The 72,089-nt window shown below is 44.5% G+C and overlaps 2 protein-coding genes across 2 annotated transcripts; both read right to left on the reverse strand.

Moving 5' to 3' along the window:
- Positions 1–5,557: 5,557 nt before the first annotated feature.
- Positions 5,558–48,035, reverse strand: LOC119403282 (trypsin 5G1-like). Its single transcript, XM_049418253.1, has 10 exons — positions 48,019–48,035; positions 40,585–40,723; positions 23,723–23,740; positions 23,445–23,472; positions 22,911–22,984; positions 20,511–20,614; positions 17,096–17,234; positions 16,060–16,174; positions 10,294–10,460; positions 5,558–5,771 (listed from the first exon to the last, which is right to left on the reverse strand). Exons 1-10 carry the CDS (start codon positions 48,033–48,035, stop codon positions 5,580–5,582), a joined length of 993 nt encoding a protein of 330 aa, XP_049274210.1. The 3' UTR covers positions 5,558–5,579.
- Positions 48,036–49,550: 1,515 nt separating this feature from the next.
- Positions 49,551–55,019, reverse strand: LOC119403283 (clotting factor B-like). The gene is made up of 5 exons (XM_037670230.2): positions 54,921–55,019; positions 54,146–54,284; positions 52,327–52,441; positions 51,009–51,157; positions 49,551–49,751 (listed from the first exon to the last, which is right to left on the reverse strand). Exons 2-5 carry the CDS (start codon positions 54,149–54,151, stop codon positions 49,551–49,553), a joined length of 471 nt encoding a protein of 156 aa, XP_037526158.2. The 5' UTR covers positions 54,152–54,284; positions 54,921–55,019.
- Between the last annotated feature and the right edge of the window lie 17,070 nt (positions 55,020–72,089).

A 72,089-nucleotide genomic window follows, 5' to 3' on the forward strand; every position in this document is an offset into this window, starting at 1 on the left:
AATCATGACATGCATGTCATGTACGCAATGACATACATGTCCCGCTCATGGTGCGATTGTAGCCGTTTAGCTAACTTGACATGTACCAGCCTCGGTATTGCGTTACGTGACTGTACGATGAGCATAAATGACAAGGCGTAACATGATGATATGCATTTCATGTACAGCATGATTCACATGCAAACCTCATGGTGCGCTCGCGCCGGTTCCCTAAGGTGGTATACCTCAAAAGTGGTATTTGGTGGCGCGACTGCATGAAGAATATAAATGACAGGTGGTAACATGAAAATCGTGACATGCCTGTCGTGTAGTGCATGATTTACATGCCAAACTCATGGTGCGGTCGCGACCGTTTCGCTAGTTTCGTATACACCAAAATTGGTATTGCATGACCTGACTGTATGACGAACACAAAGTACAGGTGGTAACATGACAATCATGAAATGCATGTCGCGTAGGGCATGATTTCCATGCAACGCTCATGGGCTACTTGCGGTCGTTTCGCTAGCTTGACATACACCAATGTTTGCATTGCATGACGCGACTTATGATGAACGCAAATGACAGGTGGTAACATGACAATCATGACATGCCTTTCATGTACAGAATGATATACATGCCACGCTCATGGTGCGCTCACAGCCGTTTCCCTAGCTTGATATACACCAAAACTGGTATTGTGTGACGTGACTGTATGACGAACATAAATGAGAGGTCCTAACACGCAAATCATAACATGCATGTCATGTACGCACGATTTACATGACACTGTCTCGGTGTGCTTCCGGCCGTTTTGTTAACTGGATATATATCAAAATTGGTATGGCATGACATGAGTGCGTGACAAACATAAACGACAGGTCATGGATTGCATATACCAGAATATACCTTTCATTATATTGAAGATTGTACATGCAAGAATGAACGTCAAACATGCGATATACAATGAACTAGATGTCATGAGATGAATTACTTCAATTGCCTCAAAGACAAACAAGGCGATATATGCAGATCTTTGCTGGCCGCTTTGCAATTACATCGACTCCCACTGTGCGTGGGATCTGCCGAATGTTTTTTTTTTTTTTTCGAAGCAGTTTCAAGCGATAGCGCCGCTTTGTGGTAGAACATCTACTTGCCAAGCGGACTGCCTGGGTTCGATTTTCACTCAAACCGAACTTCTTTATTACTTGAACATGTTTAACACAGCGCAACGACGACGAGGACACAAGAGAAGAGGAGACAAACCACAGCGCTCTTCTCTTGCGTCCTCGTCGTCGTTGCGCTGTGTTAAACATGTTCAAGTATTATCACCAACTGGCCCAGCTATCAGTTCTTCTACGAACTTCTTTATTATTTACGTTATTTGCATCTTTCTTATTTTTTCAGTCACCGACAAGATGACTTTTCGATCACAACCAACGACGCCGACACCGACACCGGAATTTCTGCGAAACGAGCTCTTTAACGCTATCGCGCTTAAGCAATGCTTTGCATTCGCAGTTTATCCAGTGTTCACCGATATGACTGGTGACCACCCTATCAGCGGGTACTAACGCGCTAGAACTCTCATTATTACAACCACCCGTTTTTCCGACGTAAAGTCTATACTACACTTGACAATCCGCTGCTCATTTCACGCGATTCTCTTGGCAATTGTTTGACCGTTTTCTCCATTGGTCCTCGATCAGACACAAGATTGCTTGCAACAAACATTAAAAGAGTGCGTAGCTTGGCTTTTAGTGTCACTTTTCTTAAGCTGAGTGAGGCCTGGTGAGTGTAAGGCATGACTGCGGTCCATTTATGCTGATGATTATTCTTTTCATTGCCTTTGCGGGCATTTGACGAGTATCAGCAATTGCTTTGCGACAGTTGAGAGCAAAGGTAAATAGAATAGACTGTTGGGCGAGTTAGTCACTCATGAACTAATTCGTGCATGACGAAGAGAAAGGGGTTGGTCCTAAGATTCGGTTAAGGTTTTGAGGGATGGTGCTGTTCAGTTTTGGATTTAGTTATTCCCTAGGAATCAGTTAGGACCCGCTACGGTAGCCTGGTGGTTATGGTACTCTACTGCTGACCCGCAGGTCGCGGGATCGGATTCCGGCCTCGGCGGCCGCATTTTCGGTGCCGGAGAGAATGTTCGAGGCCCGTGTACTTAAATTTAGGTGCACGTTAAAGTACTCCAGGTGGTTGAAATTTCCGGAGCCCTCCATTACGGCGTCTCTCATAAACATATCGCGCTTTTAGGACGTTAAACCCTATCAATTATTATTACGAGCAGGTTAGGCCAAATATGTGCCGCCGTTTAAAGGAGGGTAGACGGGAGCGCACAAATGTGGTATGGGTGTAAAATCACGCGCAGGGACAGGTTTTCTGAGTGCCGCAGGAGTGGCGTCTGCCAAGTGATAAGTGCTATGTAGGGAAGACTGGTCGTCAGCTGAGTGACATCCTGAGAGGTCACAAATTTTCGCTGAAAGGGCAGCCTTCTTCAATTTATTTCCTTCACTGCAGTGATTAGAGGTGTACTCAGCTCTTTTCTCTTGGTAACGTCCTTCCGCTTCATAGGCCTGACTGGCTGCCCAGGCGGCGCTGCGAAAACGGTGCTAAAAAGCGCCCCCTACGACAAGTTCTTTGGTTTCGAGTAGTCAGACAGGCGGCCGCATGCAGCACTAAGCTCAGATGTGCAATGGAGCCGCCGCTGTCGGTTGTGCTGCGCTTTCGATCTCGGCCAGTTTCTGGCGTGGCTGAGTTCTTCAGGCCAAGCAATCTGCGTAAACGCCAGAAGCTCGTCAACGTCAAGTATGTTTACGACGTGCAGGAGATTGAAGGAACCATTTCGGCGCGCTGCAACTCGCAAGTGCAGCGAATCTCGTACGACGTTGAACTCGAGTTAAGTTTTACGAGGCATGCTCGCGCGATTAACGACAGTGCATAAACGAAAAGATTGCTGTTAAGAAAGCCGACATGATTTGCATTACACGACGAAACGGAATCAAGAAAGGTGCAGTGACGAAGGCTAGCCGTCGGCGGCCCGAATGAGCGCATTCGCGTCGTGTGCCGTTTTCTGCCGCATTCAATCGCAAACACACTTTTTCCCCATGCACGGTCGTAATTTTCAACATTTGCTTCTAGGGAATTCGTCAAATTGGGTCAGCGTGCGGTGGCGGTCGAGAAGCGACGGCGAGCAATGTTTACAGCCGGCCGCTGGAAGCAGCCGGCTGTAAGCTGCCGGAAAAATCGTAGGCACATACGCAGGGTGACTCATGGCATCGTTTTTCTCGTTTCGCACGAAATACCGGCTGCATATCCTCGTGATCGTCGTCGGCAGCCACGGCGTGCCGTCTGGACTGCACCCAGGGAATATATACATATATAAATGCGTGCACGCGCGTACGAAAAGTAATCGGCACGTTACATTGCAAACCACGTTTTGCTCGCGTACTCACTTCACGCGTCGGACGGCACGTATCCAGCGGTTCCGTCGCTCCACTTCGTACGGCTTTCAGGGGAACCAGTAAAACCGCACATTAGGATCCTTACCCCCATGTTCGAGGCAATTAACCACGCAACAATAACGGCGGCGACCGCGCTTCGGGACCGCGCGCTGCTCAGAGCCGTCGCCCAGACCACCTGCTTTCGGCACGGTTTGTTGAAGCAGGGATCGCTCGTCAAACATGCCAGACTCTGCAGGCATAGCGGACAAGTTCCTGCGTACGTTTTAAGCACTTTTTGAGCCTGAAAACTAGGCGCAAAATTAAGTAAAACGCTTAAAGCAACTGAGAACTGCGTAACTCGCCGGTCGGCGTCCATTTTTGACTACCCAAGCAACTTCGGCGCACGCCACCAGGCTCCGCCACAGTACTCAAAACTCCAGCGCGTCTGCCCTATAAGGGCCGGACAACACGGGTACGGCTGACGCTTTCCTCAATTTGAAAGCGGGCAGTAGCTGCTTGGCTAAGCCTTGTCTTGCTTTAGACAAGGATGAGATAAGTTACCTAGATGCGCAAACCTTACACTGTTTGTTTCTTTTTCTTCTGGACACGTGTGTGTAGTTGTTGGTTGTATGCTTGCGCTGTGGCCTTCTTCGTCTTGTCCCACGTTCATTTGGCGCTAACTGCATTTGTCAGAGTAAAACCTGCCTGATGCAGAATCTGTATTTGACATTGGAAGCAGGCATTCGCTTGGCGGTCGCAGTACCTTGAAAAAGCTGCCCACATACAAGATGTTAGGATTGCTTTGAGTCTGCTGACGTGTAATGAATTATGCCTTTTAAAGCGGTCCTGAACCATTATTCCAAGTAATCACCGAATGACCTCAACATAGTACCGCAAAAACAGGGGTCTGTGGCGCTCTTTGTGACAGCAAACAGCAAGCGCCGGCAGCTCCGAAGTGTGTGGGCACGGGCCCCTCTATGAAAAGAAGGCGACTGGGAAAATGGCAACTTCGCGCTCCGCTTGTAAACTATCCTTTCCACGCAAGACCAGACCCCAAGATTCGGGTGAGTGGTTCATATAGGTTTCTGCTTTCCTCAGCATGCGTGTTTTTTTCGCAAACCCGAGGGCTGCTAGTTCGTAACCAATTTAATGGACGGCGTTCACAGCTACTACCAGCACACGTTGTCATCGGTTTGTTTATTTGCATAGATAGATAGATAGATAGATAGATAGATAGATAGATAGATAGATAGATAGATAGATAGATAGATAGATAGATAGATAGATAGATAGATAGATAGATAGATAGATAGATAGATAGATAGATAGATAGATAGATAGATAGATAGATAGATAGATAGATAGATAGATAGAAATATAGATAGATAGATAGATAGATGTCGAGACGTGACGTAACTACTTTAAGCTCCTAAAGGCCCACGAAGGTTGTGCAGTTTTCATTTAACAGCCGTGTTTTCTGCTCTGTCTTTCATGACATGGCTCGATCTCGCTGTGTGATCTAATTTTACTTCTCGGAAAGCCACAAATCGCGCCGTGTTTCAATGATTAACTTGAACGCCCGTAGACTTCTCGCGCGCAAGTAATGAACAGAATGGTATGTTTGAGTTGCATCATCGCACCATGGTTTGCTAACACATAAGTCGCTCTGATACTATCAGCTGGGCCTACACCCATGCCTTATGCTAATAATTATTCATGAGAATATTCGGTGATCATGGTCATTTCAGTGAAATATGTTCGCTCGAACGCAGTTGTGAATTCTCAAAATTACGGTCACGAGAAATGGCAAAAGTAATCACTCACGCTGAGTGGCCCGGGGCTGTTACTTTTAAATAAATGAGCTACCAAATAAGCAGGCATTGTGGGTACATTTTGCGCCATTGTATTCGGAGGTGTCGGTTAGGCAAGTGTCCTGTTTTGGCCAATGACACTTCGTAAATGGTAGTTTTTTTTAGTGTTGCCATGTTGTTGGTACTTGCTTTAACCGAAATTTCGCCGAAGAAAAAACGTAGCGTGATCATGCAGCAATTACTGCTTAAGGTAATTAAGAGATTGCAGAGGGTTAGAATTTTGTTTTATAAAATACACCGTCCTCTTGCTTCAAACGGAGATCGGAAGTAACCAGGTCTATGGAGAAGGTGCGGTCTCCCAGCTTTCCGGATTCCGTAGTGATTTCTTGATCCATGGCAAGAATTCAGCCACACGAACTGCAAATGTGTACTTCCCGTGCTCACTGCATGACGTTCCGAGGCTGTGCACGCCAACTTGCACAGACCTCCCATAGCTTTGTCTCATTGTCACCGGTGCACCGGAGTCGCCCTGAAAAAATGCAACAAGAATGTCATAGATTCGTCGTAATGGCGAATCGATTTATGGGATATCAAGAAATTGGAATGTTATACAAAGAAAGGCTAGAGGCTAGCTCCTTTGTGATGCAACCTAGCGTAAATAAAAAAAAACGCCGGGCTATGAAACGCGGCGCTGCAGCGAGCGAAGTGACCTTGGTGCTGTCTAACACTTCATCGCAAACCGAGCGGCGAGAAGAGCCCGTGCCAAGGTATGAGCCGCTGCTGATCCCCATCAAAATAAAACGCGTGACCATGCCCGGCTGAGCAAAGTGCAAGGTTCCTATCGAAGCCTTTAAGCCCCCACTCCAATCTCCCGTTCCCCGATCGGCCGTTCCCCGATCGGACGGAAGACGGCCGGTGCCTTTCCTCTCCGCTTGAGGTGTAATCGCTGGCTGCGCTCGCACGCTTTTACTCGCCCATACAACATAAGACGCGCAGGGCGTTGTTCTCGATTTCGAGTTTATACGGAGCCTAACTGCAGCGCCTACAATAACCGCAAAAACGTGCGGGAGTGCCCATATAATTGCCGTCGCAATAATATTCGAACACACCTAACGCGTCCTGTCGGAATTCACGTACAGTGTAGCTCCTTCGCAGGTTGGATTGCACCCAACGGTGAGAGGAGCACCAATTCGACGTATATTGCTGCGCCTTTTCCGCACAGTTTGTGTAAAGGGTGTGACGTCCACGGTGTGAGTATGATCATGAGAGGGCGAATTATTCGTCAACTCAAAACACTAGGACACTAAGGGTGGAAATGGGTTGTATGAAATTCCGCGACGTTAAGGAAGCGGTATGAAAGGAACAATTGCTATTTAGAATGTTGCCTCTCTCGCTGCCATCCTTAGCCTTCTGGTTATATAAATTGGTAGAATGACTGCCCCGGATAGGCGCTGTTCCGGGATCGGTAGCCAAATCAGGACGAATTCTTCGTCAAGTAGGAAGCTTTACTTTCTGAAAAATGACAATGTATTTTCTTGTAGCTTTGTTCCACAAACGACCGCATGGAAGGTTTTCTTTTCATACCCCTCCATCTGCCTTGAAGAAGTCTATAGAATCGATTTCCCACACCATGTGCTTATAGCGTTTGCCTACCCTGCGGGTGGGACTGGGTTTGGTTGGCAGTGTAAGCGGGAACCAACCGCGTTTTTCAAAAGGGCGAAGATGTGCCCCGACCTAGTAGACAGTGTTGTGGGTCACCAGTTCTCTAGAAGGCGGTGTCTATTTTCCGCTATCTTAGTTCAATCTCCTATTTCTGCACCCCTATGACGCTGTGGCATAGTTCACCCTCTCCCCTCCTCCTTTCCGTCCTCCTCGCCCTCAACATTCTTCCTCACAGTCACTTTCCTTTCCCATTCCTTGCTATAAAATGCTATATATAAGCTATGCTTTACCCTCCTCCATTTCTTTCTAACTGAACGCCAATCCTCCTTACCCTCGCTTCCTTTTCTCACCACTTCGTAAACTCCTATGCATGGCTATGCTATGCTAGGAGCTGTTTGGCACATACCTCTCTTTCCCACCCTTTACTATGCTATACTGTGCATAGTCATGCTATGGTTTACACCCTCACATCCTCCAGTCCGTCATTCGCACTGTATCATCCCACCTTCTCACCCTCAGTTCCCTGCCCATTGCCTTGCTAAACTAGATATACAAGGCTGTGCAATGCTTTACCCTCTTCCCTCCTCTTTCCCTCTCTCCTCACTCTCATATTATTTCCCACCCCTTTGCTATACTTTAATATGCGCGGCTACGCTGTGCTTGGTGCTGCTTAGCCCATGCCTGCTTTCTGTGGGCGCATGCGCGTACAATCTTGTGTAGACGATTCCGGCATTTTCCTAAGCTCAGAGAGCGCCGCTGTTTAAAAAATTACATCTCCCGCTAAAGGGGACCATGAGGCGGCGTGAAGCCGGAGCACTTGCACGATCGCGTTCCGTTGGCGTTCGTTGAGCATGCTACCGACCTCCCGTCGTGGAACGCGAAGACAACAACTACGTGCTTCCCTCTAGCCTGGCCGTTAATTCTCACAGGGCGAGCGGGGAACGCGGTCTACAGGCGCGCGAGAGGGAGGCGTAGGAGAGGAGAGAGAGCGGGAGGGGACGCGCATGCGCTGGCGCTCATCGCGGCGCTGCGCAGGAGAGAATTTCGGCATGTCGAGCCCGCATTTCAGAGGAGTCAACCGAAACAAGCGCTGGACTGAAAGCGCGCAGCGCTCTACCACTTGAAGGAGAGAATACTAGAGGGGGAGAGTAGCGCATGCGCCGCGAGAGCAGATGCAAGAACGCAGAAGCCCAAGCATCTGCTGGGAGAGAATTGAAGAGAGTAACGCGCAGCTGTTGGAGAGAGGGAAGAAGGAGAGTTGCGCATGCGTAGTGTGAGTGTGGACTACAATGCCACGGGACATACCACCGTGCAAGAGATGCTTCGCATCTAAAAATGCTGAATTGGAACTTGCCGCGACGCTTTCCCGAAAAAAGTGAAGCCAGCGCTCGCCCACCTTTTATCTCGGAAACACGCGCTTTCCGGGTGGTGTTCGCTTAGACATCAAGTCGTTTTGCTCCCTTACTGTTAACGCTAGGCTAATTCTGAAATAGGAGAGCGTTGTTCCTGACGAAAGTAGCATATCGAGATGAGTATTGATGATTTGATCTCTAATAAAGTCTGAGCATACTTTGATGTTCCTTGCAGAAAACAAAAATGCAGACTCACATTGAGCAGTGTCTGTCGGGAAAAATTTCTCATATTAATTTGTGGGACGCGTGAGGACAACGCTCGGTTTTCTTCGCTAAGCGCTGATGTATTATTCTGTCCCTACTAAGGTGACGACGACGGCCGCCATCTTAAGGTGATTACGACTTCACTCTATAATTTCCCCTCCAACATCTTTTTTAGATGCGAAGTATCTTATGGCGGAGTTCAATCCGGTGGTGGTGGCGGTGTGCGGCGTGACCACCCTTACTGCGCATGCGCATACCCTCTCCACCCCCTCCCCACTTCCCCTCTCCACTTTCTCTCTCTACATCCCCTCTCCCCTCCCCCTTTCCACTCTTCCTCTGAAACGCGGGTTAGACATGCCGAAATTCTCTCCTGCGCAACGCCGCGATGAGCACAAGTGCATGCGGATCCCCTCCCCCTCTCTCTCCTCTCCTACGCTGCCCCCCTCTCGCACGCCTGCCGACTGCGTTCCCCGCTCGCCCTGTGAGAATTAACGGCCAGGCTAGAGGGAAGACAAGACGCGCGTAGCGTTCCTCTTCGCGTTCCACGACGCGAGGTCGGTAGCATGCCCAAAGAACGCCAACGGAACGCGATCGTGCGAGTGCTCCGGCTTCGCATCGCCTCATGGTCCCCTTTAGCGGGAAATGGTGTAATTTTTAACCTCCTTGGGCGCAACTACCAGCGCAACGCAAGGCGCGTCCGGTCGGCCTTGGCGTGTGAAGAGCTGCGTGGCTCGAGGCGCGAGCCAGAGAAATAAGGGGACGTTCTTCCCTCTCGGCCAGTTTGAACGCAACTCTATGCAAGGCTGTGCAATGAGTGCGTCTCCGTCGCTCCAAGTAAAAGTGGTAACGACGAAGGCGCAACTACTCTACATCACCTAGGGGCTGCTTTGTACGCTTTCCGTGATACAACGGAACGAAACGTCACGAGAGGACGAGAGGGAGCCGCACGAGATTGGTCGAGCCTCGTCTGACGGTCAGAAGTGGGAATAGCAACCCGAAGCGGCTGTGCTGTAAATCATTTTGGCACAGAACGTGCACAAAAACGGGCGGAGGCCCAATCCCGTCCAATATAGCGGATATATAACGGTCTCCGCACGACCTTGGATTGGATCAAAACGTAAGCGCTAGGGCCGGAGATTCGAATTAGCCTGCTTTGTGTCTGGCTTAATATTGTCCCGCGCCGATGGTTTGCGAAAATCGCAGCCAGCGTCCCGCCACCGAACGACTCGTCAAATTGCGATACCACCTAGCGTCCACTGAAGGCATTAACACAAATGTTAAAGCCATCGCGCTCTTCAATTTCAAGCTGTCAAAAACAATGTCTGTCACTATCAATGCTGACATATATTAAGTCTGCATTTCTTCATACGTTGAGAATATTTCTGAATTCCCTCAGCTCGCCTATTGACTGCTTGCTCCATCTCGTCCTCTCGTAGTTTCGTTTTGTTCTGCCACAGAACGCCGTAAAAGTAAGCCCCCTAGACAAGTTTAGTCTAGGTGGAGTTGGGCTACTTCGGCCCTCTTCACGCATCCTCTTCAGCGCTATAAGGATTTTACTGGCGCGAGGGAGTGCGAAGATGGGGAGGGCAGCTCCTGGCACATTACGTGCGGGCGACCTTGCTTAACGTACCGCTTCTCTGGTCATCCTTCTTGAAATTGAACGGCTAATAATTTTTTTCTACCCTGCGGATGTTTGATGCAATTCAAAGCGTATTTAAATAGAAATGATATGACATATCATGTGGTAAAAAGAATCGAACCACAGATACTTACTCCACACAGGTTTCCTTTTATTGTTGAAGAGCACAGATTGAACTTTGCATCAAAACCACCACTGCCATCTTCACCCTCCGCTTTACTTAATAGTGAGTGGCACTCTTCGCGCGACATTGCTCGAAATGTAGTGTAGAGAAGCGTCTCTGGAAATTCAGGAGGTTTGCCTGCAGAACGATAAGCGTCCAACATGAATTCTCTAATAATGGTCACATAAGCGTTAAGTCTTACTGCATTTCAAAACACCCACGCTATTGCATCTCACAAACGAAAAGGAGTATCCTCAACGCTACCTATAAGCATGAATTTATAATATTTTTGCTACTATGGCCATGCTCTAATTTTCACGTGAGCAACATGTGCGGGTATTTAGCAAAATCGTGGGAGCCGACAACCTCGAAACTGCGTCTTGTGCTTCGTACCGAGTAGCCTCTACGGTATAAGTAGGAAGTGGTGGTCATGATTAGGTCAGATAACAACATATATCAATTACCCAATAATTAAAGACCTAATTCTAAGGCACCTAGTAACTAAAAATCAATATAAGTGTGTAAAGACGAATAATAAATTTGATGAAAAGCTATAAAGAACCTGGTCGAAGCTGGCTCAAGGAACCCAAGAGGGTATTCCACAATGTTATGATATTACGAACTTTATGCACAGTATGAATTCTTAAATCGTGGCAGTGCTTTTTTAATATCCTGCTCACGTAAATCATTTAACAGACTCCGTAAACCACCAAATGACGGCGGCACAGTGGTGCGTGAATTTTGTTCCGATATGGAAGTCATAATACTATTTACTGAAGTATTAAAACTATTCAGCACCAAAATAGTACTAGGAATATTGAAGGGCATGGTAGGAAAGTTTATTCGTCGACGCAATTTACATCGCAGTAATCGTATTTTCCGACACATAAGACCTGAATACCTCTGCGAGCCTGATATTTTATAGATTTTACAACAGCACAAAATACAGAAGACCAGCAACTAAAGGACACAAACAACAGCGCTCAATCAAAACCTGGTTTGTTTGTTACTTGTGCAGTTCATAACAAAAGAAAGCGGACGCAAAAGAAAGCACACGCTACCTTAAGCATTCGGCTTAGACGATTGGAACGCGCAAGCCAACTTTCATTTATCTACTTAGTCGATTATATTATCCCCCTTGCCCTTTCCTTCCTCTAAAGCATTCCGCAGCTTACGTGGTTTTGCAGTTACCACCTTTGAAAAAGCAACAACAACATGAGATGACGTCAGGCATGCGACGTCATCACTATTTGTATATTTTTGCATAGCTCATGTTGATGACGACGCCACCCTTCGCGTTCTGAGGCATCGTAGGCTTTCGACATTGAAAAATACAAGAAGACTAACCTGTCAAACACCGCAACTGTAAGCCGTACGTAGATTACAGTTTCTAGTGCAAACATACTACGTCAAGAAACAATGATATCAATTTCTTTCTCTTGTGGAACAATCGAAGCTTGCAAATCTACACGTTGCCCCTAGCCCTTTCCAAAATCTAAAAAAATTGCCGTGTAAGTAGGTCCCTAGGGCATTTTACAATGTTAGAAGAGTGAGAAGCGGGAGCAGAGCTGCGGTCTCGGCAGTGAATGCTGGTAGTGCATAACAGTGCATATTCTTCTGTCCCTTGCGCTCTTGTAATTTGTGATATGCTATACTAGTTCGCCGAAATATGTCAACGTATTTTGTCTTGCTGACGCCACCAGTTTTTGGTAGCGGAATCACGAAGTGGATATTAGGAACTGGGCTTTCTTCCAAACGAACTCCTGGAGATCCTTCGAAGCCCCGCAGTGCCCAACAATACGCATAGCAGATGCCCAGCTTTATTGAAGGCATCATCGACTTCTATAAATGTATAAAATCGTCATTGAACAACTCACCTAATTCCAAGTGAATTTTTAAGTGAATACGCGATCATGGATTTCAGATCTTATGGACCAAAAGAACCGTGAATCCTCGCAGAAGCAGCGATACAGCTTTAACGAATTGCGCAAACTATGCGCTATAACACGGCTCACTCCGAAACAGGGTCACTTTGTCTCGGCCTAGACTCTTGGCGATCGGAATGCATTATTGCCGTAGGTTTAGTAGTTTTGCAAAAGAATGCGTTTCCAGTCGGCTCTCTCTTTCAACGAACAGGCAGGATAACAAAATTGTGCGAAATGAAAGTAAACTGCGGGATAAACTAAACATGTTTCTGTACAGATCAAAGCACACTATGCATCATGGCCGCGCGATAAGACTAGGAGTAGCTTCTTTAAGATTATTTCAATTCCAAGTTTCCTGAACGCCTGTATCATCGACATCAGACATGACTACTTAGTGAAAAAAAGGACGACGGACAGCGCGAAGCTAACAGACAGCACGCGGGGCTAAACATCAACTGAGGTTGTACTCGCAGAAAAAAAAAAAGAAAAAGACACGTAACTCAGAAGATGCGCAGGAAGCTGCCCAACATGAAAAAAAGTGACTAAAATGCCCCCCTCTAATCAACATTACTCTTGGCAACTCTTCGCATGCCTACAAAACCTACTCCTGCTGCATCTAACCAAACAGTTCCATGCGCAGATTTCTTTCCTGGTATGCGCATTCTTTATTGTTGACAGCCAGCGACGGAGCACTAACACACCAATCACCTGCTTTGCTTTAGCAAACTTTCTAAAAAAAAATCCGGTCTGATGAAAGCAGTGAAACTGCGCTCACCTGGCTTCAGGCATAGAGTTTACTAAAATAAACTAGAGGGGACTCTGGCGCTGCGATCGTTCAGCCACCATGGGAATTATGGGTAGTACACGGATTTGCCTAATCTTCCCGCTTGCGGCTTCTAACGCACTTGTGGCTTTGTTTATTGTTCTGTTTCGGCACTCGTTTCGGATAAAAGAATAGACCGTCGTGATGTTCGTGACTAGATTTTAATAGACCATTTTCAAGCAATCCCAGAACCCCCCGCGGGTGCGCGAAGCACTATGGGAAAAGTGTGTACGGCGAGCCCGCCGGCTGTTCCGTCGCTCGCTGCTCGTTGGCGCCGTGGGAGCACCAAACGGAAAAAACGCGTCGCTGATTATTAAATCCTAAATACTACACGTCTGAACGCACCGGCATGTATCTCTACGAATGAAATGCGGAAGGAACGATGCAGTCAGTGTAGGTGTTACCGAGCGGATGTATACCGGATGTAGCAGTTAAGCGGCATGCGAGTTATCACGTGCCGATACATGCAGTCAAAACGTGCTATTGTGAGCAATGTGAGCTGGAACACCGAATTCGTATTTATTCAATGATTACTTGTTCACAAGCCGCTATCGCATTTAATGCCACAGCGGCTTGTGACCGGTTTTAACCAAACTGTAGAGGTGTTACGGTGTTCAGGTATAAGATGATTATTTGATTTTAATTGAAAAGTCACGCGATGCACAAAGAAGCGAGCAGATTCTAAACGTGTTCAAAGAAAAAGGAAAAGGGATGGGACTAGAATTCGCTTGCGAGATGCCTTACTCTGACAATTGGCAGTTTCTTGATTCATGCCTTTAAGTTTCACTGCGGATCATGTCTGCGGGCAGTACAGTCCGCGTTCAGCGAAATCGGTGTTTAATTTCGCGTTGTCGCATTAGAATATTGTTAAATGAGGAATCGTGATGTCATGGTTACGCACGGCATTGGAAAAAAACTTGCACACATAAGATGAGCAATAGTTTCCAGCTGCAAAGTGATCGCCTTAAAGAGGCGGGATATTCTGCGTATCGTTGCATCGGTTTGCGAAAATCGGTTCTCATGGCAAAGAAAGATTAATACGGACGTCCTCCATCCGTGAATAATGAAGAAACTAGAAATATTGCAGTTATTCCACATATTTATAAGAAGTCGCATGGCCTGTAGAATTTAGGGCAGCGATGTGGGGGTGAAGGTTGTGTTTGCCGCCCCAAATAAGCTTAGTCGCATTAATGTCGCCAGGGTTCTGCAGGGGGCAAAGAAAAATGCGGTCAGAGGCATGCCAATTGTTTTGTCAATTGTGTAGGTGTTCACCACAAATCTCTCTTATTGTGTCCACATGTACATTGGCCAGACTGGTCGATGTATTAACATGCGCCTCAGCGAGCGTCGAAATTCATTTAATCGAGCCGTGTCATCTTACATCGCTATGTCAGTCATGCAAATGTAATTCCATCTTCGAAAGCATAGTAATTTTGTCCCATCAACCTAATCAGACAACGCGAGAAATTTTGGAGGCATATCATGTCACAAATAACGCGACAAGATGTGTCAGTCAACCTTCTCAGTCATTAAAACACAAGGAATTCAGCTTTATTAATCGACCGTGAACACGCGCCTTAGTTCTTTGACTATTTGTGCTTCATTATGACATGCGCAATGCACCCCCATTTTTGTATATAAGCTTTTTTTAATAAACTTTCAGTTGTGGGTGAGTGCTAGATGGTTTGTGCGTTTTCTTCCTTGTACTGCTTTTTTTCTTTCTTTGTTCTAAGTGTTATTCCAACTTGTAGTTATAGTATACCAACGATGGTTAGTAGGCAGTTATCGTTCTTTACATATATGGTGCGAGCGACGCAGTGAATGTATCTCATTTCCCCAAATGCCGACTACACGATGTCGATAGACGTTGATTCCAATTAAATGCATCTGCGAATCATACACCGCTCCTGCACTTCACAGGCAACCGGGTTGTGCTTTTTTTTTCATTTATGCCGTAAGGCGCACCGACTCAAAAAAAAATAATAAGTAAAAGGTGCCGCTTCTGAGCCGCTCAGCTGATCCAACAGTGGGACAGATGGAAATCGTCGAGAGGCCGTCGCAGCTAAACACTGAAGTTCGTGATTGAATTGTGCAGTCACATGTTGCACCTTGCCAAATTCACTGCGTCTAAGATGTCCTGGCACGGCGCAAGTGCAAAGCGACAGCGCTAGGGAGCCTGACAGCGCGAGGCCCGCGCGCTCGTCGCGGCGGCTGCTGCGGCGTACACACTTTTGCCATGAGCGCTTGCGCGTCCGTTGGTGGCGCTCGTGTGCTTGAAAATGGTCTATTGGTGAGCCTAAAAAGGTTAAAGCGGTGAAGTGGAACTGCTGACTGTTGCTGAACTTCGTTTTGCGACAAAGCGGATGCAGGTGACGCGGAGCCAAACGGAGCCGAAAGAACGAATTTTATACAAATCCGTGTACTATCCATCATTTCCATGCTAGCTGAAGCGCCATGCGTTGCACCTCCCATAGACACTACCGCCAGAGTTCCCTCTAAGGTATTTATAGGAAACTCTATGGTTTCAGGAGCAATCAGACAGGGAAAACGCTTGGGTATTTTGCTGAAGAAAAGTTGGTTAGGGGCGTGTAAGTGCTTTGTCGCTGGCTCTGACCAATAAAGAATGGGCATACCGTGAACGATATCATGTGCACGGAACTGCTTGGTTAGATGCAGCAGGAGTACGTGAGTAGGCATACGAAGAGTTGAAAAGATTAGTGGTGATTATAGGCGGGCGTTTTTAGTGATTTCCCCGTGTTGCGCAGCTTCCTGCGCATCTTATGAATTACGTGGTTTTTATGCCAGTAAATTCTGAGTTGAGGTTTACTATCGCGTCCTGTCTGTTGTCTTCGCCTGGCTCGTTGTACGTTTTTGCGCCATTTAGTTATCTCTGAAATCAATTCGCACCAACTAGCCTAAGTCGCATCTCTAATACGTCTGTATTATGCCCAACGCAATTTTCAATAAAGTGTCGCCAATCATGACTTACGATCATTCTTGGCTCCCCAGCCGCCAGCCATTAGCCATCTGCCATTCAATGGGATCCGTCTTTTCGGAAGACATATGGGTCGCACAAACCTGTCAAAGCTAATTCGCTCTCCTACCTGTGCAGGGAAAAATATGTAAGCATATCTTTACTCCTATTGCATACTTTGAAACAGTTGTCCAAACTTATCTTGTTCCACCAATGTTCCTTTACCGCTCTCAAGCCGGCCGCGGTGGCTGCATTCTCGATGGATGTGAAAATGTTTGAGGCCCGTGTACTTTGATTTAGGTGCACGTCAAAGAACTCCTGGTGGTCGAAATTTCCGGAGCCCTCCGCTACGGCGTCTCTCATAATCACATCGTAGTTTTGGGACGTCATTATTATTCACCGCTCTCAAGTGCATTGTGCACATGACTCGTGGAGCTGTGGATTACCGCAGCAATACATGCTCCACGATCCTTCCCTTCACGTTTCAACTTATCAATTATTCCGCGCTTTTTTTCCAAACGAAAGATTTCCGGATTGTAAAACGAAGCCTCTTTGTGCTCTAGTCACACAACCGCATTGATTACAATCAAGAAAGAATATTCTACGCGGAATGTCCTTTGCAGGTTGCCTAAGTGCATGGCCTCTGGGATTATCTCCGGCAACGCGAACCGGCGCTTTGCCGGAGCTAATCGCGGAGACCCCGCACTTAGACAACCTGAGCAAAGAAATATTGCTGTGACCTTTAGGCGTTGCCGGACGTCACAGCAATATTTATTTGCACGAATGTAGAGGGGGAGCAGCTTCCCCAGTACAAAGTATACGTCTACGTTAGGACGTAATACTATGCTTACATCGGCATCAATTCTTGAGAACGTTTGAACAGCGAGTTTCTCTTGCCTTCATTTATGACAGCAAGAACGTGTTCGCTCAGTCTCATCTGACTGCTTCACGTGACTGCGGTGCATGTAAGTACATTACTAGGAATGCTAATTAAAGCAAATGGAGGTACTAAAGCACACATTCCAGAACCGTGAGAAAGGAATACGTGTACCTTAAGGAGCGCTACGTCGTACTTGGCAGCGTATTGCTTGTTGAAGCGATGATGCTTCGTGAAGCGTTCAACAATAGTCACAGGTCCTTGATTCGGTCTGGTTGTGTTGTAAAAGATCAAAATCTGTTGTGCTGGAGGTCTGGGCATAATTTTGCAGAAAAATGGTAATTAGTCAATCAGAGCAATGTCATAGAATTCACTGTTCTAGCGATTCAATGCGACTCAGATCTGGTTATTCAAATGCTCTTCCGTAACCGTATTCAATTATCCAACACATCGCCGGAAATTGAATGAATAGGAAATTTGCCCCTACATCCGGAAGTATTTTCGTTACCGTTTTATAGTTATTTTTCAGTGCTGTGGCGTACATACAAATTTTACAAAAGCGTTTACCCAAAACCAATAGTCACCTGATAAGGTTGAAAAATCTAACACAGACTCCCAACCTAAATTTAGTTCACATCACTTTTTTTTCGCATAGACCTCTTTAGAAAGATATCTTTCTGTAAAGAGGAAGCCTAAAGCTTATCAGCATACAGATAATAAACAGATAAATAGCGGAACGTAACTGTTGCAGTAATCATATAATGGAGCACATGACGTTTCATGGAGCCAAACTCCTTGGCTCATAAAAGCAAGAAAGAAAAAGAAACTACATAAGCAGCAAGCTTTTGTTCACAAAGCCAGCATGTCAGAATTACTAGCCGTCAATCAGTGTCGACGTAGCAGTGCAAGCCCTAAACCAAGAATGTAGCTGAAGAAATGGTCGACATCCCGTCCTGAAAACATGAATGTCCTGAGAAGCTGTATCTAACACAACATACGCTGAAGGGGGGGAGGGGGCGGTGCTCTGTTTTATTATTACTTTAGAGTAATGGTAGTGATAGTCGCCTTATGGTCGGTGTGGTAGACCGTGATTGGCTCTGCGACCACTTTAGCCACGCGAATTTGTCCCTGTCGTCCAGCATAGTATTGACGCTGTTCTTCGGATGTCCTTAATTTTCGTGGTCTACCCATCGCAGTCTAAGAATGAACTGAGTGAGTTGCTAGATGGGCCTCCCTTTTATATAAAAAACCGCGAAACACGCGGGGAGAAGGACGGCCGTTTGACGTCATTCGAAGCCCTAGTGCGAAGAGCAAAGCAGCTGCAACCTAGTCTTTACCGGGGACGCGTGGGAGGGTGTTCGTATTGTTCACAGGCGCCTTATCATCCAGCATGCGGTTTTGGTGCTTGTTTTGCGGTTTTGTTTATTGAAACGAATACTGAACTCTATGCTGTAGGCTTTATTGCAAGGAAAAATATGTCGTTTGCCTTCGATTGTTAAAGTGCCCCTAAACCACCCAGAGGTCGAAATTTAGTTGTGGCGTTGCATTTGTGCACGAGCGTACAGCGAACGCGTTCGTCGGCTTCTCTGTCCACCTCTCCGAATGCCCTTCTTCAGCGCCCGAAGTGAAAACGCAAGGAGCGCGCGCATCTGCTAGCAGAGGAGCGCGCGAGCACGAGCATCTGTTGGTGATTTAGGGGCTCGGCGTTTTGTGTTTACGCCACGTAGGCCACGTGTTTTAGGGGCGAAGCTCCTTACGCCGTGGGTCAGTCCCTCCTCAGTCGTAGGCACCTCGTCTAGTTCGTGAAGTGATCACTAGACGGCGTTGGTGGCGCTCGCTCCATAGAGATACATGGTAAAGGCTAGTGTGACGGGATATCACTAGATGGCGCTAGCGCAGCATGGTTGACGAATTAAAATACGAGATGGCGCTGCGGCGATCGCTCCATTCAGATGTATGGGAGCGCATAGTGTGATGAGCGATCACTAGATCATTGGATGGAGGCGATCGTTCGAGATGTTTCGATGCAGTGCGATGGGAGACCGCTAGGGGTGAGAGCTATAAAGTGCGCTCGCACTTGGCGCACTTCTTCTTTCGCTCGTAGTCACTGCGCCATATGGAAGGCAAGGCGGCGGAGCGAGAGAAAATGAATAAAAGTTCTTATATAACCTAACACACTGGTTCTCACGTCTTTCATGATGATGTAATGGGCAAATTTTCACGGAAGAGTCATGAACCTCCGGAGCTTCGCCCACTGATCATCATTCACCCCATGGATATGCTGTGATTTTTTTCTGCGCACAGAGACAAAACCATTGGGGGGTATACGTAAACTTGTTCACTGTAAAACTAGCAGCAGTGTGAGAGATAGTCACTGTTGAATCAATTTTGGCAATATTGTGGTCGCACAAGAGGACGATATGACTTACGACTCTTTCTTTAACCCTTTCGGTGAATTGAAGAAGTTGACAATGTGTGCTACGTCTGTTTGACATTCTAGTTTGTCGCTAAATATTTGCACTCGTAGAAAACTATTTTTTTACCCGCTTCGACAGTGAAGGTATAGATGGTTATTGAAACGTACCGTTACGTAATTGTTTCTAGATAGATGATACTAGTAGAAATAGTTTAAATGTCATTTCCAAGCTGAGACCGTAGCGCACACTCCAGAGGTCGGTTGTCAACGATTACCTCTTGTCCTTATTACTGATGAGATAGCACAGCGGGAAACGGGATTTCAGTGTTAACTTTTAAACACGTCAGGTCCAATCAGATAGTAATAATGACAATATTACCCTAAATTCTTGTGGTAAAGCAGTACATTTCATCAGGCCTGCCAAAGCCATCGATGGCTTGAGCGCTAAAGTCTGGCAGCTAGATAGAAAACAATGTACGGAATACTCATTGTGGTATACAGTGAACCATACAAAGGTAAATACTAAAATGATACAATATCTACGAAAACAAATGTCATTGACGAAAAAACACATACAAATAGCAATGTCTGTTAACAAAATGCGCATGACCATGCTAGTTGAGAATACCTGAACAAGTTAGGAATTGGATTGCGCATGCTCGCACACAAGCAATGCGCCTCTGCAAGTACATGCTTCGTATGAATATTTTTTAATTCGTATTTTGTTTTTATGCGGAAGTCACTGCGGATAATTAATTGAAGGAAGTCGGAACGCAGTGGGTGCGTACTCTAGCGCGCTACATTGTTGAACATTGTAGTGTCCGAGAAGCAGTCCTTGGCACTTAAACAACGGAAAGTGATGTACGGAACTACGATTTCACTGGACCGTACGCATATGAAAACAACCGTGCCCATAAAAGACATCTTTGCAATTAGAAATCGACAGTAATATGAAACAGTTAGCATCAGAATGTATGCTGTGATCAAATGTGCGCATATTAGGCAGATAGATCACCATTACTGCTCGCTGACGGTGTATATCAATAAGATGGGAGAAATAACTCATGACACGTATAAATGAAAACAACGCCTGCAGACACAGGTCGCCTTGGTGCATTTTTTCGCTATGATTAAGTTGAAACTATTCATACATATTAATAAAAAAGTACTTACTCAGTTTCAACGCAGTGGGCCGCCGTTAATATAACGTTGTGAGATATTATGCTACCTGCGCATAAATTTGCCTTACCATCGCCTCGAACGCCTACAATTTGTACCTGAAGGAGAAAATTAAATAGTTAGCCCTGGCTATGCTCTGAGGTGCACATATGAAGCAGGAATATCACACAGAAATATTCAATCTTATTTGATAAGCACACATGCCAGGATGATAGGAATTAATGGCGCTTGATATCGCCCCCATGCTCGCTCCGAACAAAAGTGTTAAAACGATTGGGCTTCTTCTACTGCGCAAAACAATTTTATTTCTTTCAAAAAGCGGAGCTTAATTTGTGCCTCCTTTGCCAGACCTAGACACGCAGCTGTGCTAGACCCAAAATCTTAAGTAGGTAGCGTCTCGCAAAACGTACAGATTTGGTAGCCGGAGAAGAACATCTCATGGCTGTCGACAAAACGAAAAAAATGCTGAAATAATGGTGATGTGTCAGGATATACTGATAAAGACTTTTTAATCGTTCAATGTTAAAATTATGGGTGTTCTTCGTACGTGACATCTTTCCGAAACCAAATATTTAGGAAGGACCTATTATATCCGGCTACACAAGAACGGCATAAGAATGTACGATTCGGGAAGGAACATTATTGTGCAATACAATACCACGACGGACTGTTGTTGATGTAGTTCATATAGTGGCTACCTATCACATTGAAAGCTAAGGTAATACACAATGCAAGATAAGTTAACACGGTCGTAGGACACAACAAATACGTACCGATTAGTACGACTTCTTTCTATATAAAATGTTTATGGCGCTTGGCTGCTGACCCGAAGGTAGCGGGATCAAATCCCAGCAGCGGCGGCCGCATGTCGATGGAGGCACAGTGCAAGATGCCCGTGTGCTTAGATTCAGGCGCACGCTAAAGAACCCCAGGTGGAAGAAATTTACGGAGGCCTCCACAACGGTCTCTCTCGTAATCGTATCGTGGTTTTGGGATGTAAAAGCTCAATAATCATAATTATTATTCTATATAAAGACATGTTTAGCGCATTCATTGCCACGGTAAAAGGCGTGTTACAGGGTCCAGACAGTACACACCCTGTGCAACGCACATTTTAACGCGGTGACATGTCGACTGAATGACAGGGATGACAAAATATTTAATTATTACAATTACATGGTATAGATAACCGAACGAAGGTTACGCAACAATGACGAGGGCCCGATGACAATAGAACACGGATGGCAGCTAAGCAAGAAATTCATGGTAATCACGCACCGATATTTATTGTGGTCGTCTATTTCATATTAAGTCAATTCTTGATACTGACCATACAGAGACTAGCCGGACAGCAAATTACCAATGAATATTCTACATAACTAGGACTGCTGAACTAACCCTGAGAGCCAGCAGAAACAGGAGGTCGTGGCAAAACATTATTCGCTTTACATTGTTCCCCGGTCTCTCTAGAAAGTGCTCGTGAAATTATTGGTTGACGCTCTCTATGTTCCGTAGTTTCGAATTCAAGATTTCAATAGGAGTTTCATCAATATGTTCAGCGAGGTCTGAGACACGACCGCAATCGATTCGGAATCCTAGCTCGAGGGTCGATGCGACATTAAATTTATTTTCTCGCAGCTCTGTCTTTTTTTCTTTTTTTCGGCCAAGCAAACCGGCTAGACCGGAGCCCGAGTCTCTAAAACCTGCTGAACCTCTCAATAAAGTTATTTCCATCCATCTAATATTGACAAAGGGATAATTCAGGGTTTTGGATAGGCAGCTTGGGCATGTTTCGCAAGCCATTGTGTTCTAAAAATTGACCTAACATTTGACTTGTTTACATGGCAAAATACAGAAACCTTATGTCAAATTGCATACTTCAAAGGTGGCAAAATTTAAGCGCTGTATTGCACACAAATATATATATGCTAGAAAATGGAACAGAAGTGGAGCTTGTATAATGCCTGGCTTCAGCGGGAACTCCAATTTGCCGATCCATGAAATAAGGCTGAAACATTGGAAGTTGTATCTACAATGCGGAATAACGATTTCAGCACTCGCCATGGTGGCTTACGAGACAGATGTTGCGCAACGGATCTCGAGGTCGTGGTTTGTGTTCCCGGTCAGAGCGGCTGTATTGTGATAGGGAGAAATGAAATAGCACCCGTGTTCTTAGATTTAGGCGGATGATAAAGTACAATGGGAATCAAAATTATTGCTGAGTACACCCCTGCGGTATGCTTCATTCTCATATCCTGACCTTAACGTGAAAAACCAAAAAAAATTCTTATCGAGCTTCATCGTAGAAGAGAGCACGTAATACACTTAAAAGAACTTACAACGGAAAGGTCTCCCTATGTACCAATGAAAAGTGCGAAAAATATCTGTACTTACGATCCATGGAATCTGTGGCTTCTCTATCGTATCGCCGTTGTAAACCCTTCCTGTAGGTTCAGACACACCACAACCTGGATATAAAGATAGGGCTTCATAGTCAAGTTGCGAGCAGAAAAGTAAGAACAACAATAAATATCTTCATTTCAGACCTCAATCATCAGGCATAGTGGGACTCCATCTCCAGTAATGTTGACCAATCTACGTTCCACTGAAGATTACGAGATTACGCTTTTGAGTCAACGCTGTTAAAAGTGCGAAGCTGTTTTTAACCGTTTGCGCGAACTGCGTTTGACATACTAACGTCGCAAGGAGCCTTGTTTAGGGTACAAATTTCCCTTGCATGCACCACACATTTCATTTAGCGGAAGACTTTACAAACGCATCGGAGCTTCAATGAAGACACCTATTATGTAAGTGCACTGAGTTGCAAATTATGGCAGTAAATTATAAAAACGTGGAAGATAATACGGCAATGTGTCATGCTCACTTTAGAAGTTGCAAAACCAAAAAGGCAATTTTACGGAGGCTCACCTCTGCTATTTATGTGGGCATCCAGGTCCTGCAAAACGAACAAAAACTTTGTTATTCCATTGAAAAATTCAATATGAACCATCTCAAAATTATCTCTGCCTCGCCCAATCTGGCACAAAAGGTCCTGCAAATATTTATGGAATAATATGTCGCAATCGCAACGTGCCCAATATCATAGCATCCGGAGCAGGTTCTAAGGCTACACCGCGCATCCAGTTCTTGGACACACAGTCCCAATGAGATACAGGACGGCTGTTTAAAAATCGCGCCAAACTCACATCTTCGCCATGGGATATCTGCAAAAGCGAAAGACATAGCATAAACACCAATGAATATTTGCAATCGCTGTGAGAGTGAGCTTGTGCTTGAAATTTTTCTCCACGCCACATGACTGCTACTGAGCATTTCGTCATGCTTCAGCTGCCTTTCCTACAGTAAGCTTAAAAGCACATCCCCGTGACCTCTTTAGCTTCTCTTTATTTTAACTTTTCGATCCTCTCATACTCAAGATCTTGAAATAAAATTTGGAGTTTTGTATAGACGAGTGGTGTATGAAAAGCCACGAAGATAAAAAAAATTATCAGCGTCCATGCTAACGCTTCACTTTTCTCAATACGCAACCTACGCTCTGACAGCCACGTATAACTAAAGCATATGTTGAAGTAGCACATCAGTTCATTCGATACGCAATGCGAAAGTTCATCAAAGCCGCTATCGCATTTGAAAAGCACGCTACTATCATAGAAAGTTATCGCAGTCGGTAATTGCAGGGTAGTAATCAACATTTCCTCCTAGCTTCTTTTTTGTGCCTCGTGTATCAAGCATTGAAGTGAGTTGACAGGTGACGTTATATGCCACAGACCAAACTCGCCCGTGTATTCTTGGAACCACGCTTTCACTGAAGTCGTTGTCAGACGTATAACTGCTCTACGCATCCTCTTATGTGCTATCATCGTGTATTTCAGCATGAAGCTGGTTGCATGTTCATTCGTAGACGAACCACTTTTGACTTTGTCCTACCCGTGACTCATAAAATGCTGCTTAACTGATTCTTTCAAACCAATCACACCGTTTTACAAAGGCAAATACTGACAAACTCACGCTTATGACACGTTCGACAGAAGTCCCGTTTGCCGATAGCTAAATATTTTCTGCGTTGTTAAAATTTTCTTAACTCTTGTTAACTCTGCACGATTTCTTACACTGAATAGCACAAACGTCTTTGTTCAGCCCAGACGTTAACGAGGATGATAGTGAAAGGTAGAGACAATGATCTACCTATTTCATTGCAGCTCTTATAAAGGTCAGCGATTTGAACTTAAGATATTGAATTCCCAAATATCTCAATCAAGCACACCGCATTCATACGCCCAATGCTACTCGCTCTTTCAAACAATGAGCCGCGGTCAACACAACATTGTTGTAATGATGCTTCCACCACAAGTTTCCATGTTCTGCGTCCCTGGTATAGGTGAAATAAGCTGCACCTAGATAAAACAAAATAAAGGTGTTCACAAAACCAAAGCGTCACAAGGCACAAAATAAAACTGCGCTTTTCAGCAAAAAAAAAAAACAATAATGGATCACATCTTTGCCTGGAGAGATCGGGTCAGCGCACAGTGTAAGGCACAATGATTTATTCATCGACCACATTACCATCTATACATGCATCGTCATTTTCCAATGGTTTTATTGAATTATCTTATTCTAGTGCTTGTATACACAGATGAGCTTGGCTGTCTATGCTAATAACCCAACACCGGAACGCATAGCATCGTTAATCGCACAAAACCTAAAGCAGACGATTATGATTATCATAATATACGGGGAAACAAGACGCAAGGGCCAATGTTCGCCAAAAAGCCCCAAGACAAGATTTAGTGTGTGATCAATGACAATGTGAGGTGTCCGTATGTCGCCCAAAAACCTGCGCACAGAAATTGCGATAACGCAATCTGGGGTTTTGCATGCGAAATTCCCGACATCATTATGAGGCATGCCTTAGTGGAAGGCTTTGGGAACTTCGGCCGTCTGGTGTTCTCTAGATTCCACTGACATCGCGCAGTACACGGACATCCAGCATTTCGCCTCCATCAAAATGCGACTGTCACGGCTGCAAACAAACCCGCGAATTTCGGGTCAACAGCTGCGCACCGTAACCACTGCTCCACCGCGGCGGACACCACTGAAAGCGCGTCAGACGCAGTTGACGTAAATACAAAGAGCGGCATAGGTTCGGATGGTTGCATGAAGACGAGGAAGACGCGCACAATAAAAAAAGTGTGCTTGTGAACCGGCGGTGTCTATTCCTGTACATTACCATGCCCTTGTCGCGAAACACAAATCCATCAGAACACCTTAATTCACCGAACGCCATGACCCTTCCAGGCGCATTAAAAGTTTTGGTCTCACGGCCTCTACTCTTACTCTTCTTCCGGCATTGGGTGAGCCGCAGTTACACAGCTCTTTGGGAATACCAATTGAGAGCTTCATGGGCTTCAGGACGACCCTAATACCTGTGTCTGCACCGCCATGTTGTCCTTAAATACTCCTCGCCAGAGTCCATCAAGAAATCGGTCGTGGAGGGGCATCTTTCGAGAGCTGCCCAAGTCTCGCATTGCTTCTAAGAAAGCAAATATGATTTGTGGTCATCTAGGAGCGCGGCCCTGACGTACCCACTTGCAGCTCTTCCGGTCGCTTATAACACTCACTTCATGGAGATGAGGTAGCGCAGGTAATCCAGCAGTGAAGGCGTTGTCACCTACATACATCACAAACTGTGCCTCCTGCATGCTTATGAGATAGCGTGGACCTATCTCAGAGCAAAAGAGCATGTCGGTCATGCAATACATCACTCGACATGCGCTGTCTTACCGTCTGTGGAGACAGTCCAGGATAACATCGAGACTTTCGTCTTTATATCTGGGGTTATAACATTCCAAAACCACGATATGACTATGAGAGGCGCTGTAGAGGAGGGCTCCGGAAATTTCTACCAGCTGGGGTTCTTTAACGTGCACCTAAATATGAGTACACGGGCCTCAAACATTTTCGCCTCCATCGGAAATGCAGCCGCCGCGGCCAGGATTCGATCCCGCGATCTTCGGGTCATTGGTCGAGCGCCACAACCACTACACGACCGTCTTACGGCCGGTGGAGTTGCAGGAAAGTGCTAGACGTAGCGTTCCTGCAGGCTGCCAGCAGGCACCTGCCTCAGTGCGACTCGGAGATTTTCTTGTAGACGCTTCGGACATGGATACAAGAACTGCCCACAAGCACCCGATCAAGTGATCCAGCACCAAACGTGGTCACTTCCAGCAGTGCGAATCTGCGCCGACCGTATCCAAAAAACGTACGGCTGTTGTGGACATTGGAGCTCAACGTACGGTACTGCTTCGATGTCATGCCCCAGGCAGCCTCCATCCTTATACTGATCCACCCCTGCGTGGCCTCGACGGCAGCACATTGCCTGCGCTGCAGCGCCAAACCCAATGCCGGGAGCAAATTGTTTACTTGGATTTGGAGCTGTGGGCCGACATTGCAAGCTAGCAGGACCTTCTACAGTTTTTTAGGCGAGAACCAGAAAGGTAAGATAAAAAGTTGCAATTCGCCCGCCATCGTTTCCGGGGAAAACGAAAATAGCACTAAACCAGTAACAAGCAACACACTGCAATGTCACTAGATGCAATCGATCTTCAAGATGTTTAAAAGCGACTTGTAGCACGATTCTTTCGCGGATTGAATGCTTATTCATGTTCACTTCCCTGTTATTAATTTAGCGCGGTTAAGACGATAACTCATTGAATAACACAGATTGATAAAGAAGCGCAAAAACGCATTGACGCACACGTAATACGTAAACACCAGCGCTTGTGTTGGCGTGTTCTTTATGCGTGCGTGAATTAGTCTTATGTGTGCTACTTCACCAATATAATAGTTCAACAACTAGCCCATCAGTATATATCAAGACAGATTACACTTTTTTGTTGAGCGGGCAAGGTACCAGCCGTTAAATGACCTCGGTGGCAAGCAATTTGGTAATTCACGACGGAAAGATAATGGTCGGAGTACCGTACTTACGATCCAGGGAACCTGCGGCTTGCTTATAGTCTTGCCATTGAAAACTCTTCCGGTGGGTTCTGACTCGCCGCAACCTGAATATAATGGGAGTGCCTGTGAAGCTACTAGCCACACTAAGAGGCAGGCATAACAAATCTCTGTTCGTGTTTAAAATTGGCAAAGTACTACGAACTGTGTCACTCGAGCGCTACAAAAGCTGACAACGTTGATATTGACACGTGGTCGTGACGTTGAAGAGGGTAGCAGTCGGCAGGTGCAAGACGAAAATTTTTATTTGGGCGAACCTGTGCCCGGGAAACGAATAGTCAAACCACATCAATGCACGCTGTACACTGATAGCGGCGAACAGAGCGTCGGCCGTCGATAACACTGATAATCGCTGGGACTCGCCGTCTTTTATACATCACGCATCGAACTTTCCAGCCTTATCACTGGTGGTCGCGCAAGCTCTTGAATAATCTTGACTATTCGCGTCCTGCACGCAGTCTTAACAAAATGATCTACGACAATCCCGAAGCTTTTCAAACACTGCAGCGCGGTCTGCGTCGAGCGTTACCAACCGTCCTTGCGGGTCAAACCCGAATACATAAAAAAATACACTCGCGGCAATATCTTTAATGAAAAGTATAAACGTTTAGTAGAACGCTAATTCTCAGCTCTCCTTTAAGGTTTGGAGGTACTGCGCAAAGTGCAATTCCATCTCTAATATATTCAATACGCTGATATTTCAATTGAGAATATTCTCTATTTCAACGCCAATAAATTCATTAAGCCCTTCTTTGCCAGCTCATGTTAACCATGTTTTTCGGCTTAACGTCATAATTAACAAAAGTAGACCTCCTGATCAATTAACGCTCCGCTTGAAGCAAATTTTCAGCTCTAGCAAATCGTACATGCGTATTTCAGCTTTAATTGAGATAATATTTTTGCTTAATGCACGGCGTTATATTGTGACAGGAAGCCAGTGTACAAATATAAAAATAACAATACTGAACTGTAACGTGCAGCTTCTCTGAATTGTAAAGATACAATTTTGCGACGACTTACCCTTGCTCTTAATGCCGGCATCTATTTTCTGCAGAATGACCAAAATATTTTAATTATATTTCGAATGTATTTCCCGGCTTCGAAAATTCTGGGCAAGCACTCTTGCAACTATTGATTGGGTACATTATTGTGACATTGTGACCAAGCGGGAGCACGTACGCATCGGGCTGTCGGTGACGCAATGCATAATAAGGCGCAATAAAAAACGCCAACAAGGATCCTTATCCGAGCAATATCACACAATTCAACTTATTAGACTTATTTGTTTTCCCTCTGGTTTCCCCTCTGGAAGCCGGCAGGCCCGCATCGGCCCAACGGCGGCTAGCCAACGTCGGGCCGATGCGGGTAAAAGTAGCGCGAGCGTGATTTGCCGACGTCGGGCCAATATTGCCGCCGTCATTTGCCGACGTTGGGCCAAGATCGGTCCAATGGCGGCGTGCTGCCTGGGTTTCTGGTGTCTTTCAGGCGATATGCTATGGTAAAGAGGCCATCTTGATTTCAGTTTCATACCTCAATAACTTTTTCTATATTTTACTGTGAAATTTTGAGTGCTCATTGAGAAAGCTCTCGGCCTTCACACTGCGCGATTTCAACTGTGCAGCTTTTGCTACTTCTTTGTATTTAGTAACCAAATCTTATAATAAGGTGCAAAGTTAAATGTATGTTTTCCCAGAAACAAAAAAACAGTAAGACCATGAAATCTGGCATGATAATTGCACATAGCAGTGGCATTAACCCCGAGCTCTAAAAATGCGTTCTTACGTTTGTCTCACAAGTAAAAAAATATTGTCCTCACATGCCACGTGCCATAAGAAATATCTTCCAATTGATTATATTTTTCCTAATTATAACTCAAACAATTCTCCAAAATTTTAGTTTCAGACGATTCGGAAAGTATTTGAGTGTAATCTGACAAAATGGCAGTGCAATCGGTCGGATAGTTTTGCAGAAAAGGTGCATGAACTTTCGAAAATTTTCAATACGCTCATCGTGAAAAAAAATTGCTCATATTTATTATAAAAAATACGTACATGCAGAAACGATGACGAGAAATAACAAGTAACTAAGCCCTTGCATCCATCAGGAGGCGCGGTTTTTGGAGCCATTTCTAAATGGCTTCTAGCGCTCCCACGCGCGCGCCAATGCACGGTTTTGCTCCTCAGATTGTATATTATTTTTTTCGCACTGAAATAAGAAATGCTTTTTTGTCGATCTACCTTACCATACCCCCTTAATTTTCATGGTCTAACCATGGCATGGGCTTGTCGTTTGCGCTGGCCTTCTTGGGCGAGAATGGCTGGATTTTGCCTGCGACGCTGTTGAGCAAGGCGATTTTGTTTGTTTCATCGAGCATTGAATGCACGCTGTTCTTCTGGTATCTTCAATTTCCGTGGCTTAACCATGTCAGTCTCATAATAAACTGAATGAGTCGCTAGCCCACATGCCGCACGCGGGACCGTGTTGCCACGTGCGGCGCTTGGCAACACGCCGTTTGCCTTCATTTGTTAGCCTGGAGTTTTTCTGCTTACGCCCCAAAATTTTCAGACCAACGAGAGGTGCATGCACCGTCTACTGACCTGTGCGAGCTTCGTTGCTCGCGGTGGCCGTCCTAAGTTCGCTGACATTTGGCGCTAGAGGCACGGAGACAATGAGACCCTAGGCTGTGCGCTGTGGCGCTGCAGTCACACTCGATAACTCGACTGCATGGTGCCTATAGAACACCGCTGTAAAATGCTTGGGGTTTAACGGCCCAAAACCGCCATATGATTATGAGGGATGCCGTAGTGAGGGATGCCGCAATTTCGACCACCTGGGGTCTTTAACGTGCACCTACATCTAAGTGCACGGGCCTCAAGCAATTTCCGCCTCCATCGAAAATGCGGCCGCCGCGGCCGGGACTCGATCCCGCAACCTTCGGGTGAGCAGTCGAGTGCCATAGACCACCGTGGCGGTTTGCACTAATCTGAAAATTTGTTCATTTTGTGAAAATATTCAGCCACTTCTTTTATCTTTAAGAGATAATATATACCCATTTGTACTGTGTGTGCGCCAGTTGCGTTACTTGATGGCTCCGCTTGAATTTATTGCTCCTTCAATATAATTACCTGGTACCTTACGGCGTCATGAGAGATTAGTGGTTCTCCCATATGAATGCATATCAGTTCTCAAAATCAGCTTTCTTCTTTTTTAGGCAATTATCGTGTCATGTAATGCAATTATCTAAGAATGGCGTAACACTTTCTTTGTCATGCTTGTGTATCCTTCTTTATACTCTGTCGGCCCCGGTTAAGATGTCCTTAAACGTGTTAAAAGACCGGAAGCAAGAAGGCGTTTTTTATTTAACTTTCATACTGGCACATTACATGTTAAAACGTGGATGGAATAGGAATGCATCTTTCGTCCACCTTGTACAGGCTGCTGTTATGTAAAAAGCCAGGGGCAAACGAGCACGCTTTCCTTCAATGTTCGGACACGGTTTTCTTTTGAGACGTGCTCCAACGATCATTGAAGAAACGCTAATCGGTATGCGCTTAGCAAGGTGCTTTTTCGCCTTCGCAAAAGTATTTGTACCGTTTTACTCTCTAAATCTACTGGGCCTTCACTCGATATTGAGATCTATATCGCCTGCTGCAAAACCATTCCACAAGGCGGTGACAATTTCTCTAGTCCTATATAAAGCGCAGATAGTTGCGCATGAATGAGTACCTCGTGTACAAGCTTTGTCGCGTATGAAGGATTTTGTAGTTTAAAACATCAACTTCTCCAGGTGTAACATTGCGGTAGGTGGCCAGTTCTTCCTCATGGCCACCCGCGTGGTTATGAAAGCAATAGCGTTAAGGACCTCGCTTCGAAGACACTGTGGTGTTGGCGTCAGCGTCGACGTAGGTCTCAGCGTCAGATTAGGCGTCGTGGTTCTTGGTTCTGAGAAGAAAAAAAGGCGTTGTCCGTGAGCGAAAAACCGAAATGGATATAAATAATAGAAATCAAGGTTTCGTTCAGAAAACTGACCCTAAGCATTCTGCGTGCTGGTCAGGTGTTCTGCCTCGGAAGCCACAACACCGGGATTTTGCGTACGACAGCGCCGCCACCTACATTTATAACTCATAACTACTTTCGCTTAAAAATGTTTTTAGCCCAGTGGTTAAGACACTTGCCTACTGGGGTGTGGTGCCCTTGGACTGAAACCTAGCACCGCCAAGAACGCTTATTTTCTTCGAAACATTCATTTCTTCATATGAATACGTCTACGTGCCAAAGGCAAGGACGCGTGGTTTTCTCTTCAATTCAGCATACAAAGGTTTACGCATTTGATATGTGTAACATTACACAAGAACACGCAGGTGTATGGCGACTCCCCCATTTTGCAACGTGAAACATGCACATACGAACAGCGGCTACAAATTTTTCCAAAAAGCGAGCTATTCTTGATGGTTCAATGGAACCCATTGAGCGCTCTTTCAGTTTTGTGATGAGCTGTTTGCCAACTAAGGCCTTCGTTTTATTGAACTGTGTGTGTGGAGATAACCATTATACAGCAGAAATATTAATGTAAACAGCTACCTTATGTTTTTCCGAATGCTAAAGTCTTTATATGCCTTTTATGCTGGCGAATTTTCAAAGCATATATTCAGACGAAATAGAAATAACAATAGTATTGACTATACCATTTATAATTTGGAATGACAAGTGGTCGCCAATCGTAATACAAAATATAGTGTAGATGCTTTTTATGCATGCAAGTAAATAGTGGAGGTATTTGAGAGTATAGGCTTCCTCTAAGTTTACTTATGTAAACAACTTACAAAACCTTGTCATTTTATTCATGGGACAGCCTTCGTCACCGGGCAATGCACTGAGAAGGAATATAGGAAAAGTAGGTAGGTCAACTAGACTACGTCTGGCTTTCTACCCTACATATAAGGAGGGGAATTAGGCAGTAAATGAGAGACAGAAAGAGGAGACACATTTCGTAACACACACACAGTGCAGCGTATCACAGGTGGTCGATTAATCCTTTTGCATTCCCGTACTACAGGAGGGCTCGTGTGGATTTCTGGGTTGATGTGCTGTGAAACCAATCTACCAAGGACATTCTTCCGGTAAAGAGTCGATCATCGAGTCTCCTCGAAGCAGACTAGAGATTCCGGCGATGTTCAAATTGGGTACATCTGCAAGAACAGATGATCAATAGTCTCTACAGAGTTGCCGTTATTGCACGTGGATGAATTCACCACACCAGTGCGATAGCTGAACAGAAATGAACAAAATATACGGCATGTTTCTCATGGCATGTTAACTAATTTATTGGAGTTTATTTCCTAATTCACCTTCAGTTACAATGCAGACGACAAGAAATGTTTACCCATTGCCACATTCAAGGATTCTCCAGCGTCGAGGATGGTGGAGGGCTCGCTTTATCCATGACACAAACTTGGCAACACGAATTGCGAGTGATAGTTTAAACTCATTGTTGCACGTTGTCCCAAGGCTGAGGATGCCAACTTGCACTGACTTTCCTGTTTTGCGTCTCAACGTTATCGGCGCGCCGGAATCGCTCTGCAGAAAAAAAAAAGAAAAAAAAACCCGGATCCTCACCATCTAGACCTGTGAAGAGAGGCTTCACTATTATTGCAGGTGTCGGAGCTTTGGTATTTATCATACGGGAATGAAAGCTCTTGCGATGGCTATTGCGTGACTATACTAATGAAAACCGACATGTAATGAAGCCAAGGAAGATATAGGGTACGTTAACTGTACTGTTTTAAGTGTATTGTAAGAATTATGATATAGATGTGACGAAAGTAAATTTGACGAAAAGACAACTTGAAGCCGGCAGGGACCGAACCTGTTGCCTTCGGATAGCAGGCTCGATGCTGTACGAAATGAGCTACGGCGGCGGTCGTTCTTTCGTTCACTTTATCGGGTATTCATGTACACGCAAATCTCGGAGGGTTAGTCAGCGCGGTTCGTAGCCATGACGGCGAGTGTGGCTAGGAACCCTCAAAATTATGTTCTTTCGTTTATACTAATCGGCGAAATATTTTGCCGAGCACATCACTAGCACAATATACCGTTTGAAAATTCAATCGCTAATTTTCACATTGATGGCAGTACTAAAATCACCCTGCGTTTCTCAAACCTGAAGCTCGAGCCCCATAGTTATACGCACTTTTTAGCACACACGGCTCCACTCGAAACAGCCATCCATCTAATTCTTCGCCATTTGGTACTCATACAATCTTATAAACCTTCATAAATGTATTAGGCGAGTAAATATGAAAAACCGGACTCGTCACGTTGTACAATGGGCGCGTAAAGATACAAGCGTTGCTTCATGCTGCATGATTCCAAGTTTAGCAAACTATGTCTTTCAAGGCTAGTGGGCTAGTATTCTTACTGACACGTTATGTCAGATTGTGCATTAGGCTTAGCATCCGCTGCTTGCAGCTCGTTGATTCATTTGAACACCTGGGTAGACGCTCTCTCTGACATATTGTCAAGAAAAAAGAAGTTGAGCCTTTCCACGCTGCGAAGCCGGAAAACCACCGATGCTGTTTAGCACATGATGCAGGTGTGACAGAGAATTTTGAACGAAGGCACGAACTGATTGACTGCCTAGATCAGTGGTCATCTTGATGAAAGGCACGTACTGTACTCATGGACTGAATCGCCGCATTGTTTTTAGAGCGAATCTGTATTAGTCAACCTTGTGTCGCTGACGTCGTTGGCGTAACGCTGGCCTATTCACTTGATGAGCGAGAGTGAGGCAAAAGAGAAAATGGCTGCGCTGTACTGAGAGGGCGTGATGAGTGTGGTGAGGGTTTTAATTGTGAATCTATGAAAAGTGCGCAGCACTAACAGAAAAACGACGACAAGGAGTGCACGCGCGGACAATAACCTGGTGAAAGACGACGACGATGAACAATGCCTTGAAGGCGCGAGGCGGAAGAAAATGAGGTGAAAGTGGCCCAATGGGAAAACACCACGGAAGAGGTCAGATGTCAATCACCTGTCAACGCGGCAGTAGAGCGGTGTCCAATCAGGAGTAGAGAGGTGGACTCGAGGGCGACAAAAGCCTTGTGCACAGAAGAGCGAGGGGAGTTCGAGGATGCACGGCGAGCGGAAGGTTGTCACCAGACCGGACGCTGAAGATGGGCAGTCGGGTTGTGGACCCGAGTCTCCAGGGCTACAACCGGCCGGAGCCTCCTGACGTCGCGTTCCTGTGCGAACAGACCTTAACCATGGTACGCGAACTCCAACTTAATACCTGCGGACTTCGGTGCCGGCCGGCAAGCAGCCGCACTTCGGCTATGGGCCCGAGCTGTGCATCCTGCTGCCTGGCCCTGTTTCTCCATGAATCTCAGCGTGTCGCCCTGCAGCCAGCGCTCCCTCGTCATAAAAAACACCAGCCGGCGCCCACTACATAAGGCGGAGCCACAGCTTCTGGCTGTGAATATACCAGCCAAATCTTTAACGACAGATTAAATTGACCACCACTTCTGCCACCGCTCCACCGCTCACCCGCGCCGAACTGTACAGCTTAGCTGAATTCTCTGTACTTGTGTTCTAGTTGTGTTCTAGTTGTTGTGCTTGGTATGTTAACGTGTGTCGTGCTTATCTGTGTATAGTTATTTTTCTTTGATTTTCTCATTAACGGTTTGTGTGTGGTTTGTTAAACAAGCGGCCTTTTCCTTCAGCATGCTGTCAGAGGCTCAGCCTTATGGTGAATTCCATTGGCGGATTCGGAGTGGCCGACGAACTCTACGCCGGAGCATTCCACTCCGGCGCAGAGCAACCGAAGGAAATCTGCCAATGGAACACAAGCGCCCTCGCCAGAGCAGACGGTAGCGGGCGCTAGCGCACATCTGTTTCGCAAGCGCCCAGCATTCCTCGCGGTTCGCGCAGTTTTCGCCAGTTTTCACCTTCACGGGCGCGAGCGGAGAGAACGTGAGCAATCGGACAGCGCATTTCCTCGCGCACGCGGTACGCCACTCTCGGCGCACGCGCGTGGAGCTTGCGACTTCCGGTCGAATCCGCCGCTTTTCGCGGAGTAGAGAGAGCTGCTCCGTGGAGTGAATCTGGCGCAGAAGCTGCTCCAGATCTGTCAGTGAAACAAACAGGGAGCACTCTCAATCCGCCAGTGGAACAGACTTACTCCGAATGGAGCAGAAAAGCTGCTGCCGGAGTGCTCCGAATCTGCCAATGGAATTCACCATTAGAGAGCTATTATAAAGGCGAAAGCCTTTAATGTCTCATACCCGCGGCGTCCGTTCGTGCTCTGCAACGGTGTCAGATGTGGCCTCTCCCCCTCATACTCTCTCAACAATCACGTAATGGCACAGCGGCGCAAAGCAACAGTTGCGCGTTGCTCCCTCCAACGCGCGTTGGGCAACTGTTGCGCAACGCGGCGTCGTCGTCCAGCGGCGGCGTCCGCCGGCCGTCCCTCTGTTCTGCCTCACACACTCTCAGCAACCACGCAATGGCGCAGGGCGCACGCGGCAACGCTCCTTCGTCAGACGTCTCGTTGCAGCAGTCGAGTTAGTCGGATGGCTCCCAAGTGGCCCGGTGATGATTCCACGGCACGCGGTTCGGAGAAGCGCTTCAAGAATGTGGGTTCACGCGATACCGTGGCATAGTCAGTCGAATGGCCACAGGCTTTCGCCGAACACACTTTGGAATTTACAAAGTGTGCTTCAAGTTTTTGCAAACTATAAAAGAACCTGCTTCTCAAAGAGGTACTTCGGCCACCGTATGGTTCAGATATATTAGGGCGCTAGCTCCTAGCGGCATGTTCCTTGTGGACCATCACAAATTTATCACCGAGTAAAGACAACGAAAATAAAACAACATGAAAAAAGAATGTTAACAGTTGTATATGATACATATGATATAGGAACGTATGTTTGCTGAAAAAGGGCCAATTAACCACCTGAATATACAATGAAAAAACTGACTGGTGATAGGTGCACATCAAACTACAGAAGCAAACAGATGGGTTCGCCCTACGTGAGCGCACAATATCCAGGGTCGGTGAGTACGTAGTACCTAACCGCGAAGTTGCATGACACACGTCGAATAGTTAACATTATTTAATGGTCTAATGAAACGGTACAAAGCCCATAGCTTGGTCTTCGATTGTGTTGGAAAGGCGGCGTTTCTGGGGTGTCGGCACATCTCACTTCAATATTCACTTGACTCGTAGTTGACTCTTACTGTACACTTTAGTAAGGGTTGAGAAAAGTGCTGACGTATCGCCCGCGCCCGCAGTATGCGCCTGGTCTCCCATACTCTCTGCGGCGCTCGCGTCGCGCGCGCGCTCTCGGTGCTTGCGCTACGCCGCGCGCCGTCTCCGTGGTGACGTCAGCGCCGGGTAGCGTGTAACGTGCGTTTCGAGCGGCGCTAACTCGGCGACGATCACTCGCGCCCACTGCTCAACTTTTCTCGATAGGGAATTATGCTTGAAGGAACACATGCGTGGTATTTATGCGTTCTCTGTTAACATTTCACGATGTGGTTTTCAAACGAATACTTGGGCGGCATATCGCAAAAAATACCTTTACATTGAGCTGCGAGTGCATTATATTTTAGATCGAGTGCCGAAAATGACACTGCTGACCCGGACAAAAACGTTCTTTACATGGTATTACGAATCCTTGCCAGTGAAGACTAGGCTACGTTCGAGAAGTATTTTCTTTTCGTCCATTCATTGTGCCGTGCGTAACGTGCACGAAACTATTCAACATTGTTTAATAAGCTGCAGAAAGATAATCTTATTTTGGGTAGTGCCACTGTGTACTCTCTCAAGAAAGTTTGTCACAAATTCAGATTCCACGTAATATCTCGAGCCATCTAGTTGTAATGATGAACCATTCGATATGTTTTCTGTTTTTATTAGAATGCACAGCTTATGGCAGACGCGCGTGTTACAGGAAAAATTCCGGCACGTCCCGCGCAATGTGGGAATATCATTTCACAATGCGGGGTTAAGGCTACAAAGCTGTGACACTCTTACTCCCCTCTGCACGCGGCTCATTAGGACAGCATGCGCAATAATTTTCCCAATACATTTGGCTGTGTCACTCGTGTGCGTTAAACACGCTGTAAATGAGAACAGGGACTACTTACTCCGCAAAGAGTTCCGTTGTACCCTTCGAAACATGACATCAACTTGGCATCAAATCCACCAACACCTGCACCACGGATGTGTTTCAGAGTTCTCATGCACTTTGATTGTGACATAGCTCGAAGAACTGTGTACAGCAGATTTTCAGCAAAGGTGGGAGGATTTCCTGGAAGTAACATAGAAGAAAATTGCTATTTATACATATATGTGCGTGTTGAGATAATAATTCGTAATGTTTAGTGGCGGGACAGCCGCTTGTCACTAAAGAGCACGAGAACATGGTACACTCTACAAGCAATGATGTGATCCATGTCAATGGGTTATTGCAAGGTGGCTCCATAAGGTCCGAAAATCTAGCCTTCTAAAAGTGTGCCAATAAATATCACTAATAAAATAATGACAGTGACTTGAAAGGTGTGCAATATACATAACATGTACCAAATGAATCTATTGTAACAGGAGTAAGTGAAGACAGCCATTACTTCAGAGGAACCCTCGCAAGCAAGTGCGTGGCTTCGAGCGCACTAATAGTAACACAATGACGAAGCAGCGTCTTAGGCAGGATGTGCTACAAATTTCTTGCGGGAATGACGTCGAATGCGTTTACGTTTTTATAAATAAAATAGTTTAAATTAAAAAATGAGTAACTACCATGAAACTTTGCTGAAGAACAAATTTGCTTGCATTTGGTAATGCCACATTTTGGTATTTTTAAAAAAAGTAAGCTAAACAAGATATATATTACTTACGATCATTAATAATTCCCCAGCCGCCGGAGAGCAGCAGTCTCTGTCCCAGCCTAATATCCTTCTTTGCAAGGCATATTGGTCCAACGAATCTATCAAACTTAAAATTATTTCGAACCTGCAACGAGAATACCGAATTTTTAAATTCTATCCCACCTAAGATCGACAAGAGAAGAAACACAACGAGACAATAGATTAGAAGACAGAATTAAAGCGAAGCACGTAAGATCGGTACGAGCCTTAAGGGAAAAGCGCTTTCAATCGATGTAACAAACGAGACGTACTGTAAGCCCTAGAGCTGGCGTCAATAAAAGCAGAACATTGTACACGCGCAGTCAACGTAACTGAGTTGATATATACGGAAACAATTTCGTGGGGAGGGAGCATTCATGTGTGGACGGTTTACCAGCAGTGCTGTGTTGGTGTTGCTGTTGGAGACTCCTTCGTCGGACTCTTGGTGTTTTGATGTATTCTCTGCTTTCGCACGGTGCCGCCCTCACTCCTCTCAATTCTCGTTACTGCTGACGACACCTATGTGCTTCCTCAGATTCAGTATTCGGTGCGCTGAGCCGTCTCGGCGTATCGCCTCCTTAGGTTTCTCGCAGCTATATACATATAGACACGCAGTACGGGTTGTGCGTGTAAGCACACTCCTCCAGTTGCGCTTTCCTCATCTTTTTTTTTGTTTGTTTGATGCTGCTGTCCACCAAGACATTGTGACGTCATCTCTGTCATGGAAATGATGTCCGTACAATGGACACTGTCAGAAGACAAAGAAAAATATCAAAAAGTTACCTTAACACTGATGACATGAGAGTCATATCCACGACCTCTTGGTCCGCGATGATTGGTGCCGGGTGCTCTACCCACTGCGCAGCCAACACACATGCAAGATGCTTCACAAACTCCCCTCTTACCTCTCAAGCCTTCCCTCTGTCACAGTGCTGTTAGTTGGCGGTGGAGGTGTTGGTGTCTGGGAGCGGGAGTGGTATAGGGAAGTACTGCATCATGGCGCTAACGAGCGCCAACAGGGAGCGCTTCTGTAGTCTCAGCGCAGCGACGCGGTGATTCCATTTGGTGACGACGCAGTACCTGCTTTGCCTTTGGCGTCGTGTTAGCGTGCAATGGCTCGTAGCCACAGTAGTGCAGCTTCCACAAGCAGCAATGGTGTTTCTCCTCCGCCTACTGTTTCGAGTGCAAGGGCACCGACTATTAAAACTTCGGCAATACGCATCATGCAAAGGCACCGACGTCGACGCGCGAGTGTCGTGCAAGGGAGTGCTTTGGAGCAGCGAGAGACACGCCAGCACGAAGCGAACGCCTTCGCGCGTTCACGGCTGAAGCTACGAACTGTGCCTCTCGCGTTCCTGAAGTGCTTTGTGGTTGTGTATGCATAAGCGCAGGCGTAGGTTACCCTATTACTGGGGAGCGCACACCTTTTCTTTTCTCAACTTAAATGAAGACACTTTGAGAAATATTCGTATTGGTTTAATATATCAGTGGTTTAATATATTCATGTTGATGGCATCTTACCACTGGATTCAGAGTATGCTATGTCCAAATGTATGTTAACTACTACAGCTACCACAAAGGTTTATTCAGGATCATGAAAGTTCGTCGTCGCAATGGAGATGTGCCAATATACGTCAGCATTGTTTGATCCACATGAAATGGTTCAGTAGCTGCGGAACACTAGTAGACATGGTGTAAGCTTTCGTATATCAATGTACGAACGACATTCAACTAGTTCTGTGATGTCACGTTTCACTTTCGTGTTACACCAATTTCTATGACGGAGGGACCTACCATGTTTCATTTTTTAGCCAGTATTTCTTGCCTCGGCGCAGACGCACGCATATATATATATATATATATATATATATATATATATATATATATATATATATATATATATATATATATATATATATATATATATATATATATATTCGTCGTCGTGACCGACTAATTGGCACACGTTCGCGTCACACTTGGTCCGCACAAACGTAGAAACTTTACTTGCGACTGTTCAATTCCGCTATTTGTCAAAATATTTATGGCTCTGAGTTTGAAATAAAGTTATGGATCAAATTTTAGAACTTTCGGGCTGCTCACACCACTGGAGAGTAATTTCAAACCTTACCTTCAAAAGTGCTATGTCAAATTTGATAGCCGTCTTCATGTTGAAGCGCGGATGCACGAAGAGGCGTTCCCCATAGTTGATAGGACCATCTCTCCTTTTTGTCGAATTGTAGTAGATGTGAACTTCTTTAATCGGGAACCTGCGCAGAGCGAGTTTGCCGAAAGTGTTCTGGAGCTTTCATTACTTTATGTTTCACAGCAAGGGCATTTCATATCTTTTTTCGAAACGACGGCCTCGTCCCGGCAGACTTGGCGCCTGTAGGTGGCATGCTAGGGTTTCTTATCCAGATGACCTCTCGTAAAAAAGATCGCGTGCTGCATGAGATCAAATGGCAAGATAACAGTGTTATGTATTCGCCACCGCGGCTACGAATATCGCAGGCTAACACTGTCGATTTTAAACCGGCAGAAATACCCATTAAAGTGGATTGGCAAAACACCGCCATCCTAGCTGAATTTGTAGAGAATCGGAATCATTATTGAAAGGCTGTGGGTTCGGTATTCCCCGATGGCAGGCTGTTTTTTGGCCCAATTTAATTCATTTTCATTTATGTCATAATCACTCCGCTACTGTTGAAACCTGTAGATAAGTCTCCTATGTATTGCTTAGCTACATTGAGTCTCTACACCGTAAGATTGTCTCTGACAAACAATTCTAGACCATTCCATCTGGTGAAGGTGAGTGCCCAGAGGAGCCTATCGGCGCAAAATCGGTTTTGGGAGTTATCTAGTAGAGTATTCTGTAAACTGCGGCTTTCCCTAGAACAAGAAGGACAAGGAAGGAAATCTTGGCTAGTTGGGCATAGTTCATTTTGGATCAGCTTACAGCGCAAGGAAAGACGCGAACGCAGACCAAGGATGTGACGACACGAGTGCTGTCCTTATAACGCTGTTTCCACGCGGTATTGAGCATTGTACCTTCTTTATAGCGTCCGTCAGCATCTTCAGCAGCCCCTAAGAACGTGTTTTCCACAATTTCCTGACTTGTGTCATTCTCCATGACTGCCTTACATGCTTTCCTTATTTAATGTTCGATGTGGTAGGGAGTAAGTTTGCCTGAGTCCTCTGTAATGGTTTAGGATGGCCGAGTAGTCGCAAGGGACGGGAACGGGCTCCTCAGAAACGGAGTTGAAAGGTGCTCGGCTCGCATACCCTCGAGCTACCCTAATCGGTCAGCTGGAGGCAAATTCAAACCGGCACGTTTCCAAATTTGCACACCCTCAGTAAAATGCATCCTACTGCATATTCTTCTCACTGCCCATGGTGCCCAGCAAAAGCTACCCTGTACCACGTTACGTGGGCATGCCAGGCCATAACAGCCTTACCCCCGATACAAAATCCCACAGCGGAGCGATGGGAACAGCTGCTGGCCAGCGAGAACCTGGATGATCAGCTGAGCATAATTGACCGGGCCCGTAGAGCGGCTGCTGCGAGCGGAGCCCTGGACTGAGGGCCCCCCCACCGCAAGTTAAGAACCTCCGAATACCCGGAGCTTCTCCGCAGAAATTCTGTTAATAAATGTTTTCACCACCACCACCTTACATGTTTTCCAGCAGAGGACTTTTACACTCACTTTTGACCACCGTATAACAACGGGCAGCAGCCGCGAGAGGCGCGCCGCCGCAGCGGCCAATGACTAGACGACAACCGCTGTTTTTGGTCTACACGTATGTGTCTGCACCTTTCCAATACACTTTACTTGAAAGATTGCACTGCGTCTTTGTTCTCTCACCTGTACTGTGTCTCGTGTTCGCGCTTAGTACCATTATGACCGGTGCCAATAGGTCTAACAAAACGCGGTCACACGAAAATAAACAAAAGTCACAGTTTCACCGCAAGGGCGAAGCAATGAATGCGATAGCAACAAATTGTAGCGTTATATTAAGTTAGGCTGATAGCTGTTTTGTATCCGATCTCGCGTAGCTACAAAACGCTGGTGTAAGAGAATACGGCCGCTCCAGGGAGAGATGCATAGTCACTTCGCGTTGAGAACGCAGCACGTAGAAGGGTATACGAGCCGCCCGCTGTGATGGCTGTCGAGATAGCGCGCGCGCCAGCGATCGCGACCGCGCCATCAGATTCAAAGTTCAAAGTTGCTACTCGCGCGACACTCCCCCCCCCCTCGTGTCTTAGCGTCTTTTCATGCTCGTTAAAGGCGGGCAGGGCGTTTCCTGTCTGCTTCCATGAAAGTCCTCTCGAGCGGAGTGATGTTATCGTATACACCCTCCGAGCAACGGAAATGGACCGGCTCGTTTGATGTCTGCTTCGGGCGTGGTAGAACGTACGATGAACTTCCCCACGGTAAAATAGAACTTACCCGCGGTACAACATACGATGCGCGGGGGGATCTTACCAATTCGGATTTCATACGGGAGGGACATGACGGTGGCGGCGACGGCAAAAACCTCTCGAGACTGTCCATATAGCTGATATCGCAATAAAAAAGGAGCATGTGTGACACTGTAGTATTAGATCAAATCGGTAAATATACATGCATTGATGTTCGCCAGCCTTTACTAGCACCCTGGTAAATGAAACATTGTAACAGAAACGGTTCCTGTGGTCTTCCAGTTAAAGAAAACAAAAAAAGCATTTACATGTGAGTGCAACTTTGGAATATGAGCAAGTTTTTAAGAAAGGAAGTAGTGTTCCGATAGTCACACCTTGTTATTTCGTGTTTTTCTTTTCTTTCGGTTGACTGTGTATAACTTTTTACTACCAAGACAAACATACATTCGTTCTTTTTAAAATAATATCCTAGTCAGGAATATTACCAATACATCTATTACAGAAAACTGCGAGCTACCTGAGTGTTTTCACTTGCAGTGTTAGCTTGCAGTAATTGAATTACTATTTTGGCTATAGTTTAATATAAACCGCCGCCTCCAAATCGGTACTACGGGACTCAGAAAGGTAAGGCCTTGGGTCTCTGATAATCGGTCACCTCAGTGACTTTGGGGGAATATCAAATGACACAACCTTGTATCCTTGAAGCCCTCCTAAGTGCGTGGTCAATACACACGTATACACTATCTTACGTTCACAGCACCGTTGTCAAGAAGGACGATAATGAAACGAAAAGACAGCCATTGATTTCTCTTACCATACCTCTTGCTAGCGCTGCGTTTGGAACGTAATGTGTCACCAACAAGCCCAGTCGGCCACACCACATGCATATGCACTTAGTACTACTCACTCTGTCATACAATGAGCCGCAGTCAATACGACATTGCGTGTAATAATGCTTCCACCACAAGCGCCCCCATACTTCATCCCTGGTATCGGTGAAACGATCTGTACCTAGGAAAAAGAAAATGTGGGTGTTCACTAAAACAAATTCATGTCTCATGGTGCAAACGCAGAGCCTGCGCATTTCTGTAAAATGACTTGATGCGTATCAGTTTAGTTGGAGCGCACGACGTACGACACAAGGATTCATTAATAGGCGACATTACTAAACATTCTAGCAGAGTCATTTCCAACATATAAATTTATAGATAGATAGATAGATAGATAGATAGATAGATAGATAGATAGATAGATAGATAGATAGATAGATAGATAGATAGATAGATAGATAGATAGATAGATAGATAGATAGATAGATAGATAGATAGATAGATAGATAGATAGATAGATAGATAGATAGATAGATAGATAGATAGATAGATAGATAGATAGATAGATAGATAGATAGATAGATAATGCATTTTGTTTTCCATTAAATGCTTCCTAAGTGAAACGACATCTGGACAGGAGCCTCAATTGTTTGTGCAAATGTATCCGTTGCAGATAATTCACGCTCTTTATGTCAATTCGGCCAAGAGGACTGAGATGGTTGCCGTCCATCTTACGTGGCATTTCATAAAAGAATGCACAGCCTTTCTATCGTCACCTCTGGAAGATCAATTAGTAGGCGATGAGAATGCACAATTCTATTTAACTGAAAATACAATTGAGTTTCTCGAAGAATATAAAAACAAACTTCCGCTGTCTTACACATCTCAAGTTTCCAAGGTTGCGAGTTTACATTGCCTCCTGCGTTTCACTATAAATAAGCGACGCTTCTACGAAAATATTTGCGATGCCTTGAAAGACAAATCCTGTCGTCGTTCGCATAAAATACACAATCAATTTGGGCCCTAGCTCGAAGCTCAATGAGGAATCCAGTTGTGTTTTCTTAGAAGTCGGTGTTTTTTGCCTAAAACAAAAAGAGCTGGTATACATGAAGAAATGGCCGTTTCGTCATTTCGGGATGACCAGTGCAGGGAAAATAAACCAAATGTATGTCATAGGTCCGTAAGGAATTTCATATATTTCCTGATGCAAGTGGACTATTATTTCGCCTATTTCGGCCCGTTCTCTCATGTATGAGTTACGAATTGCTTTGCTGTGTCGAGCACATTCTGTCTATCAAACGAATACACTCTAGTGTGCTCTTTCTTTTCTTTCACGTCTTAAAGCGGTGTAATTGCATGCCATACATAGAGAATAAGCAACAGGTACCAGATCATTCGCAGGTGTAACTGCTACCTCATTTCTTCTACCTGGTTTATCTTTTCTAGAACGACTTTATAAAGGCGCTGCTTTCACTGAAGTAGTTCTCCAGTTCTTGAATAGACAAGTATCAAATAGATGACGCGTCGTAAGAACTATATGCGATTTTCTAAGATCTGTAGACCCGTCAAACATTCTAACCCCCATAGCGGTGTATTTCAAGCACAGATGTACCAGCTAATATGCTTTGTGCCTGTCATCTGTTTTGTGTTCATTTTTCTTCTTTCCTTCTATTCAGTTTCTTGGGCTGAATTTTCAGTTGAGCTTGTCTGCACAGACAGCTAGTAGATAAGGGACATACGTAACTTCGCAGCAAGTTAGGGTTGCAGAACGTGTGTTACTTGCGTCTTCTTCTTGAAAGAAGAAATGAAGCCTTTAAAACAGCACATTTTATAGGAATGGCAAATTCTGAAACACTACCTTGGAGTAAAACAATTACATGTCGTAATGCAGAGTAAAGATCGACGTTACGTGATGTATGTCATAAGACAACACCATTTCGCTTCTCTTTCCCACCAACTAAGGCTGAGACTTCTCGAGCTATATTTGTGAAGTGCAACAATCAGTGCTTCTTGAGAGCGTACATACCATCCCTTACGTGACATTGCTGACAAGCAATATGTCTATTTACGACGGCAACTTAGTGCTCGGAAGTCAGTACTCACGATCCAGGGAATCTGGGACTTCTCTATTGTCTTGCCATTGAAAACCCGTCCGGTAGGTTTGGACAAGCCACAACCTGAATATAATAGAAGCGCCGGTCAAGATATGCTATGAGGCAGCCATAATAAATCTCTTTTCGCTTTCAATATTTAGATGTACTATGAGTGGCGGAGCTCCATTTCTATTAGAGTTGATAATGTTCATATTTTAACGGAGAGCCCGTACCTTTAGGCCAACGCCACTAAATGCGCTAAGTTGCTCACTACTAACTCATCTCAACTATGTTTGTTGTCATCGCAATCAACAACTCCTGCAAAGTTGTAGTTGAGCTCATAGCGCATTTCAATTCCCAAAATATTGAAGACACATACTAAAGGTTTTACGAGGAGAATATCATTGTTTAAATGCGTTTGATTACCCATTGATATGTAGCTGTTATAATACTGCCGAAAATAATACTCAACTGCAGCATCATATCTTCTCATAGCAGCAAAATTATAATGCAATTTTTGCGGTGACTTACCCCTTCGGTTGATGTGGGTATCCATTTTCTTCAGAATGAGCAACACCGGTCGGAATAGTTCATATAAATATCAGTAGGAAATATGTGACAGATTTTCTTTAAAAATTTGCCACCAGAAGTCTCGCGGTTACTATGGGACAAATAATTGTGTCAAAGAACAAGTACGTGCCAAGCGCTCTGCTACTGAATACATATAGGGTGCAAGCAATGACATTAGAACAGAACGAATGATACTCATCGCAACATCCTGCTGAAGTTCTTGCATCGAACCGATGTCACGCAAGCTGTCAGAATAGACTAAGTTCCCATATTAGCTGACTTAGATGGCAATAGGCGAAATTCGGCCAAAAAGCCCATTTCTCATGCGAACACTTAGCGGTAAAGCATTATGACCTCCTAGGCATTTTGTGCTGTTATACCGACAGGTGTACCTGGCTTCGGCCCCACTTCACTGTCTAATAAAAATAAAAAACCGTTAATTTCTTTTCGAATCGAGTGCCGAAAGCTAATCCGCGTGGCAGCCAATGAAATGATTGTAGGGTGTTCACTGGCAGAATGCATATAGTTTAACAATTGATATCGATAATCGAACTCGCGACCTAAGTCATTCTCTTTCCTATTACTTCTAATATCAGCTATTTCAAGTCACTGCATATCGTTCAGTAACCACAAAGCAATTGATTAATGCAAATTCCGTCAATACTCCCAACGCCGATTCAATATATATCAAATTACTTTTGCAGCTTGAGCAATCACTGAAATACTCTGCCATATATATTGATCCGTATACGTGTCAAATGAGAATAGCTGGGAAAAAGAGGTAAATGTTCACATTCCATCACAGTGTTCGCCCAGAAGCCAACTTGATTATTTGTAAAGTTTCCATGACAATAAATGCTCAAATAAATTTAGAAAAAGATATAAAATTTGGAAAAAAAAGCAGGCTCCCATTTCATCTCACACCGAAGCATCCAGGATTTCGTTCCAATATGAAAAAATTATGACTGCTTTGAAAATGCTGATAAACTCACGCTTTTTCCATTGGATATGTGTATAAGTGACAGGCATAGTAGAAACACGAGATAATATTTAGAACGGCAGTAGGAACCCAGTTCTACTTCACATTGCTCCCCGCGACGCATGACTATCACTGAGCAAAGCGCCTGCAGCCAAGTTTACACCACATCTCAGAATGCTCCTTTTGATTTGAAATGAACTACCTTTATTGATAGTTGTTGTATGAATAACAAATAAGGACAGATATTGATGTCAGAGGTACAGTTTGTTTTCGCAACCTGCAAAGCAGGTGCTGTCTGGAACGAGCTTGAACCTTTGTTCAAGTTGTGCGTAAGAGTATTACGCGGGCATTGTTCGCGTGAGAATGGCACTTTCCGTACAGCAAAAGTGGCAACACAAATTTACATACGTCACAGAGGCAGTAATTTCAGGTTACGGAGAAATCTTTTATGGTTGCTTCTTTCAGACAACCTGTGCCCCGAGCATTCAGATGAGCTGACAGCGGACGTTATTTATGACACAAGGAACTCGCTCGTGTACTCCTACAACCTGGCTTTCTCTGTGGCAGTTGTCAGACAGATAACTTATGCGCGTAACCCTTATATTCTATTATCGTATATAGCAATACTGAGCAAAGATCCATTCCTTGCGTGGCAACTTCTGACTACGACCTACCTGTCTTTACCAAACATCGCTGTAATACGCTAAACTACCTTAGTAACTCGAAAATTCACAAACTCACCCTTTTCTTTAAGGAAATTCGTTGCTGGGCTAACCCATTCATAATATTGAACATTGAATAGCGCGGAATCGAGACAGGAGAAAGAAATAACGCTGATGCACAAGAAAAGCGCTTGTCCTTTGCATCAACCTTTTGTAATGTTCAATAGCATTGTCGTTTGTATGATTTGCTCAAGGACAGAGTCCGTATACTCAATTTATTTATTTATTTATTTATTTATTTATTTATTTATTTATTTATTTATTTATTTATTGCGAGGGGGCGCGTCATCATGTGGCTAATAAACCCAGGTCGGAATTCATTCGCCTTCCAGCATGTTTTCCATGCGGCTGTAATGTCGAGAATGGGCTTCACGGACGACGTCCCTCAATGGAGGCAAGTACCCCACGCGCTCGAGTGGGTGTCGTAGTGTGTTTAGGAAGCCCCGCGATAGCGCAGACAGTGGCCCGATGAAGGTGTTCTGTATTTTTCATGTTCGTAAGAGAGGAAGTGTATATGGGTGCACCATACTAAATTCTTTCCAATGGATCACAACACGCATGTTTTCGCGCTCCCCCGTATTAGGTGCGGAGCACTTTAGGAGGCCGGGATGTCGTATGATGTCGTAGCTTGGCGTAACGCAGGCAAAACCACGAACAGCAAGCCATCTGCAGCATACTGCGCGCGCTCGCGCCAAGGAGAAGTCTTCTTCCTCTTGTTCTTCGAGTGTCTTGATAATGATAAGTGTGGAGCATTTACGGGGCCCCACAAAACCACGTATAAAAATAAAAAAAACGAAAGACAAAGCAAGCGAGAAACAGAAAGAGTGAGCAACAAAGGAAACAAAATAGACAGAAAAATTGAAGGAGCAAGAAAGCGAGAGAAATAAATAGACAGGAAGAAATAAATAGAAATAGACAAAAAGACAAAAGAACGAAAAAGAAATAGAAAAACAAAGAAAAAGTGGAGGAAAGAAAGAGAAAACCGAACCGAAACAAAGAAGGCTGCCCAGCTCTGCATTTGCTCCAGGCTTGGCGCCCCTAGAGCGAAGGTGCCTGAACTTTTTGTTATAAAGTCGTCGTATCACATGTAGCGTGGCTGGCAGTGGCTGCCTCAGTCCGCCTACCTGCTCCTGTGGGCTTTTGCAGCTGGCTATAGTTAAACCCGACACTGGTAGAGAGGTGAAATGCTAGATCAATAAGCTGTCAGCCTTACTTTATATCGCGTTCCAATTTATTTCTAATGCATTCGTTTTCTCACCGTTGCGGGGAAATTGCGACTTTTTATAAAGAGAAAAAAATACAAATACTCTGCAAGCACCAAGAGTAATAACTAGTTTATTTTTCAATGCTTCTGTAGTCCTTCAAGGTACCTCGTGCACTATATACAGATGACGAAAGTATGACGAGCTTTCCCGGTGGTTTACGTGTTTGTTACTTAAAATGTTCTCTAAAGTACAGACAGGCGGAGATGCAACTTCTTCTGACTAATGTTTGAAGGCTGCGGGCAGTTTCTGCCAGTTGTCTGGTGATTTCATAGATTCTCTTATCCAGTCTGTGTACCCAGAGACGCGAGTGAATCCGCTTGGGTAACCCACAGAGCCGCATCCGAATGTGAACGACACAACGCCCACTAGCTCCGACAGCCCATTTTTGTTCCAAACTGTGAGTGGTCCACCCGAATCCCCCTGAAATGAAGATCAGGCAACGAGCAGTTTGTCACTGCAGCATAAAATAGTCGTACAGCTAACTGGGCCAAGGCAATAAAATTGACACTGCAATTCATGTATACATTGAAACATTCAAACACATGCAATCGTATATCTGGTATTTGTTCAGGTATAAGCGCTTCAAGCGCCAAAATGTGGAACGCCACGCAATGGGTATAAAAAATTTCAGTCAGTCTCATTCGTACGCCTGTAGACTAATCTGCCCGAGAAAAACGTCCACTGATACGTGATTCCTTTGATGCCAGTGGACTTCAGAGTTTACAATGTAGGACTACACTGATCGCAGGTCGCGGAATTGAATCCCGGACGAGGCAGCTGCATTTTCGATGGAGGCGAAAATACTAGAGGCCCGTGTACTTAGATTTAGGTGCACCTTGAAGAACCCCAGGTGGTCAAATTTTCCGGAGCCGTCCACTACGGCGTCTCTCGTAATCAGCTCGTGGTTTTGTGGCATTAAACCCACACAATTATCAGGACTACACTGATCGGCGTGTGCGAAAGAAAGCGCTGGCTTTCCCATTCCGAATATTTGATGAGCAATGATAATAAATATCTCATTATGGGGACATGTGCAAGTCTCTAAAGATTTATAATTGGTAAGTAGGACGCTGACAAAATAAATCTTGCATAGAGGAGCGCGGAATTGTTTAAGAGGTAAGACCACACGACAGAAAACACGCTGTCTTCTGTTGTGCGGTCTTTCGTGTTTACCCATTCCGCGCTCCTCTATGCAAGATGTCGAACCAACTAGCCCAACAACTGACCGTTTTGACAAAATATATTTACTGACCAGGTAAATACCACAGAGTTAAAAAGAAACTAAATCTAGACAATTTTACATGACTATATATAAAACGACATATACTCCGTTTTCTCGACAAATGGCTCCTGTTGTTTTCAAACCATTTTGAATAATAGCTGTGCTACCTCATATGACTGAGTACTCTGTATCACAGGATATGCTGCGTGACATTTTATTCGCCATTTTGATATGCTGGCTACTACGAGGTCACTCTAGCGAATATATGTCACGGTGGCCGCTAGGTGACGTGGGCGCAATGCAGAAACGCCTGTACTTATGGCTATTATATCTTGAAACTAAAGGATTTCATGTGGTCTGAATATTTGCAAACATGCCCATCATGGTGTCCATGAAGTCGCATAATTGGTTACAGAAATGTTAAGAGGTAATTAGGTTGAAATTAATGATCTTACCATGCAGATATCCTTCCCAGGAGTGTGAGTACACAGTAACAACGAGCTGCTGACGTTCGAAGCTGTTGTATGATGCAGTTCGCATTTGCATTTCCAGTCTGGTAATACCTTCAGCACTACATAAAGCAAGTCTTGTGAAGAGTTGCCCGCTGCAAGAATCGATGACCGCCATCCACTTCTGAAACACAGCTGAACGCTTGAGCAACTGTCCATAACAAGTTTCTAAAGCTAGCACTTGTACTGCGTATGTCGCAATTTGAAGCAAATAAACGTCCACGAATTAACGTTTCGTCATTGAAACTAATGCATTCCTTAGAAGTGCCACAACTGAGCATTAGCAGAAACAATAAAGACGAACTGCCTTAAAACTCCCTGCGAATATCTTACGCCCACGATACTTGAATCAGGGCAACCCGTGCACCGGCGCCGCCAAAAGTATAACAACCTCTTTTGTCATTCCTACCATTCACAGTGTTATTTGGAAAATTTCTAGTACAATGCAATTTTCCTTGAGCACTACTCATAGGACACATCTCTTCTCTGTAGGGTCCTTGGATACTCTTGAAGCACTGCTCAAGCAGAACTTTTGCCAGCTAGCTGTGCAAACACTGCACCGTAGAACAGTGTGTACTTTCTTTAAACAAAAACTTCTTGTGACTTGGAAAGTAACCGTCTGTGGCCTAATGTGGTACTGCTAATTGCTCATAACGAATAGAGAGTCTACTTTGCGCCAAAATCATGACCACACAAAAACCGGAAGAAATGCAGTGACATGTAGGACGGGCGCTCTATGTGTTTTATGCGTTTCTTCGTGTTTCTGTGTGGTCGTGATTTTGGCGCGCGGTTTATTATTGATTCTAGAAACGCACCAACTTGCCCAAAAGCGAGAAATACTAGAGAGTTTAAGATTTGCGGTTTAAAAGACATATAAGGGTTGTCTGGTATGCAAGCATTAAGAATCTTATCAGGCTCGTAAGAATAAACGTAAAACAGTGAAAACAAGGACAGGATCAGAAATGCACAGGTGTATTTTACCAGCAGTGGTATTGTCTGATAAAAGGTATATGTGCCTGAAAATGCATAAATTGTGTCATGGGGACATGTTTATATTTTTTATGACTTTATCATGGTCATGTATCTTTCGCAATTGGCAATGCACGTGTAGAGCGCGAGATATTGTGGATAATTTTATATGGGATATATTCAGCCATTTTTCTATATTCTACTTTATTCGTCGATTGTTTCATTCTCGCCCAGATAGCTTAATGTAAGGTAGTGTTCGTGCGTACACGTAGTAAATCATAACCTATTGATTTACCTGGATTCGTATATCCCCAGCCTGAAGCCAGAACAGGCCTTCCGGAAAGTGGTCTGACTTTTTTTGGTAAGCAGATAGGCCTCACGTATGGGTCATAACGAAGCGGCTCCAGAAGCTATGGATTAGGAAAAGAAAATGAGAAAGACCTATGTGTGTTACTTCTCAAGCCGCAACCATTACGCGATCAAATGTAAGGTAATATATCAGGATCTATGTCGCAAATTATTCACGAACATGAGCAACGAGAGATATCGTAACTATTGAGATCCTGTGGATCATTTGAATGCACTAAATATTCTAATTTCCATGTCAGTGACTCACATTTAAACTCGGTTCATTACATTAGACAAACGCTGATAAGTATGTGAAGGTAGTCACCGTGACTTGTTCATAACGCTAGCGCTAGATGATCAATGTGGGTGCGCTACTACTTCACAAAGTATTTGTCTCATGAATCCAACATGTGGATTACACGGGGATAAGAAAGCAGAACAACGCTCTAAGGGAGTACGGAACAGATGCACCATGTACACGTGTAGTTTCAGCATAAACAAAAAATGATACATGAAGCCAGGTCCACACGCGCAGCTGTAGACTTTGTCGATGCTGTTGTTGAAGACGATTATCAATTAGGCCTCAGCGCTTCGTAATCGGTGAGCCTCGAAAACAACCACTGAATGCGCAATTCACATTGTGTGACGAGAAGTGCGACCCTGCTCTTCTGCCACGCAATACCACATGTGTTAACGGGACTCCTCGCACTACATGACGCCTGCATGGTTGTTGTTATTTTTTTTTTCAAAGCAGTTTCAAGCACTGGCGTGCCCCTGTGTCGGAGCTCCTCACTGCCGTGCAGTACGCCTGTGTTCGAATCTCCTCGAAACGAAGGCGATTTTTTATTATTTATTAGTTTGTATCTAACTCGATCTTTCGCTCATGAACAACGCCAGTTTTTGGCTCACAACCAACGAAGCCGACGCCGACAGCGGAATTCCTGCGAAAAGAGCTCGTTAATGCTATCGCCTTAATAAGCGTAACACTAAAATGTACAAAAACTGATCGTTCACTTTTCTAAATATGATGAATTTTTGCTTCGCGGTCATTGCTGGGTTCTTACCTACTCTCACATGGTCACATGGTTTTAGCAGCTTCGTCAAACGGTACTTATTAAAAAGCCGAAACTTTCAATTTAGGAGCACGTTACTACATGTATATTTATTATCCATTTTTTTCTTCTGCTGAGGCATATAAGAAGGCTGCGATGTATATCATATCTTTACCATAAATTTAGCACTTTAGTAACACTAATGTGCCAAAAGATTATTCTCCTTTTCGGGTTACTCAGATATTTCATCCACAGTTTTTACTAATTAAACAATCCGATCAGTCTTATTTGGACACTAGTTTGACTGCTTCAATATTTAATAAAGCTGCTGAAGTTTGTTTTATTGTTTTTTTTTATTTTCTACACATATTTGAATACGTCTAGAAAGCAGCCGTCGAAATAACGCCGAAAAGTGTCGAATGTTTGTAACAGCATTTATCTATCGTCGTGAGCCTATTCATTGTTCGCAGTAGGACCAAGGTATCTTCATACGATACCGAATTATCGCTGTCTTGCGTCAGCTTATCGAATTTTATTGTTGCATTTTTTTTTTCATTTTCTCACGCAACATAATTTCCTACCGCCCCTTGTTCCTACCGCCCCTTCGTGACTATAACTTGTTGTCTGCACTACTCCTTAGCGATTGTCTTCCTGAACTTCGTAATATCAAAGAAAGCACAACTTGTAAGAACAAGCGCAGGCATCAGGACTTACACTCATCAAGGCGATGTCATAGCCCGTGCTGACGTCTTTGTATTTGGGATGAACGATAGCTCGATTCACCAATGCTTTAGGCCCATGCAACGCCTCGCTGGTGTTGTAGTACACGCTTGCTTCAACCAGAGTATAGCCACTTTAATGAAAAAAATAAAGAGATAACACCAATTGCGTCCAGCAAATTAGCGAGATAAGTCATCGCTTGAATGGTGGCCAGAGGCTGCGTTCTCTTGGCCAAACCATGACAATACTACCTTATCACATCCGCCAACTCATTTAGATTGAACCGTCGCGTAGAAATGATAGTAGTTCCGAGTGGTCGCCTTTTGCTTTTTGAATCTCAGCGCACGCAATGGTCATTTCTACTTACATGCTCCACGAGCGACAATTTCCATCTTCTTCTAGAGTGAGATTGGGCAGTTTACGTGAATAACGTGACCACAGCAAGCACAGGGCCGCGTCAGTAGGAGGAACATGGGAGATGCATTTGTCCTGCAGAGGGCGTCGTCAGGCTCTTGCCCAAAATAACATTACGAGTCACAAAATCGCAATGCAGAAGAGAGGAAACACATGTACCAGGAATTAGTTCCACTCTAGTTTCGCCTCTAGTTTTACGCGAAACCGTTGACGCTTCATTATGCTTAGCTCCATGGTGGTATTCCGTGATGCCTAATGCTTAGTCATTAGGACTGCCAACTAGCCAAAACCACATCCTTTTCAAGTTTGCACAAAAGGTAACGTACGATTCCGGTCACAGATACGTGTTACTCACGGGAGCTTCAGGCAGTGTGCTGCTGTTAGTATTATCTTGTTTGTTAATATGCTTCCACCACAGCGTAGCACTTGTTCTTTGCCGTTCTCGTCTTTTAGAGTTGTGCTAGCGCATACCTAAGGAAAACAACCAGACACATAAGTAAATGAAACGTCCCGATAAATCAAAAATTGGCTATCCCACTATCACACTCTATACCTGCTAAATATATTGTATATTCAATGGTTAGTGCATAAAACGACAACTGCTAACGTAAACGGGATGGACCAGATTGACAACGCTATACAAATAAAAAACACGGCAAGCACTCATAATTATTGGGTGTAGAAATATATCATTATGCAGTATGTCACAATTCGAAACAAGCCCATTGCAGAGTCTGTAGGGTTGCCTACTTAGGCGCTATGAACGGGCTATTTGATATTAGCTTCCACAAAAACAACACTTATCTATGCAATTTCAAGACTTCAACATGAACATATGTTGTGTAGGAAAAAAAATCACATCAAATATTAACATAAAAGTCGCCTTGACTGAGATAAGCTTTGTTCTCTGGCGCAGCCAAGCGAAATTTCATCACTATTCACGATTTACCTAAAGCGACTTATAATAATATTTCAGCACATCAACTAAGGGCTTAGGTAATTGAGTGGCGCATTCTTGCAAACTACGCCATCAAGATTTTCATCGCTGAAGCTGTCGCATTAGCGCTCTCCAAATTAGAATATGACTCTTTACGTATTGCAGAGGGCTTAACAGTGGTTCAAATTCAAATTTCAAAGCACCACAACCTTCTGCTGTACATTACAAAGCATATTAGCGTATTCTATTTTATCACAATGCATAATTGCTTTCTGCAAAAGCTCATCAAGCAGGATAGAGAAGCGTACATCTATGCTTGAAAAGTACATGAAACATTGCTTACAATCCACGGTATTTGTAATTTGTTCATTTTTTCTCCATTGATGATTCGACCCAACGGTTCCGCTCGTCCGCATTCTGCAAAAGAGATGCGATGCGCACTATTATGTATCAGTTTCTCATCGTTCAATAACGTCTTGTGTGTTTATCTCAAGCGACTGACTGAGCACCTAGCATGAATCTCTTCTGGAAACTACAACATTTGAACAGAGAGTATCAGGTCATCTAATCAGCTGGGTGACAAAGCAAACAGAAAGCACAGATTGCAGTCGCCTTCTCATCGATAGCCATCATTCTTTAATTACAGCTTTTACTGTCGCATTCAGATAACTTGCGTCAAAAAGTTCGAATGGACATCTATGCAATTCTTGCAGAACAGGATAACACCATCCTGAAGACTCGGTGTGGAAATACTTATAACGTATTTGTACTGAAACAAGCGAACAGATAGCACTGCTCTTCTAGAAAATTAGGTTGTAGTGGCATATAATAATTGCATATGCAGAGAGCAACAGAAAATTGTAAGGAGAGGAGAGGAGACGGGAAGAAGGAAAGACAGAGAGGTCAACCAGACGCGCGTCCGGTTTGCTACCCTGCACTGGGGGGAAGGGATGAAGGCATTCAAAGAAATAAAGAAATATGAGGGAAGGAATCACTGTCAGGGTATATATGCGCATTGCACGCCTACAAACAATCGCTTAACCCGCTTCATTTTAACTATAGCATCAAACCCCTCATCGCTTTGTGGGCCTGCGACGCGTAGGGCCACGATCCAAGGACCTTCTCTTCCGAGGACGGTCTGTTGCAGTCTAGTTTCTCCAGCGCCGCGCGAAGAACTGTCGCGTTCGTTCACAAAGCGATCACAAAAACACAGTAGATGTTCTAGCAACTTGTCACTGCTGCACGAGTCGCATCTGGAGATGTCTGCCATTCCTATACGAAAGGAGTATGCTTTCGTGAAATCCACTCCCAACCACAGGCGGCACAGTACAGTTGCGTCACGGCGAGAGACGTGCGATGGAACATGCAGCTTCCTCGACGGGTGGAGTTTTTGTAGGCGGCAGTTCCAGACAGTGCGGCCGTTCAACCAAGCTTGCGACATTGTCTCAGCAACCGACTAAAGGTCCCTCGCAGCATCTGTTCTTGACAATAGCACTGGGGCTGTCTGGCCGTCCTCGTAGGTGGACTGGGCGGCATCATCAGCAAGGTCGAAAAGAACTGCAAATATATACCATCAGAAGTGGCGTGCTTTTCGTTGGAAAAGCAAAAAGAGAGAGATAAAAGCGAAGGAAAGGCAGGGAGGTTAACCAGGTTATACCCGGTTTGCTACCCTACACGGGGGGAGGGGGAAGGGGAGAAAAAAGAATAGAGATAGCGAGGAGGAAAGAGGGAACAAGTAATACGCGCACACACATCAGTGTTCACCGCATACACACAGACAGTCACAACGGAGAAATATTAAAAATCGGTTCCTCTGCGAGATGTTAAAAAAGGCTTGCAAGAACTGGCTCCAAGGAATCGAGAACTTGCAGAGCGCATTGAGCTGACGGAGTTGTCATTCCGTTGAGGAGAGTGCGCATCGTGTTCATGAGAGACCTCAACACAGCGAGGACTTGTAGGTTCTTGTCGTGGCAGTCATCTGTGGACGATGAAGCACACTGCGGGGCATTCTGCATCGGCTCTTTATGAGTGCGCAGTGGTGGCAGCGAGGGCCACGCGACATCCGCCGCCGCTTTCAAAACTTCTGCGTCTTTCCGGCTCTCCAATTGTGATGCATTGGGCGGTGGTGGTGGCGGCAGTGGTGGTAGCTGTCGCTTAAGGGAAGTCTGACGCTCTGTCGGAGTAGGAGATCGCGTTGTCCGTCCAGATTTGGTAGCAGTAGTTTTAGACCTTCGTCGCCGACGCGAGCGTCGTTGTCTATTTATCAACACGTCAGCAGCCTCTTTGTGCGTCGAGCCGTCCCGCACCATCTGTTTCATGACACTCCATTTTTTTTTCACTAATGGACAGTCCCTTGATGAGGCTTCGTGTGATCCATGGCAGTTGGTACACTTCAGGGCAGTTGCTCGTCAGGATTCCGCATTGTGTGGCTCTGCACAGCGGGGGGCAAATCGCCACGTTCCTGCAAACTCCGCTGACATGGCCCATTTTTTGACATTTACGGCACCGGAGTGGTCGTGGTGTAAACGGACGGACCACGTGACGAAAGTGTCCCACCTTCACGTGGGATGGCAATATGTCACCTTTGAAGACAATCTTTACGCAACGCGAGTTGCCCAGACGTGAGACTTGGACGATGTTGCTATGGTCACTAACTTCCTTGATGAGCATTGCAAGGTCGCCACAAGGAATGGAGATGTCGGCATCGTATATTACACCTACCACCATGTCCTTGTTAAGTGGAAGGTGAGCTCGAACCTTGATACCGTCGAAGTCTGTGACCCTGGTCAGAGCAAGCAGAGATGCCTGGTGTATAACGTCGATAGCCAAGACATTCTTGCGGGGGTTGACTCGAACATTCTTGATTTCGTTTGGAGCCAGAGACTCGAGTTTTCTCGAGATGGTCTGCCGATTCAAGTGTCTCAGATTGTCCGATGGCGAAACAGGCACAGACGGTGTAGTTCATTGAAGCCTCCTTCGGCTTCACAGTAGATGCGGTTGAAGCTGGTGAAGCAGCCATAGGTCGTCGTTTTGGTTTACGACTGTAAACAGGCGTGAATTCATCGTCGGAATCGTCACTGCTTGCCGAATACAGTTCGGTGGACTCACTGTCGGCGTCGCTGAGTTCGCTGTTCCGTTTCCTCGAGGGGCCCGCCGACGGCGGAGGCATGCCTGGAGGGTGTGAAGGCCAGTCTACTTCCAGGGTAGCGAAATAAAATACCGATGGCTACGCGAGGAACATGAAAAATCACCAAATACTGTCACCCGGTAAAAAAAGCGCTGTGCAAGACCTAGGAAGAGCAAACAACTTCATTTACCAGTAAGTGAAACTGAAAGTTAGAGCCAGATCACACAGGGAGGCTAGGTCAGGGTTTAGGGGGCCGCGGCTGCAGCTGTGTATTCCGCCACCCTGGATTGTCTTTCTTGTCCCGCAGTTCTGAACGCTTTCTCCCATTTCCGGGTAAGAAACCAAGATGTAGGAGTACACTGGGTAAAGGAGGATGTCAGGTGTGGCTTTATTTGGGGTGTAGGTAGGTCGCATCACCAAAGATAAGTTAAGCCTGAGCTAAGCCGCAAAACGTACGTGACTAGACAATATTCAGTACCTGCAGGATCTCATGTCCTTGCTGTGTGCATGAACGCCTCCGCCAGTGCGTGACACATTGAGCTTCAACGATTTCAGTGACAGTGTTATGGAGGACCTATTGAATAAGCCCTTTCGTTGGCCGCCCATCTGGGGAGTGCGGCGGCTACTCTTTGGACCTAAAGAGTTTCTTGAACAAAGGTATATGTCCATCTCTTCGTGAGAATTTTTTTTAATCTGCACTGCACTAAAATAACTATGCGTACCATTACTAACCTTCACGAATAGGTGATGCTAGACAACACGTACCTGTTGCGGAATTCCTTTTCGATGCCCTCGATTTTCCACAGTACACCTGTGAATGTCACAAATCATGCATAAAGCTCATTTCAGGAAGGGGCGCACTGATCTTTACTAGACTTTATGCACAATAGAACAAACACATTCGATTTCCCCTTTTGCGTTGCGTCGTGAACTGCTTGATGCCTAAGAGCCTAAGAGCAACCTTATGAATTAAACTTTAAAACATATTAGTGCTGTTATAACGTCATCTACGGAAATCACTGAAGCGTAGATAATGAATAATCCGTTTCCGTGGCAGTTTATTTGTATGCTGCAAAAAGGTTCTCGAGTAATTTTTTTTTCAGATATTCCGCTCATATTGCTTTGTACTACTCTTACAGTTCATTTTTACTTCTAGCAAATGTCACGTGATGCTTTTTGAGATTATATGTCATTCATAGCATTTTGACAGTCCGTCGTTGCACCATACTCTCCAAGTCTGATACGTCGACGTATATAACAAGGCATTTTTTACAGGATTTCGCATTGTAACAACGAATACAAAGAACCATTGGGCCTAACTTATTCAGCGTGCTAAATATATAAGCAGCTTATAAGTATATAAGGTGCACAGTGCTCTAGCGAATTCTGTACGTTTAATGTCGAAGTGATTTATAGTATGGCGTGCTGTCAGCGCAAAGATGAAAAGCTAGTTCATCTTTAAAAGGGTTTAAACTTGAGCTTCTTGGTACGGATTCATAACTGCAAACAGCGCGGGCAAACGGGACAAAAAAAAACAGACAGCAGCGCCATGTCCTACCTGTCTTTCTCGTCCCGTTTGCCCGCACTCTTTCCAATTATGAAGCTAGTGAATCTTACACTAGCTAGCGAGCTGCTCAAAGCCTAAGAATGCATATGCAGTGCGCTTTTCATGGGTATGCAGATTTTGACCACGTTCCTATATTTTATTAAATTGTGCAGAATGCGTTTGGTAATTATTCTGAGCTTTTAAAGCCTCCCAATCGGTCACTTAGGCGGGAGTTTAATTACAAAAAAAGCAGCAACAACTGTACGATGACAAGATATATCAGAAATAACTATGAAAAAAGAAATGAGAAAGCACTTGCGTGATGAGCGACTAATACAGTCGCGATGAAAATTACTGTAGCCCATCTTCTCATCTCGCTGAGTGAACCTTGCTTTGAAATGAAAAGCGGCGCAAGTGTCGTAAGGAGCTTTCAAGAAGGCTGGCAGCGTACTTACACGCAGTGGCGAGCGAACTGCCATCATGAACTTTTGACAGAGCGCCCATGAACGCGCCAGTGATTTCAAGCTGTTTTTTCCCCTCAAGCGGTGATCAACATAAATGTCATCGTTGAATGTGTTGGGCTGCTTTTTCATATAAAAGATAGTTTATTTTTATGCGCAGGCTATTTATATTTTGCCTACTCAATCGGCAGCCAGAATCAAACGCATGCAGAAGCATTCCAAGCGACCGCAGTTTTATGAGCCATATATATTTATCGCGTTTCGAAGTCTAAAAACAGTTTGATGACGTTGCTAGGTCGTGTGATGCGGACAGACTGAAATGTTCGTTGGTTGCTGCCGTCTTCCCCTCGGTTCTTAATTTTCTTACGGCAGTGTTTATTCCAAAGGTACCGAAATATAAATCGGTATCATTTAACGTGTTCCGTTCATTTGTGATGAAGCCGTGGATATGCATTCTCTCTCACTATTTCGTTCTATAAACTAAATAAATGAACTTGTGTTCGTGCGTAATGAAGGAAGATGTCAAGCAATGATAGCCTAAAGCAATATTACACATGTAATACAGAAACCAGGGAGACGTATTGCGCTCAAAGTAATCGTACCACATAAAAGACTTACGAAAGACCCAGTGCACTTCACTCCAATTTATATAGAGCAACCCGCTTTGTATATTGTTCCTTCGTTCTACGCTGATACGCACACAAACGACGTGCCCTGCTGGGGCTTTTCCATCTACTTCTGTAATGGAGTATCTGACTGGACTTATCTCCTTCCTTTGGTAGGATAATTCTAACAATAGATTGCAGACCAGTAAAATATCAGTATAGACCAGGACAAAAAGCAGAAGTGAACTTAATAGCCCCGGAATGGAAAACTGAAAACATAGGGCCGATCCTAGGGCAGCCAGAAGTAGCTTGAACAGGTGGAAGATTGCGTACGACCTGCTATTGTATGACTACAGAGTCTTGGTTTCCAGAATTGTGACTTACTCGGGAACACATAAGCGGGACCCAGTCACAGTAGCCTCAGTTTTTGGAAATACCTACATGCTCACATGTAAAGCTCGGCTTGGTAGGGTTCTTACGAAACGAGAAGCATGGAAGCGTAGTCCGAATGGCAGAGGAGGTCAAATAATAGCGAGCTGTAGCATTGTGCTAGAGCAATGTGGAGGTCACTCTACCTAGACACTAAGCTGCCCGGTCGCGTAATGCAGCCGGCAGAATCATCGCCCTGGGATCCACGAGCAGATATTTCTATTGTGTATGTCACTAAAAGTCGTTCGATGAATAAGCAACCCTGATATATGAGTAACTGGTTCGTTATCATTCAATTGTCACTACCTTGCAAATCGCGCAAAGGCGGAGCCAAATAAACGGCCTTGATGTGACGTTATTTCGTATGTTTACAAATGATGTTTTCAAATGGGAGAGTTGTTGATGCTTTGTATTACTTGTGGCCACAAACAAAATCAGGCGATAGAAAATGCTGAGTCATTTTAGCCAAAGTCGCCATCGTCATGTGTATATGATGAAGCAATCTTCCTGTCTTGACGCTTTCTGCAGACAGAACCTTAATTCTAAAAAATGCCATATGAACTTCAACCCTGCTTGATTCTGCAAACTGCTTCCTCGTTATGACAGCTCTGAGATACCCCGTATCTACTGCCTGCACTGCATTGTTATTTGTAAACGCCTATCATACGACCCATTCATAGTACGCTGTGTCACGCAAAAACCATACAAAAAGCGATAAACGCGGCGTCCAAACTTTTCTCGACAAATTAAGGAAAACTTTACCTCTGACACCGCCAATGTAGCATACCTACTCGAGTGCGCCAGATGCGGTTGAGAGTATATCGGTCAGACAGAAACACCTTTCCGGATACGATTTAATACCCACAGGGTACACGCAAGAAATTCTCTGAACCACATATATCGGAACATGTGCACCTTCCTGGTCACTCCTTCAATGACTAGGCAACTATATTACAATCGGTTTTCGAACATACTGTGACCACAAAATTCGGGCGTCCTATCTGATATATAAATTCAATAGTGCCACGTCGGATAATAATGAAAGCATGCGCAAGCTTACATGCTTTTCTAGAGATGGAATAATTTTTTTTATCAGGAAGTCCGCTTAAATCACATTCCCCTTCAACGCGTCTTTTATAACCTTTCTTTTTGAATAGACAATCACCTTCTTCATTTGCTCCTGTTTATTTATTTATTTATTTATTTATTTATTTATTTATTTATTTATTTATTTATTTATTTATTTATTTATTCATTTATTTAGGCCGAACCACTCCAACCCTTGGCGGTGGGAGCGGTTCGGCCATTCTGCCACTGTGAAGGATTCCAGCGTGGTGCCATGACAGATGGTGGTTGATTATGTCTTTTTTGTACAAGCCCGTGCCGAAATACACATGGCTGCTGTTCCGCAAAAAGCAGGAGCATAATGCCGTGACTCACAGCGACCGGAAACGTGATCTTTTCACGCTCATACATGTGGCAATTCCCGCGTGCATTCTTTTGGTTTTGTGCACCTTCACAACAAAAACCGTTGTACCGTTCAACGGCTCTCATACGACGACGCCCTGTAACCATATTCACTCTGACGGAGCCGGTTCACTTAACGCAACGATAGTTAAAAAATGAGCAGTTGTCTTTGTTTTTTAAGTGTCTTTATGCCATTTCTCACATATTTCTTCGGATATATATATATATATATATATATGGCTTGAGTGTTCTTCGCTTCAACATATACTCGTAGCTATCTCTATTTCGTCGTTTTAGCGCTTCTGAGAACATCATTCAATTCGCTTCAAAACACTTCTTTTAAACAACTTTCCTCTCGCACATGCGTGGCCTGAAGAACGTGTTGATCACGACTACTTCGTCAGTTACAGCGAACAAACGTGACGTACTAGAACACCCGTGGCGTGAAAAGAAATATCAGATGTCTTGTGAATGTGGTCCTGCTTCTTATTTCACCTGTCGCGCTGACAGATATTATTGAACAGACAAGCCAATCTCGGCGTTAAAATGACATGCAAACAGGCAGGGCACATATAAATACAGACCGATATGCCGTGGAGCGAGACACCGACACAAATAAATATTGCAAGTACGGACAGCTGCATCTCCATGTGTTTATTGTCAATTTATTTTTCCTGCTCTGCGAGACGTTGCGTATACACCATGGCGCTTCTTGCTGTCATTTCAGGTGTTCTCTCTACTTTTCTGTCCGCCTGTAACAGCTTTATTGCACGTACTTGCCGCTGTTTTCCTCATTTACAGGAAAACATTGTTCAATAGATACGTTGATTTAACAAGGGCTCTAAATTTTGAAAACGTTGTATCCATGCCATCAGATTTTTTGTCATGCTATGATTATGGCGATAGTTATCTTTATGTGTATAGCCGCCTGTTACAAGTTTCTTTGTAGAATTTGCTTAGAAGAAGCGCGAAATTCTGAATCCGTAATTAAGGAAATAGTTAAGCAAATTTGAGCAAACTACTGCACCCGTTGCATAAAGCTGTTTCGCCCCAGTGTTTGGTATCACAAATGGAGGCAAATCATTTCTGTGCTTCACCGAAGCGAGCCGCTGTCCAGCATTTTGTATGAACTCGATATTTAAAAGAATAATCAGTGTTAAAGGAATTCTAAATACAGGAAAACGTGTGTCGCAAAGAAGCTTCACTGCGTTCAGAAGTTTCACACGAAGCGCTACCTGCTGACCAACGCCAAGACAACATCCTCTGCTCCTGCAGCGCTAAACGCCAGATGGCGCAGATTATCCGCAGGCGGTCACCGGCCAGGCTTCGAGCAGTACTGTAATAAGGCACCGTTTTCAAGTTTATTGGGAAAGAAGCGTAAAGTTTGTTTTCCTGGGCCACTCGCCCGCAATATTTATGACATAACTACATGACGAACATAAATGACAGGTCGTAACATTACAATCATAACATGCCTGTACGTCATGATATAAGTGACATGGTCTTTGGTTATCTCACGACCGTCTCAATAACCAAAAGTGGGATGGTATGACACGAGTGTATGAAGAAAATAAATGACAGACTTTAAAATGGCAATCATGAAATGCGTCACATGTACGTCATAATTTACATGCCATGGTCTTGGCGCTTTCGCAGCCGTTGCATTAAGTTGATATTATATCGAAATTAGCATGACATGCCAGTGTACGATGAACACAATTGTCAGGTCGTGGCGCGATAGTCATATTATGTTATGACCTGGAAATAAAAAACTTGACAATAAAAACAGGACATTCAAAAACATGACAATGAAAAACTTTTTTATTGTGAACAAGGCTCCCGCTTTGGTTGCCGAAACGTCAATACATTGTGTATCCTCTGCTGGTCGCCGTCCTCATCTTTTTATTTAATGGTTCATCCCGACCAGACGGGTCTTCGTCGAAGCCTTGATTTAATAAGTGAAACAGCAGAAGATGAGTGTATGACGAACATGAATGACTGATCGTAACTCGAAAATATGACATGCATGCACATCGCATGGTCTTGCTGCTCTCTTGGTCCATTTCGTTAACTTGATATGTACCAAAGATACGACAAGCATACGATAGTGAAAGACAGGACACGGCACGACTGACTTCATTTGTCGGAAAGCCAAACGGTGCTGGGAAAAAAGCTCCGTGCTGATTGCTTCGCGCTGCGTTGATTCCCGCAATAAGAGAGATCTGCCGGACTTTTCATAAAAATACATTACTGATGTCACGCGGTAAAACGCGAGAAAATATGTCTGAAGTTCTGAGCCGCAGTTCCTTTTTTTTTCTTTTTCAAAGAACGTAAGATCTTTCACTCGTTATTTATTTCCTCGATGCAATAACAACAAAGAGAAGAAAAAGGAACATGCGGGTTTTAGGCACTATTTCTTTTGAAGAAAGTTTGGGCTGCTTTCGGGTAAACAAGATTGCAAAGAAAGTTGGCACGACTTCGGCGTGGTCTCTGTAACGAAATGCTATTGGATTCACTTGGTTCGACAGTGAAAGTGTGACTAAAAAAGAATAGCAGTCGCACCAGCTGTTCCTCAGCATTTTTAATGTTACCTACACCGAGTTCGCTTAACTTTTTCTCTTTATTACGCTTCAGCTCTACAAATAACTCAGGCAGACATTGCTAAGGCAACATTTTTCATGTAGTAGAAATCGCCCACTAGACACTGCCAAATCTGATACGTCCTAACGCAGTTTTCCATACAGGTCGTTTATCCTTTGGGATTGACGTTGAATCGGCACCGACACAGTCAGGGTCTTAAGAAGTAAATGTTTAGTACCGGCATCTTTGAAAAAAAGTGAGATCGACAGAATTTGTACCACTTTTTTGAAACAGCCATTTCTCTCTTTTTTTTTATGTGCAAGCACTTTCTTTTTACCAAGTACAGGGTGTAGGTCCGCATGCATCTAACTCGTTTATGTGCTTGAAATGGCGGCAGTAAGTCAAAGGAAGACAGTTGTTCTTGTTCTACATATTATTGTGTTATTCGACGTGGGCACGGTGAGTTTGAAGACTATTTTCTTCGTTTTAGTATTTGAGGAGAAATTTTACTTTTATTGGTGCTGCTTGACAGCCTTGCTCATATATGCCGCCAGCAATGGACGCGAGCATTTCTGCGCAACTGGCCTATAAACATTTAGATGATGCGTGTATTTCCGAAGTACGAATTTTTTATAGAATTTGATGGCTGCGCAAGTTGGAAGTTTCAGGAAAAAAGCGATGGTATCGACAGGAACTAATCGGTGCGCCTGCCCTGTGTTGATCGTTTCCTTGAACCTCTTGGATTTGTCCTAAATTTACAAAATATAAGGAGTTGCAACGAACGGAATCCCAGAAAATTGCTTTTCTGTTTTCCACTACGTAAATTAGCGCATGTTTTCTTTGAAAACACACTCGTTCAAGTTTTATTTGTACTTTCTGGGTTTTAAACCGGCGCACCATTTTCCCATTAAGAAGTGACAGAATAGACAGTCTTAAGAGTCTTAACAAGTCATAACATGCAGGCGTTGCATCTCCTTCAGAAACACCTATTTTGCAGCACACTTGTCGCGCATGTTTTAAGAGGCCAAATACTGTTGATCTGTCGTGAGTACCAGAACTTGTTTTTTATTGTCATAGAAATTACATGGACACTCGAGCGTAATTTTTGCCGTTGCCATCAGCATCGCCGGATTTTTCCGTAGAAAGTCCAATTTCATAACGTCGCCCCGAGCGTCGTATATTCCAGGGCCGATTCCAAGTGTAATAAGACTGCACATGAGCGCGTCTAAGCGGAGATGAAATACACAGGCCGGCACCGTCGTGCGAAGGTGCATGAAGGGTCGCCAATGGAGGGGGGGGGGCTGCATTTTTGATGCTGAAACTACGAACTTTCTGAAAAGAGCGTGGTCGCGCTCGCTATCTCAAGAGAGATTCGTAGATGGCTCATACCTTTGTGGGTGACGTGCTCTCACAGCCTACTTTGCACTAAAGAGATAGATAGCACGAAAAGCGTTTCGCACACTCTAGCGGCGGTATTCCTTTACGCCACAGTTTTGCAAAGTTACGCTAGGCCGGATCTTAAAGTAGTTAGCTGTTAGTTATACTTCGTAAAGCAATCTAATTGTTTTTATCGCATTCATTGGTTCGCCCTTGCAGTGAAAGTGTGACTACAGTCAGTACACCAGGAAACTCGTGTGGATACTGAAAATTCCGCAAATAGTACCATAAAGTAGTGGATATGAGCGCTTAATATGCGGCACGGTCTAGCGCCGATTGTTTATTTTAAATTTTGCGTCTAAAATGCCAGCAGTTTTCCAGTCTACTTTAAACTAAAATGAAGCAGTATTTAGCCGATTTTTAATTTCTCTCTGCTATTAAAAGAAAGTACACCTGCGTGATCAAGTTGAGGCCTAAAATAGGTACGAGAAATCACTTTATGTAGTCGAGTTCTCTCCTGAACACCGAGTGCTCGCGGTTGGTAGCATCATGAATAGATTCCTTGCTCTCTCTACAGCACTGCAGAGTGTTCTACCCTGTCATGCAAAATTCGTTATCACTTACTGAATTCCCATCGCATATTGATATAACCACTGATATTCATGTTCAACACATCTTGTTTTACTTTGTATTTTTATTGTATTTGGTACTCTGCACTTCTGCCACATGCCTTATTGGCTCCGCTACATTGAAATAAACAAGACATAAGTAGCATGCGTCTTCCACGGCGCAAGAAATGAAATAACTCACAGGGTCCCTTTTGCATTCGGCTAAGACGAGTAGGAGGTGCAATACATCTTTTTTTTTTCATCTGATACGATGTATTGATACTCCCCCGCCCCCTTCCGCAAGCCTTCCGCTCCTCGGTAATGCATTCAGCTGGGCTTGTTAGTACTGACTGAACGCTTCCACAATACTAGCGAAAACGCACAAAGACTACAAAGAAAGACACACGACACTGGCCTGTGTATTTTTGTGTAGTCCTTGTGCGTGTTTGTTAGTATTGTGCAAACGTTGAGTCAGTACGTTCTTGTGGCTTTCTGCGTAGTCTGTGCGTGGTCGCTAGTATTATGGTAGCTTCCTGCAGCTAGCATGGTTTTGCACTGCCTCCAGGATCAAAGGCATCGCAAGCTTCGTGCACTTCACCTGGTTTAGCAGTGCCTGTGTGATCGGCCCACCTTTCACCGAGTGACGATGCCATATGTGATGAAGTTGGGATGGGTCGTCTCGTTAGGTGACGTCACATTGACATCATCACATCCGAAATGTCGGCAATATGTGATGCCGTGTCATGTCATCGTGTAATGATAACCTTTTTGCATCACTCGTATTGACGCCGATGGTCGATTTTCGCACTTGATGAGGTATTTAAGGCTTTCGCCTTCATAATTGAGTAGTATTTAAATACACGAAGTGGTTTGAGTGGGCAGCGCGAAACCGAACCAAGGACGTAAAAAACGGTTTCGCGAGGGCAGGTTCTCAAATATAGCATTAAATAAAACGAAAATATATGTTTTGTTTGTTTCACGGCACTGAAAGTTATCATTTGTTTATGAAGTATGTGCGTGCCCTAAGGTATCGTATTTGAATATTATATTTTTCCGCAGGTTTCGTGTGAGCGTATCAATAGCGCCGGTGAGTTGAATTATTTGTTATTTTTCTCTCAAATTTATGTGAAAGCAGGTACTTCACGGGTATAATTTTTTGTATCAAGCAAAATTGTGACAAAAATGTCATCTCTGGCTCCTTCCAGCTGCTTTCTGTAACTGTATATAGTGATGTGCACTATAATACCATCAGTTGAATTGTGACCAAGTTCCACTCGTCTCAATTTGAGGCTCTCATTAGCGAGGCCCTAACCAAAAGGTGGTGTATACCAGGGGTAAGTAATATATAACCTCAAATTATGAACGAGATGGGGATAGAACAGCAAGTGGGAAGCTGAAGTAAGCTTTAGACCAGCGGCATGTACTGGTAAGTCACATGAGGCGTAGGAAGTAGCATCAAGGAATTTAGGCATGACACGGAAGTCGCATGATCAAAATGAAATATGACGTGAGATAGGAAGATGCTGCACTGCGGTCATAAAATCGCGATTCAATAACTCAGGCGTGTACCAATTTTTTTTTCGTAATTCGAGTTAGTACGTTTAGCGAATGTCCTTCAGGCAATTACTGCATTAACTGCTTCACATGCGTCAGAATCTCGGACACAACTGTGCAGAACGATAGAAAATTTTGCACAACCCACTTGCATACGGTTAACAGCTTTACTATAAAAAACTATGTTTCTTGGGGTGTTCAAATTTCATGTAGTCTTTTTAACATGTATCAGGCATTGTTCTGCTTAGACTTACTTTTTATCGAAGAGATATGCACAGTGACTGTTCTTTGTTAATAACTGTCATTTATATTCTTATGTGTAGAGCTGGCACGTATGTGTGTTCTGGCAGCTTCGATAGGACGGCCCAGAGTACCTTTAGCGATTTATTTGGCAAATATTTTCGTTCTCTATCAACCGTTTAGGAGTTTCAACGGGCCTATCAATTAGACAAGCTGTCTAGCCAAATATATTTCACGGACAATTCTCTAGATATCTTGTATGACAGAATATCATCCTTTGATTTGATATTGCTGGAAATAAACTGAGCTTATGTGCATAAGGCTATGCCAAGTCAACTATTACTATCTTGTCAAAGAACATACTGAGGGCCATTATGACTGGAACTCTTAGAGCTATACGATATGACGTCACGACAGGAATCACCGGGGCCTTTATAGAGTCATCTATGGGCCATATCATACCCGAAATTGTGTGCAAGGAGAATAACTCCTTGGTTGCCTACGCAATCATTACGCAGATTGCGGTACATCGAAGGCCGCCCTTGGCAGGATTCTTCATGGCAACATGGCCGACAGAACTCAAATTCCTTGGATTGTAAGTTGATGTAACGATGATGTTTCGTAATATTCGAGAATATCTCTGACGTGGGCGCAGAAAAACGATCGGTAATTTAGCTAGACACAAGAAGATATTTCGCAATTTATCATACCATTCTTCATCATGAGTATGAAAGCCTAGATTTGCCTCGTTTTAACAATGCCATCGCAGCAGTAGTCCATGACATAAGCTTGAGTGTGCAAATATTTGAATAGCCTTAATGTCAAATAATAGGTTTTCGTATTACATTCGAGGATTATTTATTTTGCACACCTGTTTATCTACCCAATGATACTACTAATTTGGAAATAATTTGTTTGTAACATATTTTTTATCCGACTATTCAGAATGTGATAAACGCAGGTGCACTTCAAATGTCTAACATCACGAGTGTCTGGACTCAATGTGTCGAATGACAAGCGTAGTTCGTATGCAGCGACATAGGTGGCTGAGCAAACACATAGGAAAAATTGCGAACAAGGCTTATAATCGCAAACTGAGACACTAAATATCACAGCGAGATTGTGCTAAGCGACGCGCCCATTGCAAATTTTGTGTAAGGCACTCGTGTGATAAACGCTAACGAAGTTACGGCACACAATGGTTTCATCATTGGGAGTACGAAATACGATTCGAGAAGAAAGCAGTTTTTTCTTAAAAGCATGTCGCGTCTTGTACAACCAAAGGCTGTGATTTTTGTTTTTTTTTGTTTTTTGCTCTAAATAAAAGTAGGAATATTTTATGAGACGAATATCTATGTTTCAGGTACAAATTGAAGTTATATACCGATGGAACGAAACAGCTTTCATGAGCGTTCTCTGTGGTGGCAGCATTATATCACCGAGTTATATGCTGACAGCAGCCCATTGTGTCCATCACTTGTAAGTAGAGACGGGGCAAAACTTTGCCTTGTTAAGAATATGGGATCTCTCAGCTTTAACGCAAAGAAAAAGTGATCTTACTTAGCACTATTAATTTGCCCTGTGTACATGTGATCACTGTATGCGACATAGCCATCACCCGATACTTGGATCAGCTAGCTAAGCGATAAACCAGAATAACAGCTCTGCGGACCACATTCAAATTGCTATCTATCTATCTATCTATCTATCTATCTATCTATCTATCTATCTATCTATCTATCTATCTATCTATCTATCTATCTATCTATCTATCTATCTATCTATCTATCTATCTATCTATCTATCTATCTATCTATCTATCTATCTATCTATCTATCTATCTATCTATCTATCGGGTCCTCTCCTTCATTAGGCTCTGAACATTTCGATATCATTGCAAGGAAAAGAACGAAAAATTCATTGTTATTATCAATAGCGTCTATTAATGAGTACAGTTCTCCCAGACGCATTTATTTTGTTATGTTTAGGAACACTCTGCCGTTTCTCGGGCGAGCTTTCTACAACACAACCCAATCGGGTAAGGGACCCAGTGTGTGGATTGAAGATATGATCTACCACCCTAAGTTTCAGTGGATGACGATATCAAATGACATTGCCCTTGTCAAAGTAAGTCGTTGCTTAATGTTCTACAATTTAGCACCTCAACACCAATCTATCAAACACAATCTTTGACTCGTTCAGACGAAAAAAAGGCATAGTTTTGCCGCAGTGTTGAAGCAATGAATGCGATAGCAATTTCAATGTTACGGTATGTAAGCCTAGCAAATAACTAATTCATTGACTCCACAGAATGTTGGCGTATGGACATAGGTATGGGCAGCGTTTCCCGTGGGGGGTAGGGAGAAAAGATGCACCGCAGCCCACTCCCTCTCCTTCCTCTTTTGTTCCAATCCAAACAACAAAATGCTCCACAATGGATAAAAAAATAAAAATGAGGCGATGGCGTGCTTCTCAAAAAGGCTTGCCTTAGTTAATCGGTTTTCTGGAAGTATATACACGGAAAGTAGACAGTTTTTGGAACGCAGCATCATGGTCCTTTGGCGCCCATTATCGTCTAAAACATCCGAGCCTA

This window comes from Rhipicephalus sanguineus, chromosome 8 (genome assembly GCF_013339695.2).
Source record: "Rhipicephalus sanguineus isolate Rsan-2018 chromosome 8, BIME_Rsan_1.4, whole genome shotgun sequence".
NCBI classification, from domain to species: Eukaryota; Metazoa; Arthropoda; class Arachnida; order Ixodida; family Ixodidae; genus Rhipicephalus; species Rhipicephalus sanguineus.

What these genes read in the sequence shown, in the direction of transcription:
- LOC119403283 (XM_037670230.2), bottom strand. An exon ending in CTGGGGATATACGAATCCAG is followed by an intron (nt 51,158 to 52,326) that starts GTAAATCAATAG and finishes CGATTCTTGCAG; the next exon opens with CGGGCAACTCTTCACAAGAC. An exon ending in CTGGGAAGGATATCTGCATG is followed by an intron (nt 49,752 to 51,008) that starts GTAAGATCATTA and finishes TCTTCATTTCAG; the next exon opens with GGGGATTCGGGTGGACCACT.
- LOC119403282 (XM_049418253.1), bottom strand. An exon ending in TGCCCACATAAATAGCAGAG is followed by an intron (nt 22,985 to 23,444) that starts GTGAGCCTCCGT and finishes CTTTATATCCAG; the next exon opens with GTTGTGGTGTGTCTGAACCT. An exon ending in CTGGGGAGCCAAGAATGATC is followed by an intron (nt 10,461 to 16,059) that starts GTAAGTCATGAT and finishes ATCGTTCTGCAG; the next exon opens with GCAAACCTCCTGAATTTCCA.